Source organism: Polypterus senegalus, chromosome 1 (assembly GCF_016835505.1).
Source record: "Polypterus senegalus isolate Bchr_013 chromosome 1, ASM1683550v1, whole genome shotgun sequence".
NCBI classification, from domain to species: domain Eukaryota; kingdom Metazoa; phylum Chordata; class Cladistia; order Polypteriformes; family Polypteridae; genus Polypterus; species Polypterus senegalus.
Genome location: NC_053154.1, coordinates 236,819,998 through 236,892,086, shown reverse-complemented (window position 1 = coordinate 236,892,086; position 72,089 = coordinate 236,819,998). Strand labels below are relative to the sequence as shown.

General features: G+C 39.1%; 1 pseudogene; it reads left to right on the top strand.

Moving 5' to 3' along the window:
* The first annotated feature begins 26,286 nt into the window (after positions 1-26,286).
* LOC120542508 lies at positions 26,287-68,315 on the top strand (annotated as a pseudogene).
* Positions 68,316-72,089: the final 3,774 nt, after the last annotated feature.

Genomic DNA, 72,089 nt, shown 5'->3' with positions numbered 1-72,089 from the left:
GTTTGCGGATATAATTTCCTGACCCTATATGTATGAGAAAACACGTTAATGAAGATATAATGGTCTTGCTTCTGTTGATCTCCAAAGCAAGATAATGATCCATGGAGGCCATTTTAGTAAGACATCTCAGAAGAATGGTCATAAATTCACAGTATCTGACCAGGGGTAAAGAGACCTATCACTTTACTGTGACTTAGGTACCCTTGCTTTCGCAGAAGACTAATGGCTATGAAATACCCTTCTAAAGTCAGTCGATGACCTATCTAATTCGAAGGAGGCTTCAGCACCCAGGGGAGGATTGTTAGTGTGTTCCTGGATATATGTTGACACAGGCAAATGAAAATACTCCGACATGCATTGATTTTGAGCTCCACTGGTAAATCAGCACACTATGAAGCAGTATTATAAGCTAGCTCCAGATTTTTTTGATGCAGCCCCTGCAGCTAAACACAAGACTCCCAGGAGAGAAATAAATGACCATCCTTAACTCAAAGCCTGAGACCTTATAGTTAGGAGAAGAGTAAAATGTTTGACTGCTGTGTGACACTGTAGCCACTGGATGTAAAAGATATAGAGGTAAAGATGTGAGAGTCAGAAAGACAGCCGACCCTATTGTTTCATGAAATGGTAATGGTTTAGGCCTGGGGTGCAAAATCAGTACATTCTTTACATAGTAAGATGCATAGCTATATCAATTTATAAGCTAAATGCACACTTATAATAAAATGACTGCATTATTTTTTTTTACTGTGTGGAATTCTTTAAACTATACATTAGAATACAAAAGAATAAAAAGGGATAGAAATATTTTATTCCAAAGTTAAATGCTTTGAGCATCTGGTAAAGTCAAACTTTTTACTTAATTGAAGTGAATGAAGTTATTGCTACTTTAATACTGCACAACTGAGACCAAAAAATAAATGAAAGAACACAAGAAGTGCATTCAAATTTAATAGAAGCCATTTTAGAACAGTGGCTGAACAGAACAAGTTATTAATCAGATGAATAGCTTTCACACTGTGAAATTGTATCAGATACAACACTGAGGACTACCAAAGTACTATTAGTAAATTATACATATACAATATAGAAGAAAAAAAAATCCTCTTGGGCCAAATTGAGTTTCCTAACTTCTCTCTCATTCCATTTCAACTGATTATTCATGATTCCCAGTTGGGTTCATCTGTTGACAATAACACATCATCTGCGTGGGATAAAAAACAATTTAATTTTTTGAGATCCTAAAATGATAGGCGGAAACATTATAATACAGGCCAGCTACAATATGTTTTATTTTTCTAAAATGTTAAAAAAGGATAATACAATCTCTAAGTGTATTTTATTTTCTGGGTATACAGTAAATAACCAATAACATTTTCCTCTGCTTCCTTTATCTTAAACTTTCCCTCACTGGTTCAAAATGCTAGGCAGCTTGTTGAAGTTTTAATTCAACAGTAAAGAACTCATTGTTTAAAATAAGCTTTTGAACTCTGCCTGTTTGCACAGCCTTCTGTTGTTTAACCCCCTGAGCTCTTTAAAAGAAGTGACATGTTAGTCAAGACATCTCATTTATTTTCAAAAGAAAAAAAAATCTTAATTCTTAGCTGAAGCAATGTCCATGGTGTCTCTGTGAAGCTCCCTGATTGTTCATTTCAAGAGATGTTTAAATGTAGATTATATAATCACACATATTTTCAGAGGCTGTATTGCAAGGTCATTTCGCTTTTAATATCATGACATTTGTGCAGTGTCTCTTTCTGCTTCAATTGAATGTGTTTTACACATTTTATGAAATTCATTATGGGATAAAGAAAAATAAATTTGACTAGTTGATATGAAGAATCTGATGAAAAAGGGCAGGCAAGTGCTCTAAATGATATACAAGCAGTAATAAACTTTGGATTTGGGTGGTCTCAGAGAATACTACTTTTAAAGATATAACATTATATTTAATTGTTGCAGTGTCAAATATTATATACAGTACGTATGACATTGTGCTTCCCCATAGCTGGTTTTTGTGGATCTGAAAATGGTTGTATGTATGGATGGTTCTGTCACAATGACATTTAATTATTGTTTTCAGACTGTTCTACTTGCTCACTTCTGTGCAGTTTCCAGGTACTGACTTTCCTGTGCTTTTGAGTTTTTGGGTTATTAGGCTGGTAGCATCAGTTCAAGGAAGGCCCACTGAAACAACAAGCTGATTAAGAATACAGGCTCAGTTTTGGAAAAGAGCCTTGACCCACTGAAGACAGTAGTGAAGGAGAGAATAAAACCGATTGCCATTATGAACAAAGCTGCATATCCTCTTTATGACACACTAGTATCGAGGACTTTCTACTAATGAATTATTCAGAAATGTGTCAAGAAATGCTACTTGGCATCTTCAGAGCACCCTCACAGTAACTGCTCTCTTATCGTAGCCAAGTCAGATGTTTTCTTCTTTTTTTGTAACTCTGAATATTTCTATTCTCCTGACTCTCAGTGACCAACAAGTGGATGTGCTGGGTGCGGATTCCTTGTCCAGTTAATAATTTGGTAAAGCTTTACAGTGACTCAGCTCGATACTGAAAAACAAGTACAGTAGTTCCAATTGACAGTGATTCATATAACGGCACAGAACACCAACACAACACTAAAGATAAATCTCACATAAAATGAAATAGCTGGCAAGTGGTGAGAAAAGAAGCTCAAAGAACTTGGAAAACCTCCCAGTTACTGACCAATGGAGCAGCATGATGAGGAACTACAGAAAAGGGGAGAACAGTAGCAACTACAAATTAAGAAGAACATTCATAGACTTTGCACATCAAGAATCTATGGCAGCGTTTCACATTATTGAAGTTATGATAAGCAAAATTTGATGCTAATAGGAATCCAAACTGTGAACTGTACTGGTCGAGAAAAATAGAATGGTATTGTTAATTTTGATTGTGTTCAGTCCTACATTGACTATTAGAAATTGAATGGGTCTATAATGTTTGAAATTATATGTGTACTTACTAGACAAATTGTGTACTGTTAATCATGATTTATTATTAAAATCTCTTTCACATTTTTGGGCTAAACTCCAGGGACATGCACACTTCTGAAGTGCATCAAAAATCTCTCAAATATCTGGCATAAAGAAAAAACAATTCTTTATCCCAAAATTTCTATATAAGTATAAAATGTAACAATTTATAAGTAGCCTTGTTGTATTATAGATGTTAAAAATAATGCTGCTTTTCCGCAGCCTTAAGCCCAGTTTGTATTTGTACTTCCACAACCTTGTACTTTATATCACCCATTACATTTTGTGGCCTACTTGGTCTCTGCTGTGTATGTGAATCCAGCACCACTGGGGACACCTTCAGTCAGGCTTTTGTGCTACCATGTCCTCTGATTAATTTCAGCTCATGTTGTCATGCAGGTAACAAGAATGTAATTGTAGAGGGAATCTTTGAAATTGGTCCTCTAGGAATGCAATATGGAGAGAGGCAATGTAAGCCAAGTGGAAGGATGCCAGTTACATTACCACAAACCACTTGATGCTACCCATGAGTCCCATTAAAGAAGCATTTGGAATATGATAGTTACTGTATGTACAGTGGCAGGCACCTGAAGGACAGTGATATGCACATGGATCTCTTAGTACACTTCTAAGTGTGTACATTGGAGCTGCTAGCTACGAGAAACATTGTACTGTTGTGGCCCAATAATTTTGTAAGAATATTCATGGTAATCAGTTATTATGAGAGAACAAGAAGAAATGTCTCCATGGTTATGTTTAAACGGTCACTCCCTACTACAGCAAAGACACTGTATGCTTAGTGTTATGACTTATATGCTTTAATAATCTGTTACATTGTTTTGACCCAATTTTGATGTTCTTCATATGAAATACAATTTTTACAATATACAAAGGCTTTTTGAGTAACAGAATTAATTTCTGACAGAATTGATTTTCTTTCTTTAATGTTATTTTCCATATAGTTATATTTTTACATCCATTTTCAACACTTGGTGGCAGAATTGGCACTACAGCCACCATAAAAAACCTCAAATTGGTACCACTCCATCTGAACTAGTGTGGTGCTGAGGTGTCACCTGTTGCATGGCTGCACTCAGGTCCTAATCTGGATCCTGAGTTGGTTTGTCATGTGGTGGGTGCGGCAATGCACTGTATCAGTGTGTGCTCCTAACCTCTCCTCTTTCAACACTATTTTGATTCCTATGTGTGCTGCCATTTTGTGAGTCCCATTGATCATCCCTTCTGCTGGGATTTGACCTTGGAGGTGACTTCACTGATGTTGTGAAGATTACTAGTGGCAACCATTCTTTATCTGAGTTTTTGAATAATCAAACAAAACATTCCTGCATGTGTGTGTTGAAGTACTTTAGATTTCTTTGTTCCTGACTGTTTTCCTTAGTATAAATTCTTTGATTAGCAATTTGCTCGATGAACAATAGGGCAGATCTCTGGGTTTTACTTCTTCTAGTTTTCTTCTATGAATCATTTCCTGTTCTCAGACAGACTTTTCATCTATGAGGCCTAACAGTTAGGAGTTAATTGGGGCAATAACTGAACTGGCACAGAAGTTGTATAGACAAAATATTTTCACAGAAAGTGGTAAATGAGAGGCAGTGTGTTAGTGGCATTTAGGAGATATACAAATGCAAGAGTCACCCCACTAAACTCTCTTAATCATCCTTACCTTGGTTATTTTATTAAATAAAATATTTGATATACCTGATAGAGTCATCTATTGCAAATGGAGAAGGAGCAACATAATCCATAATTTCATAAATGTTAAGATTAAATGTAAAAGAACCTCATCTGGAACTGGAATGGTGGGATCCACTCTTAGACCCAGGCCCAGGAGTGGTTTTAATTGCTAATCATTGGGAGGCTGAGAAGTCACTTATCCAAGTAGGGCTTAGTCTGTAAAAGATGAAAGGACCTGCCATGTTTTTCTTATAAGCCAGAAAATGAAAAATGAGCTTAGTTCATTTTTTATACTCTATCCTATAAAGCTTGGATGGCAAGTGTATACTACCGTGGTTTAAAGTGACAACATGAGGATATCATGAGGCCTTATCATGTGATATTACATACTATGTCCATGTGACTAGCAACCGGTATGGCTACCATAAACATTATACACACCACTAAGAAAAAACAAAGAAAATGGCAGTGCTCATTTGGAAAACTGAAAATAAAATGATACTGTAAAAATGTATCTGCAATATTAAAAACTAAATAAAGACAAAAAAGAATGACCAAAATGAGTTCAACAGGCAGCAGACAACGAATGGTCAGCGAGCTTTTAACATTGGAATTAACCAAAAAAATTGATTAAACTAACTAGTGACAGGCAGCTTCTTAGTAAAAAGGATGAGAGCTAGAGTCAGAAAAATGAAACTATTAAAAACCAAAGCACAAAACTGAAAACCATAGTCAAAATAAATGCTGCAAAGAACTAAAAGTAACTTATTCTGAATGGCACCTAACTAACTTTCATAAGACATTTGTTTTAGAGTTGAATCAGAATGTGGGGATGTTAACAATGGAGAACCACCATCTTAAATAGGAGTTGTGTGATAATAACACCAGCAGATTACATGATTATCAATGTGTCATTGTCAACTACAACATGACTCTAGCAATGAATAAAAATGGTTGTGCTCATGTAACCAATAATAATCTTGCATAAAGATTTTAAGTAATTCCTTAGTTCTAGGATGCGTCTTAAAAGACAAAAGATGAACAGTGTTAGAAAAACTATCAATCAGAAAAATGTATGTGTCTACACAAAAACAGAAGCTTAGTTAAAAAATATATGGAACTGGAGGAAAAACTGGATATACCAGAGGCTAAAATATAATTTTTAATATCTGTACATAGGCCACTAAAAGTACCTTCTTATCAGTTTAAGAGTCTTAAGATCACTTGCATGACCTACAGCACAAGAATCCTGCCCCCATTGAAGAACATTAGATTGAGCTATTACAGGGATGAACTCCAGCTGCTCAGGACTATGTTCTGTAGCTTGCTGCCTTAGGTTGATTACTTTATCCAAAAGATTACTACATTCAGTTACTGTGATTATTGCTGCTAATTGTTCTAGGTGAATTATAATTTGTCCCTCCAGATTAACATTATTGTTGTTAAATTTCTGGGATAAAGCAGGTTGGTACAAGATGATGAAGTCACAACTGCTTAACACTAGAATTACCAGAGCCTACTAAAAAAACTAGTAGATCCATCCCACCTTAAATCGCTTTGCACTTCTCCGTCAGCGTTTTTTGCCCTGTAAATGTGCCAACAAGCAGCAAAGAGCAAGCAGCCTGCTATCACATCCCCCCACCCCGCACAGTTTTCTCAGCTCAAGTCTGTTTACCTGCGTGTCAGTTGCTTAGATTTGTATAGAGTGAGAAGTCAAGCAAAATGACACCTTTTATAAATAGTATATCGTTATTTGGAACATTTGCATTTCATGTGTGTTCCTTGTCTACAACAATCTACTGTATGTAAACACATCGTTAAAACAGAAAAGGTTTTCATGTTTTAGTAATAACTAGCAAAATACCCGCGCTTCGCAGCGGAGAAGTAGTGTGTTAAAGAAGCAATGAAAAAGAAAAGGAAACTATTGAAAATAACGTAACATGATTGTCAATGTAATTGTTCTGTCACTGTTGTGAGTGATGAGTGTTGTCATATATATATATATATTTATTTACACACACACACATAAACATATATATATATACATATCTATACATATACACATATATACATACATATATATATCTACATATATACACATACATATACACACACACATAAATACATACACACACATATATACACACAAATACATATATATATATACATACATACACACACACATATATAAACATATATATACATATACATACATATCTACATATATACACACACAGCTATTTCGTATCAGTGCAATACGCTGCTTGTTAAAACGGATAACTCCGCTCTTACGTGCAAGTCTGCGTGGATATTATGAACTATCGATTTGTTCAAGTTCTATTTAAATTTTAAATAGAAGGAATTTTTATTTAGTCGACAGAAATATCTTTGGTAGGAATAGTAAAAACAGACAGGAATATTATTCGTGAATAAATCAACTCAAACCTTAAACAACTTATAATATTTTGCTCTCCATAAAAATATATCCTGTCTAAATTATACAAGTTAGAAATAAAGTAAACGTTAAAAGAACAAACATTCAAATTTCTTTACTCTTATGTAATTTTATATAAAAAATAAACTTAGATTTTAAATATCCCAAAAGATTTTGCTCTCCATAAAAATATATCCTGTCAAAATTATACAAATTCAAATATGAACATGCTGCATAACAAAACCTGGAAATATAAATAAAATGTGTTCCTTTCAGCAATAACAAATCAAATCATTCAGTTGTCTTTGCTCATATGTCATTTTAGAGCTGGACGCCTGGCATCTTTTTGGCCACAGGTTCGTTTCTGTTTGGTGTGAGGTTCTGTGTTGTGGAGATTCTCAGGATGGATTGCAGGTGCTCATCAGTGAGGCGACTCCTGTGTGCTGTTTTGTTAGTCTTTATCACTGAGAAGAGCTTCTCACACAGATATGTGCTACCAAACATGCACAAGGTTCGAGCCGCATGTAGACGGACTTTTTGTTCTTCAAAGTCACCAAAGCGCCGTGCAAACTCAGTGCGCCAGTTTATCAGCAAAGTGCGATTTGGGAACACCGTAGTGACGACTTGGTTTAACATTACTTGGCAACAGGGAAAGTGGGGCAAGTGCACTGGTGCATTTGTGTCTCCCATAAAAGCAGCTTCACTTGAAATCACTTTGTGATTGTGCACGGGTAAAACGTCCGCTGAAGTGTCAGATTCTTATTTAATTATTCTGCTTTCTGTATCTTCTGCATTGCATTCAGGTTACCCTGATGTTTTGTCTCATAGTGCCGTCTTAGATTAAATTCTGTAATTACAGCCACATTAGCTCCACAAATGAGACACACGGGTTCAGTAAACATATACTCAGCCTCCCATCGGTTTTAAAGGCTCTATTTTCAGAATCAACTTTTCTCTTCAGCATCGTGTGAGCTAGCTTCGCAATAACTTGCAGCATCATAAGGTAGACTTGATTAACGCGGTAAGTGTTCGGCAAGGCAGCTGAAGCGCTGCATTATGGGATCTGTAGTTTATTGTGTTACCAGCGCTTCATATACCCGGCTTTAATAACAATAATACAGTATATAAAATGATCTTGCGGGCCGGATATAATTACGCGGGCGGATGTGGCCCGCCCCTTGAGTTTGACACATATGGACTAAATAGAACTTGAAAAGATATATTTTTCAAATGTGATCGCAATTCAGATAGAGTTGACGCGCACTACAGCCTGCATGCCTCAATAAGTCATCCTCCCTCGCTCTTACTTTTTTACCGCTCATCTAATGAATACACTGAGTATGGCTTTACCAAAACAATCATTGATGGCGAATAAAGTATCCATTATTCGAGTATGTAGATCGGGATATATATATACATATATATATACCCGCGTATCGCAGCGAGAAGTAGTGTGTTAAAAAGCTAGAAAAGAAAAGGGAACATTTTAAAAATAACGTAACATGACTGTCAATATACAGTATTTGTTTTGTGAGTGTTACTGAGTGTTGCTGTCATCAAGGATTTGATTATCATTATTTCTTTCAATCAGGTTCGTATTTGTAGGATGTGTTGTGTTCAAGTTACATTCCGTGTTTGTCAATCGTTGTAAAGATGACAGGTTTCATTCATCGATTCGTTTCTTACTGCATCAATAAACAGCTCGTCTTCTTCTTTATCTGAGACCTGACACACTGCATGCACGGGTTTTTTTTACACTGTCTTCCTTTAGCGGGACATTGACTTTTTCCAACGTGTGCTTTGTTTCCGCAGTAGTTGGATTTATGAATATGCTTGTATGTATCAGACGCTTCATATTTTTGCTGCCTTTTCAATTGTGTAATTCGGTTTTGTTCAGCTCTTTGGAACTGTTGCTTTTATCTGTGCACTCGCGCCAGTTCACGTGAGCCGCTCGGTGTACATGCATCGAAGGTTCCCAGCTGTGCTGGTGCCATCTCGTGCTATGTCCATGGCTGTATTTAATGTTACCTTAGTCCTGGCACTTAAAACTTTCTCTCGCAGTTTCGCTGAGTTTGTGTCAAACACCACCCTGACCATCTCATCTTCCTCTCCATAAGCACAGTCCTTCACCCGTGAATATTTAGTGGCAGTTTGCTATTGGATTGCCGCTGACGGACGGCCTTATATGGGCAGGCACTAAATTACAAACGCCAGCGGCAGCCTGTCTATGAACTTAATTTAAAGTGTAGGTTTACATCGTGCTTTGTTTCCGAAGTAGCAGAACTCATGAATATGGTTGTATATGTCACTTTCGCTTCTTATTGTTTCGCTGCCTTCTCAATTATATAATGCATGTTTTCTTCAGCGCTTTTTTGAGGTCTTCCTGGTTTTCTATGTACTGCGTGATTACGTGGGAGGCGTGATGATGTCACACGAAACTCCGCCCCCACGGCGTTGATGCTCATCTCCATTACAGTAAATGGAGAAAAACTGCTTCCAGTTATGACCATTACGCGTAGAATTTCGATATAAAACCTGCCCAACTTTTGTAAGGAAGCTGTAAGGAATGAACCTGCCAAATTTCAGCCTTCCACCCACACGGGAAGTTGGAGAATTAGTGATGAGTCAGTGAGTGAGTGAGTCAGTGAGTGAGTGAGTGAGTGAGTGAGTGAGTGAGTGAGTGAGGGCTTTGCCTTTTATTAGTATAGATTGACAAAATGTAGAGATGAACTGTATAATGTGTGAAGCCTGAAGTCCAAATATCAAAGAAACAGTTTCACAAAAGGTACAAATATAACAGAACAAGTGCGCTTCTATTCAAGAATATAACTGCAGAAAAAGAACCCGCGTTATGGTGCAACATTGACACACAACAGCTATGACCACTTCAGTGCCACAACGGTATCAACTGTTGACTGGTAATCAAAACTTCTCGGGTTCAATCCCATACGAATCCATTTTGAGAAGTGAGCTGCTCTTATCCTTACTATTTTAGAATAAAAACATACATTTGATTCCAGTCTGTAACAGCTGGTGTAATTTATGATACTTGTAAAGGTTAGCTTTGGTTTTTTTTATTCAGTTTTATTCTCTCAGCCACATTCACGATCCCAACTCCCCCCCTCATATTTGACACAGCTGTTTTCACATAAAGACACACTATAACAGAGGTGAACTCAGATCATGATGACAGTTCTACATCGGAGCAAGAATGCACTTTTGCCATCACAGTACTTTGTATATGTACATGGGAAGCTCTGCACTCTACTTGTGACTTTACGCTGCAGGAAGTAAGTAAATAAATAAAGGTAAATAGGTAAATAACATTCAATCTGGCTGTTACATACAAAGTACAGCAATGGCAGCTTCCACCTGCAGCTATAGACACTTCAGTACGCAAGCGACTCTCCAAGCTAGTGTTTAGATCTGGATGGTGTATGTGCCCCAGAAAAAAGTCTGACTGCATTCTCGTACGATTGCTTGCGTACTAAAGTGCATTCTTGCTTCGATGTAGAACCGTTGTCATGATCTGGGCTCACCTCTGTTATAGCGCATCTTTATGTGAAAACAGCAGTGTCAAATGTGGGGGGGTGGGATTGTGAACGCGATTGAGAGAATAAAACTGAATTAAACAAAACAAAGCTAACCTTTACAAGTATCATAAATTACATCAGCTGTTACAGACTGGAATCAAATGAATGTTTTTATTCTAAAATAGTAAGAATACAAGCAGCTCACTTCTCAAAACAGACTCATCCGGGATTAAACCCATGAAGTTTTGATTACCAGTCAACAGTTGATACTGTTGCGCCACCGAAGCGGTCGTAGAAAATGCGTGTCAATGTCGCATCCTAACATGGGTTCTTTTTCTGCAGTTATATTTTTTAATTAAAGCACACTTGTTCTATTTGTACCTTTTGTGAAACTGTTTCTTTGATATTTGGACTTCAGGCTTCACACATTATACACTTCATGTCTACATTTTGTCAATTATTACTAAAACATGCCATTTTCAGTAGTGAGCTGCTCTTATTGTTAAAATTATACAGTAGAAACGTACATTTGGTTTGCTTGTGAATTTTACCTTTTTTTCACTTTTATTCTCTCAGTCACGATCATGATACATACTAAGGGGAGCTGACGCTGTTAGTTTTTATTTGAAATTGGGAGTAACTGGAGATGTGAGTGGTGTTTTGAGGCAATGGAACTGGACATTCTCTGATTTGGAGGGATAAAAGCTGAAACACAAACGCTGGTGAATCTGTCTTCTTCGTATCTCACCGTTAACTGATTTTTTTTTATTCAGTTTTATTGAGTGTGCCCGCTCACGCTGAATTAGTATGCATCTTGTGGTCTATGACAAGGGTTCTCAACGTCGGTCCTGGGGACCCCCTGTGGCTGCGGGTTTTTGTTCCAACCAGCTTCTGGTTTTAATTGGAATCCTGGGCTAATTAAGTGAACTGTGATTTCCCAGATTATGTGTTTTGGGAACACTATAAAAATGAGTTTCGTTAAATATATATATATATATATATATATATTTATATATATATTGTGAACGCTGGCCCCGGCACAGATAGACGGACAACATTTTTTCACCACACACCATTTATTTATCTACACTATTTACAAGTTTGTGCTCGCGTGCACCCCCAGTGCCTTTTCGCACTGATTTCCCCAAAGTCCAGGCCCACAGTCTCTTGTGCCTTCCTGGCCGCCTCCAGTCCTTCCTCAAGCTCTGTCCGCTTCCTCCCGACATCCACCACTGACTGGAGGGAGGCGGCCCCTTATATAATGCCCCCAGATGAGCCTCAGGTGTTTCCGGCATCTGCTCCTTAGCCACGCCCCAGCGTGGCGGAAGTGTCGGCTGTCTTCCTGGCAGCTCTCCGGGCGCCACATAAAGTCTTCCCCCGGCACTTCCTGGTGTGGCGGAAGTGCCGGGCTCCCGGGATAATTAGACACTGGGGCGCCGCCTGGCGGTGGCCACGGGTCCCTACAGGGCTGGGCTTCCATGCCCTGTACCCGAGGCCCCCTGCCTAACCAGGACGGATGCCCCCACTCGGTCTGGAGGAGGCACTCGCCCTCCTCTGGTCCTCCAAGGCGTCCCGGCCGGGCTCCAGCCCTAGCCGGGGACCCCATGGGATAAACCGGCATCGGGGCGCCGCCTGGCGGTGACCACGGGCCCCTACAGGGCTGGGCTTCCATGCCCTCGACCCGTGGCTCCCAACAGAACCAGGACGGACGCCCCCTCGCGGTCTGGAGGAGGCACAAGGGTCCAGCCCCGGCCGGGGACCACAGTGCCCCACCGCTAGCGAGGACACGTGGGTCCGAACGGCACAACCCGAAAGGGCAGCACGTCCCCGGAGAGGGTCCTACTATGTCCCCAGGGTCCATCACGGCACCCTGGGACATCTTTCTTCGGCACCCCCACCGACGCAAACGTGCCCCTCTGGTCCGCGCCGCTCTCGCCCCCGTTGTCCCCCCCAGCTGGGACACTATTGGCCTCCCGGCGTGGAGCTCTCCCGCGGAGCGCCCGTTTCAGGTGGGCAGGTCCCTGACGACGTCGTCCTCAGCGCTCGTCGGGGCTTCGGGCCTGTGGAAAAAAGAAAAAGAGGGCCAGAAGCACTGCCAGGGCACTCACCCCGAGCGCCCTGCCGGTCTCTGTACCCGCAGTGCTCCCGCCCCCTTCCGACAGCCCCTGACTTGTCTGCTGAAGTCCTCCGTCGCAGGTTGCATGCCTGTCCGCTCCTTGTCCGTGGCACCACTCTCGCAGGCAGCTCGCCCAGCCGCCCAGGGGATTTCCTCTGCCCGCACAGAGGACAGCCCTTCTCCAGACGCGCGCACCCAGCGCCGCGTCCTCTTCTATCGGAGGAACCGGCATTCACCCTTTGGTTCCTCCTTCTTCTCTTGGACGCCCCGACGGTCTGGGTCTGAGCACAGCAAAAGCTCAAATCCAGCCCCGTCTGCGTCCAGGCAGAGCGACAGGAGACAGCTGCGGGCTTGAAGCGCAGGGCGCTAGGACCCAGGGCACTCAGCAGCCCTGATCCTACCAGCTCCTGCGTGTTTGATCTCCCAGCCTCGCTAGCTGTCTGCACCGTCGCGTCCGCTGTTGGGAAGTTGCCTACTTGGAGCCGGTCTTCCCGTAAACGGTCACGGCCATGTTCGCGAACCCCCACTTGCTTTACGGGAACGGCAACACTCACCACTCCCGCTGTGTTCTGCCGGCCTCCGGTTCCAGCGCCGCGCCGATCCTCCGTCCCACGTGGCGTCTCTCCCGACGCGACCGCCTTCCCCGTCAGCTGCTCACACTGAGCGGCGAGAACACTCAGCAACTCTCCCAAGGACGGCTTGGCGGGCCGAAGGGATTCCTCCGACACGCGCCGAGCCGCTGGTGGAGAGAGAGAGACAGACGTCAGTGGGCTTACCTGTCCATCAGCTCCACGTGACGCCTGCCTCCTCTGGGCCACTCCCAGTGGCCCAATCGGGTCTCGGTTTGGCACGAGACTGGCGTTCCTAGGTCCCGCCTCCATCCAATCCTCGGCGGGCACACCAGACACACCAACCAATCCCGTGCCTGTCAGCGGGCGGGACCTCCGGCCCGCGGCCATCTTGTCTCCCCCGCTCTGGCTGCGGAGACGTGCCTCTTCGTCGCACTGCTGTTGCGGCGCTCCATTGAGTCGCAGTGGCTTCGATTTCGCAGCCTCCTCAGCGGCTGTCGCCGCGATGCCGACAGCCCGTGGCCCGCCGTGCTCTTGCCACAAACGCGGATCCGGTTCATCCCTCCCTGTGGAGAACAAGGTACGTCCAACCCCGAAGGGCCGATTAACGCAGGGCAGGGTACACACCTCCCGAATCCCGTCGTGCCGAGGCCCCTGCCTCGGTGTGGCCTTCAGTGAAGCAACGCCGGCCTGGCTGTCCGTCTCAACAGCGCGGCTCTCGGAGCCCGCTGTGCTCCAGCGAGGTCCGTTCCTCCTCCGCACCCGGGGATGGACTCTCTGCGGTCCAGCGGCGGTTTCCGGGGTAAACGCTCAGCTGGGTTGTGCACGGCCGCTCCTGCGGCCAGTGTGTGGGGTCCGCTGCTGCGCCGGGCCGTTCACAGACATTTGTTCTGATAACGCAGGTCCCCGCCTTGCACCAGGCAGAGCATCCTGCCGGCTACGCCACTGTGAACGCTGGCCCCGGCACAGACAGACGGACAACATTTTTTCACCACACACCATTTATTTATCTACACTATTTACAAGTTTGTGCTCGCGTGCACCCCCAGTGCCTTCTCGCACCGATTTCCCCAAAGTCCAGGCCCACAGTCTCTTGTGCCTTCCTGGCCGCCTCCAGTCCTTCCTCAAGCTCTGTCCGCTTCCTCCCGACATCCACCACTGACTGGAGGGAGGCGGCCCCTTATATAATGCCCCCGGATGAGCCCCAGGTGTTTCCGGCATCTGCTCCTTAGCCACGCCTCAGCGTGGCGGAAGTGTCGGCTGTCTTCCTGGCAGCTCTCCGGGCGCCACATAAAGTCTTCCCCCCGGCACTTCCTGGTGTGGCGGAAGTGCCGGGCTCCCGGGATAATTAGGCACTGGGGCGGCGCCTGGCGGTGGCCACAGGTCCCTACAGGGCTGGGCTTCCATGCCCTGTACCCGAGGCCCCCTGCCTAACCAGGACGGACGCCCCACTCGGTCTGGAGGAGGCACTCGCCCTCCTCTGGTCCTCCAAGGCGTCCCGGCCGGGCTCCAGCCCCAGCCGAGGACCGTACGGGATAAACCGGTATCGGGGCTCCGCCTGGCGGTGATCACGGGCCCCTACAGGGTAAGGCTTCCATGCCCTCGACCCGTGGCTCCCAACAAAACCAAGACGGACGCCCCCTCGCGGTCTGGAGGAGGCACAAGCCCTCCTCATGTCCTCCAAGGCGTCCCGGCCGGGCTCTATGATGTCAAAAAACCAAAAAGAAAACCCAGAGACATAGGTATATATGATATTTGGAACTATTCATTCAGAGGGGTCAGTTCAGCACTATATGCAGTCATCAGATCCAAATCTTAACTGTTCACACACACGCAAGGACCAAACTTCCTACACTTACAACACGTGTACCTGTTGCAATGCGCACACTTCTCTCTGTGCTGTGGTTTCTGTTACACACCTGAAAGAAAGAGACAATATATGTGACATTTTGAAGAAATCATTTTATGACCTGAATAGTACCAATCAGAAAACATCATTACACTAATGCAATATTATTTGAAAACACACAGCATCAGATTGGGTGTGAATTTATGCTGGCACTGTTACTTAGGGTCTGATCAGGAGGGGCAGGGCAGGGTTGGGTGTGTATGTGTGTGAGAGTACAGCGTGATCGTGATTGTGAGTAAAACTTAAAAAAGCTAAATTTGTCTTTTTCTTTTTTCTCCGTGCTTTGTTGACATTGTGTACCAGAAGGCATGAGCTACACATGTCGTAAATGTAGGAAGTTTGGTCCTTGCGTTTGTGTGAATAGTTATTATTTGGATCTGATGATTGCATATAGTGCTGAACTGACCTCTCTGAATGAATAATTCCAAATATCATATATACCTATGTCTCTGTTTTTTTTTGTTTTTTGGACATCATAGACCATAAGGTGCATACTAATTCAGCGTGAGCAGGAACACTCAATAAAACTGAATTAAAAAAATAAACTGACAATGAGATAAGAAGAAGGCAGATTGACCAGCGTTTGTGTGTCAGCTTTTATCCCTCCAGATCAGAGAATGTCCAGTTCCATTGCCTCAAAACACCACTCACATCTATAGTTACTCCCAGTTTCAAATAAAAACTAACAGCGTCAGTTACAGACGCAAACCAAATGTATGTGTGTACTGAATAATATTAATAACTAGCAAAATACCCGGCAAAGTACTGCCTTAAAATTTTTATCAAGAAGAAAATGAAACCTTTTTAAACTGAGGGAAAATATAACAATAATTATTTATTAAGGATCTCTTTGTATACCACATTGTGAGTTCAGCCCTCCGGTTGTAATATGACCAAGCTGTGCGCTGAGCTTACTCTTGAGCATGCAACGTACAGTTGGCAATGTGAACAGTAATCTTGTTTCAATTCTCACAGCTTGGATTGCTGCTGTCATAATCGGTTTGAGTTTCATGGTTTGTTTCATAAACATCAAAGTGTCCATTACTGAAATCGTCACCTGTCAATCTAAGATGTTTAAGAGGCATTGGCGGTTGTCGAAAGGTGTAAAATATTTGGCCATTTCAGCGCACTTGAAAGCGACAACCGAACAATTCAGTGGCAGCCATCAACCATAGGTGAAGGGCTTAAGCATTTCACTCTTATAGTGCTCCTGTGTAGTATAATCTCCTGTACCGTCATCAGTCCACACCTTGAACCTGTCCCAGTCATTCAATACATAAGACACAATGTTCCTCCGGATATCAAGAGTGAGCCTGATATGGCCGTGCAATATGTAACAAAGAGAATGGAAAAGGTAGGTGCCATCTCCGGGTATGGAAACCACTTGGTAAGTGACAGTTCTTTGATCGATGGTGATCACCTCGATAGACATGTTAATGGTGGTACGGTTGGGACGATAAAGGAAATGGGTACCTGAACAATGTAAAGTAAGTCTAAAATACCTACACAATAACTATAATCGTAATAAATGAACAATAAAACAGCGGAGAAGTTGTGGATTAAATAAAAAGGCTGTAGTTATCAGCAGGGAGACGTGAATCCCGTGGCGAAGCAAGAAAGGGAATGTAGAGACTGGAGCGACGGACGGCCTTATATAGGCAGGCAGCCAACAACGTGGGAGGCGTTGGGATGGGGGACCCAAACGCCGCCTCACACGGTGACTGAGCTACAGGCTATGGACGTATATAAGTATGTAAGTAGGATTCAGTTAGCGTTGGGAACCCACGTACCAAATTTCTTGAAGATGGGCCCATAAGTAACAAAGACCGTTGAAAAGTTCGATATGGTGGCCGACAGTGGCATCATACCACCAGAATAAGTAACAAATTTCAGCCTTCTACCTACACGGGAAGTTGGAGAATTAGTGACGTTGGAAAGTTCAATATGGCGGCTGACAGTGGCGTCATACCACCGAAATAAGTACGTACATTGGTTTCAGTTAGCTCAGGGAAGCCGTCTACCAAATTTCGTGAAGATGGGGCCATGAATAAGAAAGTTCAACATGGCGGACGTTGTTGACCGTTATGACCATTACGCGTAGAATTTCGAAATGAAACCTGCTTAACTTTTGTAAGTAAGCTGTAAGGAATGAGCCTGCCAAATTTCAGCCTTCTACCTACACGGGAAGTTGAAGAATTAGTGACGTTGGAAAGTTCAATATGGCGGCCGACAGTGGCGTCATACCATTGAAATAAGTACGTACATTGGTTTTGGTTAGCGCAGGGAAGCCACCTACCAAATTTCGTGAAGATGGAGTCAGCCTTCTACCTACACGGGAAGTTGGAAAATTAGTGACGTTGGAAAGTTCAATATGGCGGCCGACAGTGGCGTCATACCATTGAAATAAGTACGTACATCGGTTTCGGTTAGCGCAGGGAAACCGCCTACCAAATTTTGTGAAGATGGGGCCATAAATAAGAGAGTTCACCATGGCGGACGTTGTCGACCGTTATGACCGTTACATGTAGAATTTCGAAATGAAACCTGCTTAACTTTTGTAATTAAGGTGTAAGGAATAAGCCTGCCTAATCTCAGCCTTCTACCTACACGGGAAGTTGGAGAATTAGTGATGAGTGAGTGAGTGACTCAGTGAGGGCTTTGCCTTTTATTAGTATAGACTAGCTAAATACCCGCGCTTCGCAGCGGAGAAGTAGTGTGTTAAAGAAGTAATGAAAAAGAAAAGGAAACATTTTAAAAATAACGTAACATGACTGTCAATGTGATTGTTTTGTCACTGTTATGAGTGTTGCTGTCATATATATATATATATATAGCAAAATACCCGCGCTTCGCAGCGGCGAAGTACTGCATTAAAATTTTTATTAAGAAGAAAATTAAACCTTTTTAAACTGAGGGAAAATATGCCAATAATTATTTGTTAAGGATCTCTTTGTATACCATGTTGTCAGTTCGGCCCTCCGGTTGAAACATGACCAAGCTGTGCGCTGAGCTTACTCTTAAGCATGCAACTTACAGTTGGCCATGTGAACAGTAATCTTGTCTCAAATCTGACAGCTTGAATTGCTGCTGTCATAATCGGTTTGAGTTTCATGGTTTGTTTCAATTACAACGGTATTTGTAGGACTTGTGTTGAAGTGACATTCGGCATCTGTCAAGCGTTGTAAGCACACAACCGGTTTCATCGATAAAATCACATCCAGCTTTTGGGAGTTTGAACATTCATAAACATCAAAGTGTCCACTACTGAAATCGTCACCTGTGAATCTAAGATGTTTAAGAGGCATTGGCGGTTGTCGAAAGTGTAAAATATTTGGCTATTTCGGTACACTTGAAAGTGACAACCAAACAATTCAGCGGCAGCCATCAACTCACATGTGCTGCTTGTCTTAATCGGCACATTTACAGGACGCTGACAGAGAGGTGCGAACGGATTTAAGGTGGGCCAGATCTACGAGTTTTTTTGTAGGCTCAGGTGTTAAAGAATCAAGATCAATGAGCCTGACTAGTATTTAATCTCTCACTGGACTTCAGGTATTTTAATGTGCAATGAATTTAACAAATGGTACTTCAGTCCTGTCCAGTCAATGATGCATTTCCTTAGAAAAGAAGGCACACTGGTGGATCTCTGAGATAATATTGCACCTACACTAAGACTGGAAGTATCGGCCTCTGGTTCAAAGGGAAGAAAACTGTCGAGGTGCCATAGAATCAGATCAGTTATAAATAATTTTTTAAATGCTTGGTCAGTTTCAGGGTTCTAAACAAACATTTTCCAGCCTTCACAGTAAGGAAAGTTATTGGGAAAATAGTTTAAAAAATGCAAAATCCTCTGTAATATGTGTAGTTTGAAAATCCAACAAATTGATGCACCTACTTAATTGAGATGAAGGTTTTAATTCTTCATTTGTTTTGAACTTGGCAGTGAAATATGGCAGACTATAAATATAACTAATGGTTTATGAAATTTACATTTTTCTCATTTGCCATATACATTCTGTGAATGAGAGAGAGAAACTTGGCACTGCCAAGTCTGAGTCCAATTTAACCATTAAGTTTGTGAATAATAGAACCATCGTGGGCCTCAACAGCAACGATGATGACACATCCTACATAGAGGAGGTTGAACATCTACTGAGTTGGTGTAGTGCAAATAATCAATAAGACAAAAGAGATGCCTGTTGCTTTCAGGAGAACATTGGCTCACTATTCCCTACTGCTCATCAATGGCTTTTCTGAGCAGAGAGTCAGTAGCAACAAGTTTATTGGCCTGTATATCTCTGGTGACCTTTTCTGGACAATCAACGCCAACCCTGTTGTCAAGAAGGCACAACAATGTCTTTTTTTCTGCAGAGACTCAAGAGAATTAGCTTGTCACAATATATTCTTACCATCTTTTACACAGGGACCTTGGAGAGCGTTCTGACAAACTGTATCTCTGTTTGGTTTGGGGTCAGCAAAGCCCATGACCGTAAGATTCTGCAGTATGTAGTGATGAGAGCTGATAAGATCATAGGGTTTCCCTGTCCTCGATCCCAAACATTTTTTAGACATGTACTCTGCGCAGAGCCTATGCAGTTGTGAAAGATGTCCCTCACACTGATCACACATATTGTTTAACCTCCTGCCCTCAGCTAGGAGATAGCACAGCATAAGGACCAACACAGCAGGTCCTATAATAACTTCTTTCCCCAAGCATTTAGACTTCTGAACTCCTACATGTCACCCAGTATTATATCTCTACAACATTTCCCCCAATTATGTACTGTCACTTAACACTCTACACTTTACTATGGATATTGAGCCTTGTTTGAGCTTTATAGCCCTGCGTCTTTTGTTTTGTTACGTTGCACTGGTTTTGGTAATGTTATGGTGTATGTTAAATGTATGTTGTTTTGCCTATGCACCGGGGACTGTAATGAATGCAATTTTGTTCAACCATATACAGTGCTACCTTGGTATACGTCTGCTTTGGAATAAGTCCAACTTGGTATACGTCCTGTTTGGACACGAAAAATTTTGCTTGGTTTATGACCTTTGTTTGGAATACGACTTGCGTGCTAACCTTGTTTACCTCTCTCGAGACAAAGCCACGACTGCCCATGAGCGTTAGTGCGCCAGTTGCTAGCATTCAGTGAACAACCCACACAATAACTCTCTGTGAACTTTCACATGTGTGATATAGCGGGTCCACAGCTCCTGTCAAAGTCCAGCTTTAAAATAAATCACCGCGCTCGCAGCTTGGTGAGGGGGCGTGGTGGTTATGTGGCTGAAGGTTGTCAGGGCGATTAGCGATGTGGGCGTTTCTCACCAAAGTGCACTTGTGAGGGACCGTCCGCATTTATGATTGTTCCTGGGGCTGCTTATCTTGATAAACAGAAGCACGAGTCGGCTAGAAGGGGAGGAAAAAGAAAGAACGGACTGGAGGTTGAGTGAGTGAGAGAGAGAGAGAGACTGAAGTAGTTGAAGTAGGCAGAGTTAACGTCAGCTGCAAGTAGGGCAACTCCCCTGTTGGGAAGCCGGGGGGCTGCCAGGTAAAAAGGTACTGGGCTTCTTCTTTTTTAAAGAATGCTTCCTGCTCTATTTTAACTTTGTTGTTTTTATTGTTTTTAACCTCCACGTTTCACTTCTGATTTTATGGATTATTTATTGGAACTTTGGAGACTGCACTTTAATTTGAACACCTTGTTTTGTTAATTGTTTTAATAAAAGCACTTTGCACTTTTTCACCATCACCTTGCTTTATTGTTACCGATGAGGTTAGCAGCGAGGCACATTACCGACGGTGTAGGATTTAAGGGCTCCCCGGCAGCAGATGGGAGCATACAGCAAACCTGCATCGTCACAACGTGATTTTGTGTTTTTTTCATGTAAATTTGAATTGATTGTTGAAAAGTATGAAGGTGGCATGCGTATCCGGGACATGGCTGTTGCATACCGTTTGCTGAGAACGACGGTATCTACGATTGTGAAAAACAAAGATGTTATTAAAAAGTAAAGTGAGGTAAAATTTTCATTTATTTCATCTAATTGATTTTGTATTTATGTATTTTAGTATTAAGCAGTGTTTAAATTATTTTATACAACCCCATCAATGTATAATATGCAAGTAGCAATTGGATTTTTTTTTTCATGGGAACGGATTAATCATTTTCCCATTATTTCTTATGTGAAAAATTTGTTTGGTATACGTCCTGTTTGGTATAAGTCAAAAGGTATGGAACGAATTAAGGACATATACCGAGGTTCCACTGTATTATGTATGTGGATGAATGACGATAAAAGTTGAGTGCAGAAAAGATTTCAAAGACATTATAGATACAGCAATGTATGAAAATGTCACAATAAATACACATCTTTGATTGTTTCATAGTAAAGCCAGAAAGACTCACACAACACAGAACCTCACCATATATAATGCACCACTTACAAAGAAAAATATGATTTGAGTATGCTATTTGTGTATGTACAGTATGTGATTCAATATGAGTGATAGTAATGCACAGAGAAAAAAATATTTTAGACTTGCATCTGCCCCAAAAGCAGATGTGTCCTCAAACCAAAAGATTTTTTTAGTAAATATTTGTTCATAGCATACTGACAGCTTTTATCAGACGATATGCACACTTTTGTAAAGAACTGTGCCATTTCTTATAAGCCATGGCAAAACATAACCATTAATGAATAGTTATCACTTAGTGCTATGTTGATGCTCTTTCACTCAGTGTATGTAAAACAGACCATTCAAATCTGGCATCAAAGTTTGTATAAATTAATAAGGATGATAGAAAATAGTGCAAAGTCAAAAATTACCATGACCCAGATTTCAGGATGACAAAACACATTCATTTCACAACTAAAACAAGAATAAAGAAAATAGGAAATATATGAGCACATGAGAACACGGCACAAGGTTTAAAGTTGGTTTCTTCAAGGGATGAGTAATTCTTGCAAGATTAAGAGCAACGGGAACTAAAAAGACACATGGACAGTGTGTGTGTGCGCGTGTGTGTGATAAAAGGAGCATCAGTGCAAAATGACATTCTAAGTGGTAGAGGATTAGGACATCATAAAGAGATACAGGTGAGAAGGTGGTGGTAGGGTACAAGGAGAATGGTCAAGTAAGTAAAACAGGAACAAACAGAGAGGAAGCAAGACGTTAGAAAGAGAGGAGAGATGACTTCTAATACTTTACAGTTATTTGTTTAGGATACATGCATATTAATTATTTACATTTGGTTGATGCCTTTATCCAAGGAGACTTACTGCATTTATGATACAATTGGTTACATCACTTTTGGTTTTCCAAATGTAGCACAGGCAGTTTAAGTGACTTGCTTATAATCATAGAGTGTCTGTAGCAGGGTTTGAACCCACAACCTCAGGGTTTGAAGTCTAAAGTCTTAACCACTACACCATGTTATTTAGCATTCAACTAATACATTTTAAGATAATTCATGCTACATACAATTTAGATATCTACAGAATCAGTAAATATGATACCCTGCTTTTATTGTTTAAATCTTTATAATGCTTACCTTTTAACTGAAGAATTTAAACTATTTTTAGATGCCTTTATAAAATGATCCTTTTGTTGGAAATATATTGAGTCTTATACTCTAGGTTAGCACTTAGCAGGTCACAGTGTTAAACTTTAGATTTCTTAGCTGTATAAATAGGGCTGTCTACTTCATCACATTTTAATGTATTTTATAACAACGGTTGTAATGGTTACAGCTCATGCAACAAATGAATGATTACAGACGTTTACCTCCTTCTGTGGTTAGGGAATGTGCTGTTTGCTTCCTTCATTAGCCCGTGAGTCTGGTTTTCAATAAATCTTATAAAACGCAAAGAGAAATAATAGACACCTATTTACTTTTTTCATTCCCCAATTGATAATGTTACTTGTTTATATACAACATTCATGAATGGGATGTGTGATCAGTTCAGCAGCCCAAAACAGAATATAGATGATATCTTCTACACTTGAAAAAAAATAATACTGTGTGTATGCAGTTTATCATTTATATGAAGATTTACTTGTAATAAGCACATTTACAATAGGAGCACACTCTTACGTGACACTTAACTTTAGTAGCTGTAACACAAATTATTATCTATCATCTTTGCTGTTCTATATTCTTGCAAAATAAGGACCTAAAAGAAAATAGAATGATCAGATAAATCCCACTGAAACAATAAAGTAAGTATTTAATATTATAAGAATTTCAGTTGGTGTGTTGTATGCTGCTTATCATACAGCATATTAATTGTGGAGGGCTGGGTTTTGTCTTGCACATATTGGTGCATAAGTTGCCCTTTTATATTTTATATTTAATTTGTCTTACCTAGTGAAGGACACAGTCACAATTGTGATTTCTCTGTCCACATAACTCAAAACATTTTCATTTCAAAACTAGGTCTAAAACTCCAAGTAGTCCTAATTCAAAATTCTAATAAAAGCATGAGGCTATTAATCTCAAAAGGGAGAGAAATACCATAAAACTCCTGGCCAAAACAGTGTAAACACAATTCATTATAATTACAATACTGTTTATTGATAAAGGATTACAGAAAAAGCAAACAATAGAATTTCCAGGAATAACTAGAAATTTACAAAAACTGAAATCTCAAAGAGGCAGAATCAATAACATAACATAAAATATCACATAAGCTAAAGGAATTCAAAATCAGCACAAGACTAAGGTATCTCAGGCCTCATATAGGCTGCCTGCAGTGTCAGAGGCCTTGCACCTATGACTCAAAATAACAGCAGAAAGGTAAATAATACAACAAATAAACTATGTTGTATTATTTACATATACACAATAATCAAAAACTGGAACAACACAATATAAAAAATGATCAAATAACAGGAAAATAACACAAAACAAAAAAAAAAAAAATAGCAAAGAAAACTAAGGATTGAGATTTCTGCATAATATAGTTAGTATACAACAAAGAATTCCATCAAGATAAGATGAAAATATTTAAGATGTTCTCAAGAATACACTAGCCAGCAACTGACACAACAACATATTGCCAAACTATCAAAAATATAATAGAACAATACTACCAAATTTATTAATGACCATTTTGTATGACCACGTAATCCTGAGCAGGTTTGAGGGAAAGGTGGAGCCTAACCCAGCAAGTACAGTGTGCAAGGCAGGAACAATCCATGAACAGGGTACCAACCCACTGCAAAGTGAATTCATTCATACACATGCACACACCATGGGCAATTGAGTATTGCCAATCCACTTAACCTGTGTGTCTTTGGACTGTGGAAGGAGCCAAGACATAAATCAATGAGGTACAAAATGAAATTTAAGTAAAGAGTAGGTAACACCATTCAGCTCAATCAAACACCTTTTCTTCATCTGAACTTAGCAAGACATTAGGGCAGCTGTTTTCAAACTGTGGTCAGCAGACCGAAGGGGGTCCGCAAAGGACACAGAGGGGGTCCGCGAGGGCGTTGTGAAATATCCATTAATTAACACTGTGTAGTTCCATAATAATGCAGTGTCTTGTTAATTATCTCCTTTAAGTTCGAAACACTTCGGTGCCCTATGAGCCTTTTCGGCCAGAGTAAGACCATTTACTATTTTAGTAGTGTTAGTGATGCTGGTTTAATTATTCTATGCGTTTACTACAGTGACGTCAAATTCAGTAAGATGTATTCTAGTCTATTGTCGAAATTAAAACATATGGTCAGAGCGTTTAATAATATGGTAATACTATAATATACTCCGTCTACTGGTGTAACTCGCCTATTTTGTTCACGTTCGCTGTAGTTCCTAAGTAAATAATTATTTTGTTGTTTGCTGTAGGTAGGGAATGGATACGTTTTTGAAGCGTAAGAAAACAGAGTTGCCGTTACACGAAACAGACGAGAGTTTTGACGATTCACAATCAGAAGCTAATGACTTGTCAAAATGCAAGAGAAAGCCAACACCAATGTTAATAAAATATGATGAGGATTACTTTTAATTTGGTTTTGTTGAATGTGCTTCAAATTCAGATAGACCGCAGTGTCTGATTTGTAACAAAATTTTGTCAAATGAAGCTTTGAAACCAGCCAGATTGAAAAGGCATTTAATGAAGAACCATCCTGATTTAGCTGGCAAACCTAAAATATTTTTCCAAAGAATGAAGGAAGAATATATCAAGGATAGAAGACATGGCAGATGATATAAAGGTGCAACTAATTGAAAGACTGAAAGAAGGTTATTTTGCAATACAACTGGATGAGAGCACCGACGTTGCCAACCAGGCACAACTGCTGGCCTTTGTGTGATACTGTTGGGAAGGGGAAATGATAGAAGATTTGTTTTAATGTCATCCAATGCCTTGCAGAACAACTGGCGAGGAGGTTTTCAAAGTGCTTGACAATTTCCTTTCACAGTCAGCTCTGTCATGGGGTTGGTACATAGGCATTTGGATGGACGGTGCAGCATCCATAACCGGGAAGCATTCTGGAGTTGTGGTGTGTGTGAAGAAAGAAGCACCTAACATCACAGCGACACATTGTATGATTCATCGGCAATCACTGGCAGCGAAGAACATGACGCAATCACTATCTGAAGTCTTATCTGGTTGCATCAAAGTTCTAAATTTGATTAAAACCAGACCAGTATACACTTGCACGTTTGCAATTCTTTGTGAAGAGTTGGGGGCTGAGCATTTGCTCTTTTGCTCCATACAGAAGTACGATGGCTATCACGAGGCAAAATAGTGCAGCATGTATTTGAACTTCGAGAAGAACTACTGGTATTTCTGACGGAATGTAATGCTGACCTATCTTCAGTCATGGCTGATAACATTTGGCTAGGCAAACTTGCCTATCTGGCTGATATATTCAACTTACTAAATAAGCTGAACCTGTCACTTCAGGGAAGAGATAAGAAGTCACAACAAGATTGCAGCATTTAAGAAGAAGCTCAGTATATGGGAAACCAGAATTAACAAGAAGGTTTTAGACATTTTTCCAATCATGGATGATTACATCTGCAACAATTCGTTGATCAACGCAGATCTCATAATTTGTGATGTCGAGCAGCATTTGCAGTTGCTGGCTGACAATTTTGATGAATACTTCTTGAATGATAATATTGCTAATTTTGATTGGGTCCGCAGTCCCTTTGATGTTGAATTGACTGACCTCGCTGGGCACAAGTAGAAAGAGTTAGTTGAATTATCATACGATCACAGCTTACAAAATAAGTTCAAGCAGCAATCACTGTCATCTTTTTGGTTGAGTGTGACTTCTGAGTATACCTTGATATCCGACAAGGCAGTCAAGATTCTGTTACTGTTTGCGATAACATATTTGTGTGAAACAGCATTTTCAGCACCTACGAATATGAAGAGCAAGAACTGGCTGTTGAAAGTGACTTGCGTGTGAGCTTATCAAAAGTAGCACAGAGAATTGACAGTTTGTGTAAATCAAAGCAAGCACATCCTTCCCACTGACATTATCAGTGTTAATCGAAACCAATGGTAGCCTAATAATTTCTTAAAAATTACTTTGTTCCATAATTATTGCATGCACATAGGTGTAACGAAAATTTATTCTGCGTTACTTATTCATTTATGGTTTTCTGTTATAGTAGTCATCGTGACAGTGAAGAAGGTACTGTGGAACTTGTATGTCCATTATTTTGATTGAATTTTACATTATAAAATTTTACTTGTTCAATATAGGGGTCCGCGAGCTAGGCCCAGAATATAATAAGGGTCCCTGGTGCAAAAAGTTTGCAAAAAGGGTGCTCTGTTTCTGTTGATGTACAGTAAATAGCAACCCCATCTATTATAAATAGGTGTAGCAAGAGCACAAAGTTCCCATGCACTACATTTCATTTTGTTGATTTTGATCTCTGTTTCTGCTTGAGTAAAGACTGTCACACACGTGCGAGTTGGAGGCAGTCAAAGAGCCTAAAGGTGAATGAAATATCGTGGTGCTTACCTAAATCTCTTTTCACATACAGAAAACCTGAAGAAAAATAAGAATCTTCAATTCCGGATTCAAAATGGCCACTACAACGTCATTTCCGGTTCGTCACGATGACGTCACTTCCAGTTCCACAATCCATTACTTTCTGTCGACTACTGATGACATTGGTTCCATTTGCCCGTCTCCAAATTATCACTTCCTGCCAACCATTTCCTGTCCCATAATTCACTCTGTTATAAAAACACCATTTTGTTTGCAGTAAAACATTCAATGCACTGAAAAGTCATCTGAATCCGCTTATTTTTTCATTGTCTAAACGACAATATATGGGGATGGTCCCCAAACCTTTTTCTGTCTTTGTGGAAGTATTTTTTGACTCAAAAATCTTATCTCAATTGATGTAGTCTGCAGGATTCGTTTTTCAAGTTGTCAGAAGAACAGGACCTCAACACCATGCTTAATACCATCATGGGCAATCTCCAGACCCTAAAAATCCAGATGGGAGAAACACGGACCCAACTGGCAGAAGCCGAGGCTCGTTCTCTCGCTGGAGTACGGACGGAGGTGGCTCGGTCACAACCGATTCAGTTAACTACACTGACTGAATCGGATGATATTGAGACTTACTTTTTGATTTTTGAGCGTACCGCTAAGCGGAACGCTTGGCCGAGGTCGGAATGGGCATACCAACTGGCTCCCTATCTGAAGGGGACGGCGCAGAGGGCCTATTACGACTTAACTGAGGAGCAGGCTGCCAATTATGACGCTCTAAACCTGGAGGTTTTTAAGCCCTAAGGCATGTCACTGGAACAGCAGGCGAAAGAATAGAGGGAGTGGCAGTTTGATCCAGAAAGGCCATTGAGAACTCAGGGCTTTGGAGCCTGGGGAAAGGTATGTCGCTGGCTACGGCCCGATATTAACACCTCACATAAAATGGCCGAACTCCTAGTGTGCGAAACATTCATACATGCCCTCCCTGACCATATCGCCCAGCAAGTCTGAAAGTATAATTTCGAAGACATGGACTCCCTGATAAAAATAGCAAAGCGTCATTGGACAGCCTGTAAATCTGGGTGGTCGGAACCCAACAGGTACGTGGGGCAGCCCCTGAGCCCACCCGACAACCTCCCAAACCTGCCGTCCGTAGAAGGGACAGACCAGCTGGTCTTCCCCGCTGTTTCAAGTGTGGGGAGATCGGACATCTGTCTCCAAACTGCACTTATGAGCCTATGGATTATACACTAGTAAAGGGAGAAAGGTATTGTGCCACAGTGACTAACCCTTTGTCTCTTCCATATATAGGTGCAGTTATTATAAATGGCAGGAAGGCAAGGGCAATGTTTGATTCCGGGAGTAACATTTCTATTATTGCTGCCCATTTCGTTTTACCGCAACAGTGGACTAGAATAAAAACTAGTCTGAAATGTATTCATGGGGACATCAGGTATCATAAAACAGCCAGATGTGTGCTATCGGTGAACCAGTAATTAACTAGTATGGCCATGGCTGGATTACCAGATCCCCCTTTTCCAGTCATATTAGGAAGAGATTGGAATAAAATTGCCAGCGGTAATAACATTACTGTACCTAACAAGAATTTGGGCTTAGTAATGGAGAATACTGCTCCGACTGCCTCCACGCTGTGTCCCACAGTAGCATGGACCCACATGGGTACCCAGTGCGAAAAAATCGATGTCCCATCATCCTCTGCGGGAGCTAGTACAGTTGACGTAGAGGACATGGAGACAGAAGCTCCTCCCATTGAGCTTGAAAGAGATCCCATCCAAGATTTAACTGCCCAATTCCTATTAACACTGTCATCTTATTAAAGAGAACAATGGAATGATGATTCCTTAAAATTTGCTAGGAATGCAGTAGTATCCACCGAGGGTTATACAACCCTAGATGCCACCAATGCCGTTCTTTGTAATTAAAAACAAATTATTATATAGAGTGGCAGAACACAGGGGTGAAGTGCAAGCTTTGTTGTTAATTCCACGTACATTTTGGTGAAAGGTATGTGAGTTAGCCCATGCTCATCTTCTAGGAGCCCATTTAGGCTCCGATAAGACGTTGGAGAGAATAAAACTCCGATTTTATTGGCCGGGAGTTAATGAGGAGGTCCAGCAATTATGCGCTTCATGTCCCGAGTGTCAACTTCGCCAGATTCCAAGAAGGACTCGAGCTCCTCTCGTTCCCCTTCCCCTTATTGACATCCCTTTTGAACAAGTTGGAATTGATCTCATAGGACCCCTAGAACCCTCGGTAAAGGGCTTTAAATACATTTTAGTCCTAGTAGATTATGCCACTCGTTTCCCTGAAGCTGTTCCTTTACGCTCGGCTAATACTAAAAATATCGCACAGGAGTTAGTAGGGATATTCGCTCATGTTGGGATCCCCAAGGAGTTCTTAACAGGCCAAGGGACTCCCTTCACTTCGGAAACGTTCAGGGAAGTTGCTAAATTACTCAGGATAAAACATCTGAAAACGTCGGTCTACCATCCCCAAACTGATGGGCTGGTGGAACGTTTTAATCAAACATTAAAACAGATGTTATGCAAGGTAGTTAATGAGGATGGAAGAAACTGGGATCAGTTACTTCCTTTCGTTTTGTTTGCCTAACGGGAAGTTCCTCAGACCTCTATGGGGTTTTCTCCATTTGAATTATTGTATGGAAGACAACCCAGAGGACTTTTGGATATGCTAAAAGGAGGATGGGAAGAGGAGGTCCTCTCTACTTCAAATATTCTTGAATATATTGCGCAGTTATGTGATAGATTAGAGAAGATTAGATCTATCCTAAAAGAGAATTTGGAGAAAGCACAAGCAGCACAGTCACGTTACTATAACTAGAACACCACCATTTGGGAATTTGTCCCGGGTGATCGTGTTATGGTATTAGTCCCAACCTCACTTTCAAAATTGTTAGCACATTGGCAAGGCACTTATGAAATTAAAGGAAAGGACTTGTTGATTATTTAGTTAACCTAATCGTCGACCGAGTGAGCGAGTTTATCATATTAACTTGCTGAAACCGTGGAAGGAAAGGGAACATGATCCTTCCTCCGGACAGCCTAGTTCACTTTTTATATCCTGTGCCCATCTTAATTATTGTTTTAACAGTTCTTGTCTTATTGCTTTAACTAGAATGAAATATACAAATATGCATTTTCTCAAGCACTTCTGAGTTCCATTCACACGACAGCAATGCAGCTAAGTACACCAAAAATGAACCAACCCTCTAACCCACCAACTCCCCAACCTAAGCTAATGAAGCCCCACCAGAATAGTAAAATTACTTTTATTTGACATATAAGATACAGACAGAGTGCTAAGATATGCAAGCCACTGAATATATGTGATGCTATAAACAGTCTTAATAGTCCTAGTAGCTCATTTATTGTATATAATCTATATATAAAATTCACTAAAGGCATGCAAGACAGTGAAAGCAAGACAGAGAGCCACACCCACCAACTCACAGAGCCCCGCCCGCCACCTCTAACCCTCCTACCGCGTCATGGGATGTGCACGACAAAGCCACGTACGCCAACTGTAACCGTCCTCCCACGTTCAGCGTCGCTCTCAAGGCATATGCACTGCCTGCTCATGTGCCTGCACGCAACAACTCACCAAACACAGCCTCAGTCGCTTTCGTCTGTGCAAAAGTCCACATGCACCTCTGAGCCACGTTGACTTTTCACCGCACGCAAGACAGACAGCCACGACCGCCAACTCACAGAGCCCCGCCCGCCAACTCTAACTCTCCTCCCCCGTCATGGAGAACACACGACAGAGCCCCGCCCGCCATTCACTAAGGGCACGCAAGGGGAATGCAAGACGCAAGCAAGACAGAGAGCCACACCCGCCAACTGTAAGACCATGGGATACCATGGGATACGCATGACAGGGCCAGGCCCGCCAACTCCTCTGATGGCCAATGAAGAGCATTACAAGAAGTACATACTACGGTAGGTAGGCCAATGTTATGTTCTTGGACGGGAATGGCGGTATCTTCTTGAAAAGCAGCGTAAAACTGAATGCGATGGGGTTTGCGAGTTGACACTGAAAGGAATTGGAATGAGTTTGTAAGTGCTTCTTGAGAGTTGTTTTGAAGCATTGCTGGCAATGTTCACATTGCATAATTCGTTCAGTGTAGTGTGATTTTTAAATGTGCATTGAGATATCTCTGCAGTCGGACCGTTTTCGAACAAATAGTGGATTGAAAGACCTGTGTGGAATGCTTTTGTTCAATGTAGTGTGTGTTTAAATGTGCTTTGAGATATTTCTGGAGCATGAAGGTTTTTGAGCAAATGTTGCATTGAAATTCCGGTGTGAAATGTGTTTGTAAATATTTTTCAGTAAGAGGATAGTGGGAAGGTGACATGACATCAGCGTGGCTGCAGACAAATATTTGTGTTGAATGGATTTGCACATGGTTGAGGAGATCTGTCTCTGTAATGGCACTAGACTTTCTGTTACCAGCCTTCACTGCAATTTACTGGAGTGTAAGACTATCACATCTGCTACCTCACAAACTGTCCTTATTCCCCGGATTTCACTGACCCCATCAGATTGAAATTTGCGTTTTACTTTTACACGCAGACAATTTCCTGTTAGATTGGCGTTTGCAATGACAATTAATAAGGCACAGGGTCAAACTTTCAAAAAGATATGCCTGTATCTGCCAAAACCTGTTTTCAGTCACGGACAATTGTATTTTGCTCTCTCCAGAGTTCCATCTTTTCATTCACTGACAGTTATATCCTCAAACCCTCCCTATTTGGACAACTGTGTCTTTCAGGAAGTGTTCACTCATCAATAAATAATTATATGCAGCATATGCTACGCTGCGGGTTGGCTAGTGATATTTAATTAGTGATACAGAATAGGGCTCATTGATAATATATGAGCCTTATTCTAAAGAAATTTATTGACTAGATTATTAATTTATAACTAAAATCCAACTAGTTTTTAGAAATATTTTTTCTGATTTCCTACATTTACTGTACATTGATAAAGTAATTTAGCTTGCTCATTATTAGTAGTGTTACATAGTATTACATAATATCAACAGAGGCTAGATAATAATAACATTTCTTTATAATATACCAGCAAAGAATATTGCCTTTGTAGTGCTAACTGACATGACAGAGAAAAGCAGTCTCATAGTAAATCATTACTGTAATATCAATAAATAACATCAATTGATTTTATATTTAATATTAATATAGAGGTATGGTGTCAAATGTACCAAAAGTAATAACATTCTCCACAAACAATTCTTTCCTTGCCCTGTATTATCACAAGGATATCCACAGCTCACTTGTAATATAACCATTAATACTTTACCTATTTAGTCTGTGAGATGAATGAATTAAAAGATGCATGTTTGACCCCCAATAAGGTAGATACAAAAGGATACATAATATCAAATCATATTCATGACTTACACAGCCACTAAATAATCTCATTATATTTTGCCTTTTTTTCTTTTCTTTTTTTATGAGATGATTCATCAAGGCCTTCTCAGCTTCCTCAAGTGTATTAATCATCGATCTCCAATTGTCACTTTTAGTCTAGCTAGATACCTAAGGCTATAGTGTATTTCTGCCTTGCAAAGTTGCTGCTTAATACCATTATTGGATTTTGTTTTCTGTAAACTTAAAGCTGAAATTGAGAAAAAATTCTGACATCCTTGTCTTTATATTCAAGGTCTGTGTCCACTTCCTCAGGATCTGCCTCTGGTCATTACTTGCTGGATCAACCCATTACTCCCTAAAGTGAAGGTTGTTCTTTGAGCATTCATTTACATTAATAGTATGCACTCTGTACCCAAAGGAACTTACTAGAAGGATTAAAATATGCAATGTACAAAATAAATTAAGTAACATTTTGTTGGAGTATGATATGGTTCAGCTGAAGCATTACCCAAAAAGGAACTATGTGCCCTTTACTCCATGCCATGCATTAGACACATGTAATCAATATATGAGGACAAAAAAGAATAGTCTTTGAATTAGAAGTTTTTAATGCTAAAAGACATTTAATTTGAAAACATATTTGATAAACAAATATGTTTATGCAATGACCACCTAATCAACGCAATGCTTAGCTTGACTTTCCTTTTTTAAATCATGTTTCCTGTTTGTATGTAGTTATAAGCCTGGATTACATTCAGGAAAACATTACAATCGACAGATTAGCAAGTTTTTGTAAAAAAATCACAAAGCTAACACTGACAAAATGGAAAAAAAATCCTCAGTGTTAGTCACAATTGGGATTTTTTAAACTAGAGAACTGAAGTGCTTATATAACTGAGGAAGATGGTAATGATGACAAACTTCATCATTATCAAGGCTATCAACTTGGTCACTACAGCTGAAACAAATATCAGAAGACATGAGAGATGCAATTGCAGTAAACTATAAAAAAATGAGATATTTTCAAACAAAATATTCAGTAAGTAATAGTACATGTTAAAGGTCTTATATTTTAACATATAATATTAATTGAGAAATATTGTCTATTAAATGTCTACTGATTTCTAGAAAATAATTACCATATTAATTTCTGTATTTAGGTCTGTGATGAAGTCTTCATTAAGGCACAATAACACTGAAAAACAAGCCCTCTGCCACAAATAATATTTCATTAAAAAGGCTCCCTCATTCACACCTGGCATTGTAAACTTGACATTTTAGGGGCTAACCTGCAAGCTTCACTGATCCTTAGATAGGCTAACCCTCAAAGGCAAACAGTCAAACAAAGAACAGACCATTAATCCCCCTCATGATATAAAACCCTTATGAATGCTGGTTGAGTGACAGTAGGGATGAATCCAGGCCTATAAGACCTTGGCAATGTAAATTGGTTTTTGGGATGTGTAGTTTAAGGAGATCTTGTGCAGGCAGATGGAAGTCCTATTTTGGTGGCATTCTCTGCAATTTCCCCACAGTAGAGATACCATGGTGATGATTATAAGATCCCAGCTAGATGTCATACATTTGGAATTTGTTTCTGTGGATGAGAGAGAGTCTCCTTAGTGTGATGGTGATATGGCAGAGAAAAACACCTTGACTGCTGTATGCTTACGTATGGAATGATGGAGATACACACAGATACATGCCAGAGGATGTAGAGCTTTGCCTTTTCAGAAACCAAACAGTCAGTCAGTCAGTCATTATCCAACCCGCTATATCCTAACTACAAGGTCATGGGGGTCTGCTGGAGTCAATCCCAGCCAACACAGGGCACAAGGCAGCACCAAATCCCCAGGCAGGGTGCCAGCCCACTGCAGGGCAAACACACACATACACCCACACACCAACCACACACTAGGGACAATTTAGGATCACCAGTGCATCTAACCTGCATGTGTTTAGACTGTGGGAGGAAACCGGAGCACCCGGAGGAAACCCACGCAGGAAGGACCCGTGAAGCAAACCCAGGTCTCCTTATTGCAAGGCAGCAGCACTACCACTGCGCCACAGTGCTGCCCGAAACCAAACATTTCTATGTTATTAATAAGTTTTTCATAATGAAGACCATGTTGAAACACAAGTATACCCGGGCAATGGTCAATGATCAACTTTATAGTTTTGTCATCCAACCTGAGGCCTTACATTCTGAATACATTGGTAAAGAAAGGTGCTGAGACTTCTAAACAATTATTGGTGAGGCGGCTGTGATGGATGGAACATCTGCTGGTCAGACTCATGAAACTCAACTGCTGGAACTGAATAGTGGATTTTTCTGTTTGGGACATGTTCAACTTGCACCTCTAGAAGGGAATCTCTTGCATCTGGGAGGTCAAGGACACAGATTCTGAGGGGACCAGACTTTCATAGTGGCGGCAGATGCAAAGAGTTATGGCCAGAAGCTTATTGGTGCTTTTGTGCCTGTCATGCTTGCAACTGTTTAATGAACATCACTAATACGAGAAGCTGCCAAGTTGAAGAAAGATATGCAATGATAGCAGAAGGTATTCCAGATTTGACTGATATTTATCAGCAGGCAGCAGCTACAATAATAGCAAATGTGAATGACTGTGTTTGGGCTAACTTTGATGAAAGCACAGAAAATGACTTTTGGCTGGCCTTCAAGAAATTCTGTTAAACCATTATTCAGGAAGAGTAATAATGGCATCTTTCAGGCTGAGATATTGTCAGGAGATGGAGAAGGCACTTTGAGGAAATAGTAAATCTGGTAGATATGCCCAGCTCAGAGGAGGCAGTGCCAAAAGCATTGGTTGGGGTTGGGTACATATCTCTGGCTGGGATTGCTCTACTGATTAACCCACTGAAAGTGAAACTCTGTAAGAACAGGTAAACGCTGTCTTAAATTTCAATTAATAACAGTCATAGAAAAGTGACAATAATACGGATAAGAATCCTGGGAATTATGATTTTCTAGCTTGTGCCTTGTCAAATAACATAGCTTTTAAAATTAGGGAAATTATATCAAAAATGTACTTTCCTACCACTGAGTTTTCTGCTCAATGAGTTTCCCACTCTCAAGCAGCACCATTCAGGTGGGGCAAATCTGTACATGTATAAACTGTTAGGGTATAGTTTATATTTTGCGAGGTGAGACATCCTTCTGTAGTATGGTATGTAAGATAGATGTACAGGAGGTGCTTCATGCTGGAAACCTTCAGCATGTAGTACAGTGATGTTGATGTGAACAACTACTTGGGTCTGGTGTACTATGATACTGACAACATGTTGTTTCATTCTGAACAACAAAGTAATTTACCTGACAATAATATTTCTAATGAGTGTTATTAATATTCATTTTAAGCATAATGGGGGGAATGAATGTTGGGCAATGTTGATTGTGTGTGTGTTTTTTATAAGTCTGCAAATTTTCTATTTGTAAGAGCTATTTGCTAGTTATTTAACATATATTAAATGCGTGCCTAAATATTAGTGTATAGTCTATGGGAGGTTCTTATAACCCCTACAAGTTGAACTGAATTGGTATATTCTAACTGCTTTTTGCCCCTCTGACTATAGAATAGTCTCAGTTAGTGACCTGCCTTGCCGTGTGTAAGACATGGTGGGCACACGGTTTTAAAAAGTGCCTTACATGCTCAATAGTATGAAAGTTAACATGCTGTATTAAACGCTCAGTACCGTACGTTAGAACATACTGAAGACGAAGTAAAGCATCTTTAAGTATAGAAGCAGCTGAGGTTTGACAAGAAAAGATACGTTTATAGAAGAAATGCTTTTTTTTTTGCCTTTTATTCTACATGTGTAACATACTTTTTTCTTTATTATTGTATGGATTATTTGCTTTGAATTTTCACTAAATCTTTTAAAATGAAGTTTTGGACTGAGAGATTTCTTTCGGCACGCTTGATCCTTCCTCACACACCCGCAGCTACACTATTATAAGCGTTCTCTAAAGTGTGTGAAAGCTCTTTCTTGCATATGGGCCCATGAAGAAATGAGTACTGTATCTGGAGTACAGTTTTCTGCTAACGTAAAAGTAAGCTGTCTAATTTGCTAATAATGCCGTATGTGTTGGTGAACAAGGCTGTGTGTGAGTGTGATTAGAGCTGTGTGCTGGGGAGTAGCTCTGTGATTTAAAAACTCCTTATCTGAACAAACTCTTTACTTTACCTTGTTTTGCACTGCATGTACAGCAGAAAATGCATGCGTGGAGTGTACACTTTTACAAATCTGTTAAGGAAAATTATTCATAAAACTTTGACCAGTAGCCGATATTGTCAGCACTCCTGACAGAGGAGTGATAATGACACATTATAGGTAAAGCAGCCAGTGCTTATCTCATTAGTGCCTCTCTTTAAAAGAACCTTCTTGTGCAAGCTGCTCGCGCCGTCTTCTGCTGCATGAATGCATGTGTGGCAAGTATAGTTTTGTGTTGCTCACTGTTCACCATGACATTTCCATTTTGGTAGTTTAAAAAAAAACAACTATTATTATTTTATATTTTTACAAGGTCTGTTCAGATGCTGGCTAGGTAGATTAAATGGAAAAAGAGTTTGCTATCTATGTCTTGTTCCATGGTAATTGATAAGTCTATCTGTAACAATGGTATGGAAAATAAATACATTTCTATTTACGTATATAGAAGTGGCCTGCTTGTGTCTTAGATACATACTTCACTGCTGACCAACTTTGAAATTAAAGTGAGTAAAATATAGGTGGCATATTCAGATAAAGACAGCGGAATTCATATTTTGATAATCGAGCAACATTTAATCTATTTATATTTGCTGTTGTGGTATTTGGCCAGCTTGTCATCCCGGCCAATACCCCCAGGCCGCCAGACGGAGCCCTCCCTGCAGTATGGAGGTGCCCCGTAGACCAGCAGGGAGTCATGGACTTTGTAGTTTTTATCCTCAGCCCTGCTGGATACCACAGGGGACGCAAGAGGGAGCTGCAGGGAGGACCGAAGATTCCTTTGTGCCCTATAACCTGGAAGTGCGTCAGAGGAAGAGCGACGTGCTTCCGGGGTGAAGAAAAGGACTTTTTACCTGACCCGGAAGTAACACAAGATCACATGGACTGGGGATTGGGAACACTTCCGGGTCAGGTAATATAAAATTACTATGGGAGCTCCTAGATGGCGAGCTGAGCTGGGTGGTAGGAGGGGAGTGGAGGATTGGATTATTGTGTATTATTATTGAGTATTGTATTGTTTATGAGTATTGTGGAGGAGAGGGTGCTTTGTGCACTGTGGCGATTTAATAAAGTCAACCATCGGACTTTTACCTGGTGTCTGGAGTCGTGGACAGGGGTCCAAGGGAGCGATAGCGCCTCCTATCTGTCACACTGTGCTAATTTTTGTTCATCGATGTTTTCATTTCTATACTGTGCTGTTATATTTCATGTAACCTATGAAGTGACTACACTGTATTACATTATTTTAATTAAACTTTGAATTTTTGATGGCGTGATTTCCAACCTGCATGCAATTAATTTGCACTACTAATAAATACGCTTTCTGTGATGTGTGCATGCCTGCATTTATAGTAGGAAAAATACTGAGCACATAAGACTAATGCAGACGTGCGATGCCATTAATCTCAACTGCAGTGAAATAAAGTAGAAGGCAAGCCCTGAACCACAAGGTGAAAAAAACATTGGAGCTTCCTATCTGGTATGTACAACATAATAACTTCGATATAAAAAATAGCAGTGTGCAGTTCATGGTTAGTTAATTGTTTTATGTATGACTTTGTTGCCACTTCAGTTCTGATTGACACACTAGGGAAGCATTCAGGTCTGTATCAATGTTCATAGTTGTTACACACCTTGATTGTTAATGCAAACTTCATGTGAGGTCACATTGTCTGTCTTTAGTTCTTTCAGTGAAGCCGTGTGTAGTGTCATTATTCACACATTTATTTCATTAGCCAGCATAACCCTATGCAGTTTAGGGCTCTGCAACATGAGCTTCAAATCACAAACCAACCCTGGATGGGACGCCCGTCCATTACTGGACAAACCCACCCATTCACAAGGAGCCAGTATGAAGTTGCCAGACCAGTTAACCCGGCATATGTTTTAAATGGAAGAAGAAACAAGAAAACCCACAGGAAATAAAAGTGCAAACTCTTCACAAAGAATGCATGTGCAAGCCCCACTCCCTGAGTTTTGTAAAAAAACACTTTTGCCTACTTAACTTGCACTTTAAAAGTCTGTACTTTGTAAGTAGTCAGATAAACAATACTGATCTCTAGTTCACAGAAAAACTGAAACATCTGTGCAACTTAAGTACTCATCCCATTCAGTTCACATTGACTCTATTCCATATTGAGACACTATAGGCAGGAAATAAAAGAGTAGCTTTTGAAGTTTTCCTCAACTTGTATGTATCAGTTGTGGGCTTACTGATGATCGTATTGTTTGTTTAGCAAGTGAATTAACCATTCTAAAACCAATAGTTCCATATAAAGTGCATTAAGCTTACATTATCATTTATAAATGCATTGTCCTGCGGATCCTTGAATCTTTTAAGGTAGTCGTATGTTGCAGAAAATCCAAAATACTACCAAATTACATTTAGTTTGAGCAGAGGTTATTAATAGGATAATGAAAGATGATAAATAAAAATCTGACTGATTTTAGAATATGAAAGGTTAGTAGATAGTAAATGCAACCAAAATATAACTGCTGTTCCTCCCAGACTTGGCTGCAGACAATACACAATGGAAAATGTGTAAAGATTAAGCGTTCTCGTGATCAACTGTGAGATTTTCATTCTGATTTGTTTAATGATATTATTTTGTATTTGAGTCAGTAATATGTACACATTTAAAGGAATAACCTTTCATCTACATGCTAACAATTATATGTCAAGAGAGAAAAATACCAACACATTGCAAACCATCATAATTACCTCCTTAACTGTTTTGAAGTTACCTATCTGATAGTACAGTCATCAAAATAATAGAAAACCTTGTTAAAGAAACATGTATTGTGAGCATTATGCCTCACATTTCAAAATAATCTAAGGTTTCATCTATCTTATAAACATACAGTATGAAAATGGATAATTTTTTCATCTAGTCATTCAAATAATAGGCTTTTGTTCAGTATGCATAAGTTACTTTTTACTTACAGAAAAACTGTGAGACTACATTAATTCTGGTAGCCTGTCATACTGTGCTTTATTAAGTCTTCTTCTTTAATTGCTTTTTCCTGGTATTCACCATTTTGTTCTTCTGTTTTTTTCATTTAGAAAACTGTATGAAGAGTTCTTTAAAAAAGGCCTTTCATCATTCGTTGGCCACACTTTATTTTATGATGTTCAAAGGAATGCTCCTCAGTAAGGTATAGTTTCTATTAAGGCATTCACCCTTCGTTTTTTTGTCTAGTTCAACTTGTTTGGAAGCTTCTGAAAGCTCATGCTGATGGCTGCTTACTTGTGAGCATCAATGTAAACTGGAGTGAAACAATCTTACAAAATGAGAGCATTATTTTCAAAAAGAGAATACATTTGGAGACAAAAATGCCAAAGGTCGTCTTCTTCAGAAAATTTAACATTTTAAAGTACATGTACAAAAAAGTTAGAGATCTTAATTTTGTTCATTTAGAAGGATTTTATTTTATTAGATGAAAATCATGTAATTGATTTTACAGTCTAATAAATAATGATTTGGTAAAGGATAGAAAAAGTATAAGCTGGTTAAAGAAACAGCACACCTCATAACGTTCACTGCCTCATGCAGATGAGTTAAATAACAATTGAATTAGTAAGTAGTTTTAGTAATGTAATTTTGAGTTGTTTCAGGTGCACATGTGTCCTTTCAGAAGTAACGTTGTAAATAATATATTAAATGCTACCAGCTGTTTAATGCATTAAATATGAAAAGCAACACTAAATTGTTATGGTCCTCTCACATGTATAAAATGTTTTAAATATCTGGACGATCTGTTTGAATTCACTCTTTTTCAAAAGTTATTTAGGATTGTCTTATATACACTAAATGTTATAAACTGCCATTTCCTGAAATATAGGGGCACCAAGTGAGGGACAATGTGGTCACATTTCGTTTGCAGGCCCTAAAGCTGTAATAACCTGGGCACATACAAACTGGACAGAAGAAGGTGAAACTTACAAAACATACTAAACTTCTTTCATTTATAAACAAGCATTGGGTGCTATTTATTCTGTTATTACGAGTGTTTTCCACTCTAATTTAATGAGTTACTCTTGGTATTCCAACATAAATTTCTAGTCAACTAAAAACAAAACTAAACTAAAAAACCATGAATTACAATTCAAGAAAATGAGTGGCTTAACAACATCATCTTTTTAAGGTTGTTTTCTGAGCCTATTGGCAAGGTTTACACATTTGTAAAAATGTGTCTGAATCAGGATGAATGATATTCACAATGTGCTTTTCTGAGACTTATTTAATCATCTACTGTAGTTTCCTGCCCTACCTTATTCCTATATATGTTTGTGTTGCCTGAGGTGCACATGTCACTTGCAAGGTATACATTGCTGAGCACACACTACTGAACAATACTTCTGTCATCCCCCACCAGGAATATAAAATTATTTGCATGATACACACCACATTGCTTTATAGCAATGAGTAGTAATAAACTGGTTTTGTTGTTTTGTATTCATCATTTAACTTTAATGATCATCTGTCAGTACAGTTTAGCCCCTCATTTGGAGAATATGAGCTCTGTATATTAAATCATTTACACTGTAAGATTTTTTTTGTATTAAGTCTTACTCAAACTATGCTTTCTGTTTCACTGCCAACTGAAATTAAGCCAAAAAACATTTGGAACGTTGAGCATGTCTTAAACAGTTAGCCACCCACAAACACTGTGTCAACGTTTTTCAGATTTTTTCTTTTGCTGATTACTAATCATTCTTGTTTTCTAGGGAAATGGTTAGTTGTCCACTAAACACAACCTAAGATGGGAAAAAAGTATTAAATCTAAGCAGCCAGGGTTCTGAAATAAAAGAAAGAACCAGGCTCTGTAAAATGCCCAGGTTCAAAGATGCTCAAAAGTATACATATTTTGTTTCTTTGGAATGTTGCTGTCTCCTACTATTTAGACCATAACCTGTATACCAAAAAAAGCTGTAAAAAATCCTATTCATAAATATCAAAAATCCTCTCAGGGAGTCTGCTAATGTACAGAACATGATTAGATGTTTATAGCGACCATTGCACTATACCAAGCACAGTTTCCACTTTATTTTATAAATCAAATTTGGTTTACTGTATCTAGATGATATGACTCATAAATGGTCAGACCCAAGGAGGGTGTATTTATGTATTGATTTATTTAAGGAGGTTCTGTAAGAAACCAAATTTCCATATTTTAAATAAAGTTCTATCTATCTATCTATCTATCTATCTATCTATCTATCTATCTATCTATCTATCTATCTATCTATCTATCTGCTGTTTTGACAGTTATTTTATTCAGTTCAGTGAGTTCAATGATGAATGCGCTTATAAACTATCACTGTCTCCTGTTTGTCATATAAAAATCTCTCTACAGCACATTCCAAGACATCATGGAAATGCAAATAAGGATACAGAAATAAACAAAATAAACATATACATTGCCGCAAACATCAAGAATCCAGACATATAGAAGTGCTCCCAAACCCTGACACAATGATTAGCGACATCCCACACTGCAAACGCTTCAAACATTTCCCTAATGTATTTCTTCAAAATGCCTGGAAATTATTTGCAACAGCTGAAACCAATATATTACTTTTAAAAATACATTTCTTTTAAATTAACATATCATATAGCCTTAATAATATTTCAGAATTACTGATATGTTAAAATCACTTTGTGTACACAAATTATATGAACTGAAGTAACATATGCTCTCTTAAATTCATTTGTTTTTGAAAATCTACTTTTGGCAGTACAATATCTAGTATGGACAATTCTACAGAACAGAAGGTCATAGGACTTCATGAAAGGTCATTGTCTGGCTGGTGGTTTGTGAGGTTGCCAGAAGGTGTGGTGGTGTGACAAATTACAAATGTCACCAAAGCATTGAATATATAGCCTTACTGGTTTGAAAAACTAGATAGTGACAGATGGATGGAGCCTATGTCCCTGTGAAATTTTGCGAAATTAAAAACAAATGGAAAAGAATTACTGACAATACAAATATTATAATGTTATTACTGACTGCTAGCTAGTTGTAGAATATGAAATACAAATTAAATGGAATGGAAGGAATTCCAAAATAAGTTAAAAGATTAGTGATAAAAATAATTTATACTTTTATTTTAGATTTTGTTTGCAGTCTTCATTTACTTGTTATGTCTGTTTATCATACTTTTTTTAATTATAGTGTATTTGTGCCAAGTGGCACCATATTTTATGTTTATCTCAACATCTTCTCACAGTATGTTCTTTTCTTAGAGACAGTTCTTTGATCTCCAAGTGTTATCAGCAGCAGGGTACAATACCAGACTTGGATCTATATATTATGCACTACTTGTTTTCTTGGAGTAAAAAATGCATTTCCTTCAAAATAGACTAACATTTTTAAATCTAAACATTTGAATTGATTGTCGTTTACAATTAAAGAACTCCGGCTTATTTCTGTGTGATTGGACAATACGTGTCAAACTTTTATTTCTGTCTTAAATGATAAATACAAGGTATCATATTTAGCAGTATACCCCTTGAGTACAGATGAATGTATCTTCACTGACATTCTTTCATTGTGGCCAACTATACAGTACTCAATAAATTAAAATAACTAAACTTATTTACACTGCTCTATCTTTGGATATTCCTATTTCTTCAAATTTTAATTAAAAAATTCATTCACTCCTTCATCATCAAACCTGCTTATTCAAGTACAGAGTTATGAGGACTAGCACACATCTTGGCAGCCTCAGGAATAAAACTGGAAATCAGCCCGGCATTGAGCTTTATTTAAGAAATGCTCCTACCAATTCACTCCACAAGACATTAAGAGGCAAACAATTTTCAACAGAATTTGTCAAATCCAAGCTGTGATAATCATAACAGAAGCTAGTGACATGAATTATTAAGTTAGCCCAAGGTAAAGAGTTAATTCTAATTCACTTCCTGATTCCATGAGTTTCAAAGTGATACTTTCAGAAATATTACCAGCTACCTAGTTTCTTAAAATGTATTTTACATGACATATTATGTGAGAAAATTATAAATGTTTCTTACATCTATTTAAAATTTTCTGTTCACTAGCTTTCAATAATTAAGCTATATTCACATGATTAACTTATTTTAAAGTAACACCAAACAATCAGTTTTAAGTTATTTTTTGCTTTTATTATGGCAAATTCAAAGTTGCCAATAGACATCTGTGAAAGTCTGGAAGAGCATGTAGACTCCCCATAATGTGTGTGGCGACTGGCGACAAGGTCTGGAAAAGGACTAACACCCCTGTAAGCAGTGATGCAGCAGTGCTAAACACAGACCTAACACATAAATTGGTCATGTCTTTTTAGGTGTGTGGCACAGGGACAAAGTTATTCGCATGTCTGTAGTCTAAACCACTGCTTTAACTCCTTCTGCAAGTTTGATGGAACATCTTGACACAATTCTAGTTTGGCACAGCCATACCTTGCCCTTTGTACTGGTGGTAGGCCCATCTTATTTCAGCCATGGCCTTGCTGGGGCTTTAGGATGTTTTGTGAAATTTATAATGATTTTGGACTGGTTGCCATGGAGGGATGTTTTACTTTCTGTGGTTACAATTTGTTTTTCTATGATTACAGATTGTTTTTTCTGCTTATTTAACTTAAAATAATAAAAATATTAAACAGAAGACAGTGTATGGTTCCTGTGGTGTGAAAAGAAGATGTACCTTGACAGAAAAGCTCTCTTTCTCAATGCATCCACTGGATTTCCTCATGGTATTGACCATGGTGAATTTGAAGGAATTTTGACAGAGCCTATGTCTGTTTTTGTACATGCCAAAGACATAATTCACACAGGATGATCTAAATCTATCAATACAGAAATTTCCTTTCAACTGAATTGATAAAAGAATTCTTTGTTGACTTATAATTAGAAACCAGTAAGGCAGATGTTAACTAACCTAAAATATATTGTTGACTTTGTTGTCACACCTTTTCATATGTAAGATTCAATTGCCTATCTTGATTTTAAGACTGCAGAACACACAGTGAGATTCTAAAAGTGTTTCTGTTTTCAACATTTCTGCTCAAACACCACTAATATAAGCATTATCCCCAGTTAATTCTCTGGTGGCTGTGTTGGCAATGTGCTTTGAATCAAAGCAATTGCTTCTGTGCCATGAACTGAATATGGAAATTGTGAAAGCACAGACACAGAACTGTCCACATATTGAGAATGGTTACTTGTTGGAAAATTTTCCTTACAATGGTCTCAGCTGCAGGTTAGCATGATTCATGGCACATGGTTCACTAGGTGAACTACCTGAATTTTGCAAAAAAGATGGTTTTACTAGATAATACTGGGAAAACGTTATTGTCCTAAAATAGTCGCACACTGTTGAAGAGTTGCTTGTAGAGCCTCCCATTGCAGATGTGGCTAACAAAGGTTAAAAGATGCATACATATTTAGGTGATTAAATGTTATGATTCTATCATTTGACATAGATTGCTACTATATGAAAGAACAGATTGGAATTAATCTCATGATTTCTTTCTTTGTTTTTTTTTTATTGTACTGTTATAGCTCAGACCCACAGAATACAACTTGGAATTACTTTTTGGCGAAAACGTTGTAAGTTTAATGATACTGGATGACCTAGTCAAGGAAGTAAACAGACCTCCCTGTTGAATCAATATATAAGGATTCAATATTTGGTCTGAAGAAGATGCATTCTGTAAATGTGACTAACTGCTACCTCTATATTCAATGACCCAGGGCCAGCACCATTACCTGGCAGTGATGCCTCCTTAATGGAAGGACAGGGGGAGATGGCTTATGAAGGGCTGCTACTTGGCAGAACCCCTGGGTTGCAACAACACCTCAGATTCCCACAGGACTTTATGGGACTTGCTATTTGTCGCCACAGCCCTGCTGGTTTCCATGGCTGCCACCAGGGGGAGCTGCAGACCCCTACTTTGGGCTTCCACCACACAAGGGAATAATTCCAGATCTCCCTAATAAGCCACCTGGAATACTCCCAGCTGTGGCTTAAATAGGAGGCAGCTGCCTGACAGAGACGTGCCAGAGCTGGGAGTAGGAGGACAAAGCTTGCCAGATGAGGAATGGAGGAAAAGAAAGAGGAATAAGAAGACAGAAGGCAAAGACAGTGTGCTGTATTTATTGTACTGTACTGCTGTGGGGAGTGATGGGGAAGCGCTTCCCCACTTCATAAACGTGTGTTGTGTGCTAAACTTGTGCCTGATGTCTGACTGTGTTGAGTTTGGGTAGCTAGTGCGCCTCCTGCAGGCTACACACCATAAGGTGCATTTAGCTGTAAATTAAAGACTCTCAAATGATCAAAGGCTCTGCAATTAACTCAAAAACCACCCTGGAGGCACTCCGCTCCTTATTTTAAATATCGTGTGACAGATATGACACAGCTATCATTTTCTCTCATTAGTCCATTTTACCCAGAACCAAAAAATGGCAGAAAGTTTTTATTATCCCTAGCTTCTCAAATGAGATTAAGTTACAGTTACAAAATGGAAACAAACAATACACAGACAAAAAAGCACTGCTGGCTCAAAGATGAAAATTGACATCCTACGAAAAATAGCTGCACTTTTTCTTGTTTAAAGTGCATCCTTCAGAGCCTGATTTCTGTGAGGTTACAGAAGCCCTAGCTGAAAAACATCCATCCAAGTAAAGAAACATCCTTGTCTGAAGGAGCCAGTTCATTCAATGGATTCTACAGAGGGGGAAAAAGGATAAAAGATAAAATGGGCAGCTAGAGAAACTAAACTAAACTGTGCTTAGTACACGCAGAGTCAAAGCTGAAGAAGATGCTTTGTTGATGCATGCAAATAAATCATTGTACAATGCTTTACATTAGCTTCTAAATAAATGTTGTTAATGTCCTTATTATTCACTTGCCTTGCTGCCTGTCTAAGGTGGGTTGAACTCTAAGTAATCAACGTAGAACGCAGCATTAATGTTCGCAGTGCTCCATCTATTGGAATGTATTTTGTAATGCATAACGTACTAAAATGCATTCCATTTATCATTCCAACTGATGACGCATCACACACATTTGTTATAATAATTTCAGCAGGATTCACTCACTCTGCCCAAAGAAATCTCACTACAGCATGTTGTTCAATAGTGGTTTAATTCCGCAGCGGAGTGTCCACGTTAATTTGACCTTGGATTCAACTAGACTAACAGAACAGCACTGCGCTGTGTGTGTTTAAACTGCCTGTAGCCATTGCACACATGCCATATTGCATTTGCTTCAATCAATTGCAGTAACTGCATAATTTTCAAATTGCCTTCACTTTTTCATTTACCCTCGTAACAATACTGGTCAACAGTATTGGTCAACAAAAGATATTTTTTCAAAATTATAAAGCTTATTGAGATGAATGGCCTCTTGATGTCAAATTATTTTGTTATTCTAAAAATATATTTGCCATATATCTTCTATAGATTAGTGGGGCCATCAGGAGTAGGGTAACAAGGTTATTGAACAGGCAAACCCTACTAAATTCATGTTGGAAATCATGATCAGAATTCTTGGAAATGTCATTATGGAAGACATAGAAGCTGAAAGAGCACAGCATTTCCCATTTCATTCAGTCTGTTACATTTCTGGATAAAGTCCTCAAGAATGCCTCAGGAAAATGAGATACTGTATCTAGTATGATGGCAAATGTACTAGCACTCATACTGAATTCAGTGAGCAAATTTGTGGCTAAAGTGTATCAAAAATACATATTTAACTTATTCAAGGATTCTGGGCAAATAAAGTATAAACAGATATACAGAATGACCCACATATATTCCTTCATATCTGAATAGACTAAGAAACATTAAAGTGTGACCATTGTTTATTAATAGAATAAATAAATGTTGCTATTGCTATTACATATCTTGTTCTCTTTTCTTATCTTGTTATTGTATTTACTTGCCAACATAAACAATAGTGATAGATTCAGAAGATACTGTAAAGCTCTATTCTCTGTTAAGAATAGCTGAATAAACTCCTCTGCTGTCACATTTTTAAAATAATAGTGGTTATGCATTTCTGCTAGAACTAATTATTTTATTCTAACATTACAATATCCTTCATAATGTTTACCTACATGATTTGTTAAATGTAATCACAGTTTATTTTTTATTTTTACTTTTTTGATGTAGGAAACTACACAATGTCAATGTAACGTTTTGCATATTTATATGCTTTAAGTTATAATTTTCTTTTCATCTAGAACTAATTTTTCTAGTGTTTTTCTTTTGTTTTCTTCTTTCTAGTTTTAATATTCTATAATATCCTATGTATTCTCCAAATATAAGTAACTGTATTTTAGCATTTTTGTTAAACCAGGTTGCCTTAACTAATAAAGAAAAATGAAACATTACTATTGCTAATTTTAAAATGATGGGGGAGGAAGACTGCTTGCTTGTGGTGTCACCTGTTGAGTGGCCTGAGAGTGGACTGGAGCTTCAAGGTACTGGATCTTTGCCTTGTTTAGAGTAGCAACACTATATTTTTAGTAACTTTCTTTTGTAATTGCATAGCTTCTTTATGGTAATTGACCCTTATAGGCATTCTAAAATGTGTTTATTATTTTTGGTGAAAATAGTAATTGATGACTGTCGTAGAGTTTTAGGTAAAGCATTATCTTCTGTAGCTTCTGTGGACAAAGAAGGCATTTAATGGGTGTAATTTGGCAAAGAGTTTCTTATGAAATTCTGCTAGATAGCTGTCCTTCTGCTTTGTAGGTACTTAACTACATCCTGAATCACAGAGAGCTTTAAATGTCTGTACAGTCTATGCATGATTCATGAAATTGTATTATTTTTATTTTATCAAAAACGCTGAACTTAACTATAGTTGCGACTTAGTTACATTCAGAAATATAATGTTAAATTTATCCTTAAATAAAGTATGTATTTATTTTTTCTATTTTTAGCTTATTTGTTTGAATTTGAATTAATGTTTCAAACTCCAGGCTTCATAATTTCAGCTGTTACAGAGCTGAACCCTGCAACCAATAGTACCTTAAAAAAGCAAAATCTGACAAACTGTTTACTGAGAGAAAAGTAATTTGTCAGCATTTGGATAAATTGCACACATGGAGAGGAGAGAATGGAATAGGAAGTCAATAGTGACCTTGCCATCTGAAAACGAATGGCAACCAGTCTAGCTATCATTTGATTGCAGTCTTTAGAATAAATTCTTAGATTTTAGTCTATTCTTTTTCTATGTTGCAAATGAATATCTTGAACTTGCTGGCCATGCTGTTTAAGTGCTTCTAACCTTTAGTACCACTTATCTGTGGATGACTTGATTTTCTGCTCTGAGACAACTTAGGAAGAAAAGCAGAAACAGACTGGAAGCTGGGCCGGACCTTGGGATTGCCCATTATTTAGTTCCACCCTGATTTCAACAAGCTTGTGAAAGCAACACCAACTGATGTTTCTGATTAAGACAATATCAAATATGAAGACAATGGGTGCATTTCATTATATTTAACCGTACACTACTATGTCAGGTTATTTCTAGGAGGAGTAGTGTTCACATTTCATCAATTATTTGCATTCAAATTTAAATGCTGAAAATGTATTCACTGTTACATGTTACTGTGTGGCATTCAGAAGAGAATTCGGGGTAGTTTGCATTAAAATTACTGCTAATAAAGGGTTGTAACTACTAAAAATGGGCCCAGATATGTTGAGTACCACCAGACTGGAAATAAAATATCTAAGAATATGGTATTATAACATGTTTTACAATCCTTTGCATAACTTTGGGGTAATATCATAATGAATGTCATATGTACTTTCTGCAAGGTAAAAGGTAGAAAACGTAGAAGTATCTTTAGATCCTCTGATGATGATGTAGCACTGTATATATAAAATCACCAGATAGCAAAGTTTAAAGGAATACTTTGCTTTAATAAACCCTGGCTTAAGGCAGAACTCTTTAAAAATAAACAGCAAGTAATTCTGGCAAGTTGTTATTGTTCTTCAAAAGGGATACTGGTTTTCTAGATTTGCGGTTTAAAGTACATTTTTAAAAAAAAAAGATGTACATGCTTCTACAATGGGAAAAGGCACATTCCATGGAGCATCCAAAAAAGAAATGGTAGAAAAACAACAATTTATCTCTTGTATAGCCTAAAATCACATAAGGATTGCATCAATGGTTTTAACAGGCCCTGTTTTTTGACAGCCCCCCAGCTTTGACTCATTAAGAAGACTTGAAAAGAAAACTCCCCCCCAAACCCCCTCCCCGCAAAAAAACCTTGGAAAGGCAATTCAGAGAACCAGCCGCTTCCAGGTAGGTTGAGCGCTCAATGAGTGTTAAAAAATGGGGTAAATACAACAAACAAAATACAACACAATTGATCCTCTTCACAGAGCTAGATGGTCAATGTTTCATTGCCACCTCAGAGATACAATGCAATGGTATAAACTACTTTGCTCTAGCACAGCACATCTCACCAAGTGTAGGCGCAGAGTGCAACGACAAAATGCAAAAATAGATTACACCACTCACTAAATAGAGAATTATCACACATGAGGAAACATGTTATCAAAAACAAAGTAGAAACTAATTAACATAAATGAAAAACAATATCTGTCCATTAGCTAATTGTAGAACCACTACCAGATTGTAGAAGAGGAGTCAGACAAGCCAGACACAGTCTGAGACCTGGAGACCTCAGCCAGCAATCTGCCTTCTTTCCTACTGGCCGTTCTACAGCTCAGTCAGTGCTGGGCCAGCCAATCAGATAAAGGACCCTTCTACTGGATGGTTCCAGTGCTCCTTTATCTGAGATGACTTTTCCTTGTCAAATGGTAGTATTCTTGATGCTAGTTTTGCTGTCAGATTTTTTTTTATACTGCAAACAGTTAATGGGTAACTACAGAGCTCCTGAGGGGACATTATGACTTGATATTGTCACGTATGTCTATGCAGTGTTTGTCGCATATAAATTTCATCTGGGTATCACATATGGACTCTGTATAAGGAAAATGTGACATTAAAAAATAACAGGAAAAAAAACATTCTGTCACTGCACACTTTCACTTGTCTGGAGCCCCTGATGCCTTTCAGTAATAATGTATCCATGACGAACTGCAAGAACAAACGTTATATCTTTGTGCTTAAGAACAAGCTGAAAATATACTTCTATAAAGTGTCCAATTTCCATTTTGCCCAAGTACAACTATGAAAAAGAACTATAATGCATCAGAAATTATGTATAGTTATGGAGCCCCTTTTCAATTACTGTGCGGTTGAAAGTATCTGGTGCGCACTTGAAATTATGTGGCGGTGCACTTTATAGTATCTGGTGCGCACCAGGAAAACACCCAGAAAGAAAATTACACAATGTCCTCTCAGGGGGGTTACCAACTTGGCTAGAAGATGATTAATTTGAGGGCAACTTCATTTTCTGAAAGACTGTTACATCTAGAAAATTATTAATTTGACTCATACATTGAAATCACTTTGTGTATTATCTCACATTGTTTTCTTTTCAATTGTTATATATTTGTTAAGTCAAAGTTATCATTTCTACAATAATATTGGAGGATTCACAATTTTTTGTCAGTTCTTTACTACTAATATTTGTGTGTTTTTTTTCATGTTCTCATTGTTCTATTGCAAATAAGATGAATGAAACAGTAAGTATTCAATATTATTTATGGTTAAAATATTAAAACCAGTGTGTACTTTGTTTCTTGTAAAGAGTGCAGATGGGTAATTGATTATGCTCCCCATCTAGCTATTATAATAAATTGTTTGCCAGTTCAGATACCCTCTTTTGATTTACTGACTCATATGTTACTTGGCCTATTAAGTATATCTGGATTAATTCCAACAGAGTTGCACTCACTATCTCCAGGGTGGTTTAGGACTCAATACATACTTTGAGGCAGCCTGTGAACATAAATATTTAACAAATTTGCCATCTGCAAGTAAATAGATAAATGGTAAGAATATTTTAACAAGTTGCTGTATGTCTGCTATTTCTAGTTCCATAACAAAAAGAGGATGGTCATGAAATAATTGTAATATATATAAAAGAGGTATAGCCAATGTCCTGCCATCCACTTACTCCAGAATACTAGTTAGAAAAAAGCTTCAAACAGCCCCATATTCTGTAATGTTACACATCTGCAGGTTTATAAAGAAAGAAGTCGTGAGAACAGCTCTAAGTTAGAAGTATTACTGCTAATTCACAATGTACAATATGCAGGTTACAGGCTGAGCAAAACTGTTGTTGTTATTCAGTGTTTTTAACAACTTTAATGTTCAATATTCAGAACCTTTTCCTTTAAAAAATGTCTTTAATAAAATAAAGTCAAGCCCGCCATAAATAACTGATATGTGTGAATATGTATTCACAAACAGCACTGTAATTTGTTACACTAAAGTAAAATGGATCATTTTACAAGGTCAGATAAATCTTTAAAACCAACTTTTTCTGCATTAATGTCAGTGTCAATTTTATACTGAGACTACTGTTACTTACCTTGAAGTAAGGACTTGATGGTTCTAAGTAATTTATCTATCTTTTTTAATATTAGATACATTATAATTTTTTGAATGTTTTAGTCATCTTTCAATATCTGACGTAAAGTTTATATATAATTTATACTTTCTCATATAATATGTATTTCATGAAGGTCAACTTAGCTGGGGCAAAATCACCATAAGGATAAAGCAAAAAAAAAAAATCTTTGTCCCAAGGAGAACCAACAGATAGTTACACTTGCAGCAGGGCAAGCAGTCCAGTGTAGTGGCTTTGCCATTAGAACACAAGGTTGCCAGTTCATTTGCTGCCTCTGACTCACTGCATGATGCTGAGAACTTCACAATCTACTTCTGTTCCAATTATTAAAAACTCTACTGTATGTTGTGGAACTGGCCCGGACACCACCAGTCGGAAACCACATCTTTATAAAAATTCACACTTTTATTAATCGCCAATAAACAGTCCCAAACACAAACACAATGCACTCAGCACTAATCACCACTCTTTAGCCTTCTCTCTCTCCGTCCTTGGCTGCCTTTCTTCTCCTCCCGGGAGCCATGTCCTGCTCCCACTCCCGACTCAAACTCCCAGACTGTAGGAAGGCAGCCCCTTTTATTCCCACCCAGATGTGCTCCAAGTGTCTGATGACTTCCTTCCGGCAGCACTTCCTGGTGTGGCGGAAGTGCTGCCCTTTGCACTGAAAGTCTCATCCGCCATCTTGACGGGTGTGGTGGAAAGAACTGTTTCCCAGGTCCCACGAGGCTTGAGGCGCCCCCTGGCAGTCGCCATGGGTCCCAACAGGTTAGAACCTCTTTGCTCCTTTCCCATGATCCTCTCCTAGTCCAGGGCGGTTGCCCCCTCGTGGCCCAGAAGCTATCAATGCCAGGCGTCCCGGCTGGGTAAGGGCTCCAGCAATCTGTGACAGTGTAAACAATTGAACTATATCTTGAGAATTTAAGTCACCCTGGATAAAGACATCATGCAAGTAACACACTAACATAACAATCTTAAACTGGCATAATTCGATTAAGTTTTGTGTGGCTAAAGCCCATCTTGGCAGCACTGGACACAAGGCAGAAGTTACACCTGGACAATCTATTACTAAGTCTACTGTGATGTAAAACATTATGGGGTCTATGACACTGTATGGTTTTTATTAAAAGCAGTTTGACTTGGCTCGGGTTTGTGGATGCATAGTATTTGACTGCAAAGCTGCATGGTCAGACAATGTTGTGTGTGGGAAACGAGCTGATTACTTGCTTCAATGCAAGTGCAATTGGCTCAGCTGTTCCCCATTAACATTCTGTGGGTTGTTAGGTGCGCGAACAAAATAGGAAAGGAACCTGGTAAAGAAGCAAGTGGAATATAAAAAGATCTGGAGGAATATCCAGATGACAAGGCTTGAAAGGAACTCAAGATCGTTACAGAGTCGGTGCAGTGGGGAGAAGCCATGGTGATCCTGAAGAGGCTCCGTGTGGAACAGTGACATGCCAGGGGTAGGGTCGCTTCCTGCTGAATATCCACTCCAAAAGGTCCTTTGGATGCTGAGGGATGGTGGTGGAAGGAGGGAGCATTGCCCGTGGTGCTGGCTCATGAGCAATTCCGTGGTGCTGGGACATTAGCAATTCACGAGGTTGACTGCACATGCCAGAGGAAATTCTCTGCAGCTGAAGAGGCATCTTAAGGTAAGCTGCAAAGGGTAAAATTAGAAGGACACACAGGGGTGCAAGTTTTAAAGAAGTCTGTGTTTTGGATTTATCTGTTCTTTGGGATTTAAATCTCCTCATGCACCCTATTTTTATGATTTAATTATTTATGAACTGGACTGCGCACTCTTCTGGATTGTATTAATAAAAGCACTTCACACTTTCACACCATCCTTTGCTCTGCGTCCTCATTGCACTGGCTTATCCACGGGACATGACTATAGATGCCCCAGGTTCAAGGGAATAGGTCAGCTGTGTCCACTCACGCACATACCCAGAGTCGCATTCATACAGGGCATTGTTAAAATGACTAATTAACCTACCCCAAAATTAGAGAACCTGAAGGAAAACACATACAAACATTGGAAGAATTTGCTTACTCCACGCAGATAACAAAAAGGCATGGGATTTAAATTCAGGAAGTCAAATCGACATGATAGCGACACCATAGTGGGTAAACAGAGTAAGAATAATAAAAGGTTACAAACACTTCTGGTATACTTGCTACATGCCCTGAAATAATATTTAATGTTCCCCCAGCATGCCTGAGGACAGGTGACCTGGATGTAAGCAGAGATGCCACAATTATCATCTAAACCTAAATGTAGGGACTTGGAAGGCATACTATTTTCAGAATCCAAACATACTTGCTTTAAAAACAAAATAATACAAAAAGTTGTACAATTTATTGATAACATCAGGATTATACAGCATAAATATATTGGGAGTGTGGAGACTGGCCCGGACACAGACAGGCAGACACGTTCATTTCACCCACAACACATTTATTTACACTATTTACAAAGTTACCAAGTGCCACACAAACCCCACAAGTCCCCAAAGTCCTGGCCACAACTCAGATGTCTTTCTCTTCAGGCCACCTCCTTGCCTCTTCTCCTGAGCTCTGTCTTACTCCACTCCCGACTCTTGCCTTGAATGAAGGGAGGCTGCACCCTTTTATAATCACCCAGATTTGCTCCAGGTGTTTCCCAGCAATCTTCCACCAACACGCCCCAGTGTGGCGAAAGTGGCGGTTGCATCCCCGGAAGCACTCCGGGTGTCCCTGCTCTTCTTCCCCCCAGCACTTCCGGGTGTGGCGAAAGTGCTGAGGTCCAGGGCTCCAAAGGCACAGGGGCGCCCCCTGGTAGTGACCACGGGCCCCTATAGGGTGCAGCTTTAAAGCTCTGTACCCGTGGCCCCCAAAGGTACCAGGGTGGTCGCCCCCACATGGTCTGGGGAAGGCGCAAGCCCTCCTCCGGTCTTCCTGGGTCGTCCCGGCTGGGTCACCACCCCAGCCATCTCTGACAGGGGATATAAAAATCCAAAAGACAAAAACTAAAATAAATCATTCTCTCGTTTTACTATAAAGATGGTACATTCTTATAAATGATATTTATCCTTTCCAATTGTTGTTAAAAATTAAGGCACTTTAGGAATTACTGTTTGTCACCTAACATTGAAATACTTTGCATAATATGTGGTCTGCTAGCCACCAACTTGAATAAACGTTCAGCTTTTCTCTATGCAGAGCCTGCACTCTTTTACATCAGTGGCCAGCACTCTTTTCCAAGGAGCTGGTGTCTGTGAACTTGTATATGAAATGTCACCGTCAGCTTGAAGCAGCTACATGCCTTGAAGCGCATATTATAAAGGAAGGAGCTTTTTGATCTTAAAAGCTTGTTACAGCTGTAGAAAGAACTATAAAAGCTGAAGAATGTTTGTTGGCACGTGGGTTACTATTTTTACCTTTGGTAACACCAAGAAACAAAACTACATACCCTAATACATTTGGCTTTTACTTAGGCTACTAGCAGTATTAACCATAAGTAAAAATAAGTAATGATTAATTTTTGTGTTTGTTTCATGATGTTTAAAGGGCTGAAGACAATATTTTTTCCTGGAGTTTCAAGTCTCACAGAGGAAGTTCAATAGCTTATGTGTATGGAGGGCATGCTTTTTATTCCGTTGTAAAAGTAAAAGTCTCTTTATGTTGTTTCAGTTTATTTTTGTATAGGACTCTTCAACTGAGTGCAGGCTCAGAGTGCACAGGTGAAATGCACTTATAACTTTACAGATCACTAACTACACAATGCATATACTAAATTATACCTCCACATAACACCTGTGGTCCCCGGCCGGGGACCAGAGGAGGGCTTGTGCCTCCTCCAGACCGCGAGGGGGCGTCCGTCCTGGTTATGTTGGGGGACTCGGGTACAGGGCTTGGAAGCCCAGCCCTGTAGGGACCCGTGGCCACCGCCAGGCGGCGCCCCAATGCCTGCATATCTCTGGAGCCCAGCACTTCCGCCACACCAGGAAGTGCTGGGGGGGAGACAACAGGGGACACCCGCACGGCTTCCGGGAGCGCAGCCGGCACTTCCGCCACACTGGGGTGTGGCTATGACTGATTGCCGGGAAGCAGCTGGAGCCCATCCGGGTTCCAATATAAGGGGCCGTCTCCCTCCAGTCAGCAGTGGATGTCGGGTGGAAGAGGACAGAGCTGGAGAGAGGACGAGAGGCGGCCAGGAAAAAGGCATTGGACTTGTGTGGCCTGGACAGTTGGGGGAACGGTGCAAGAGGCACTGGGGGTGCACGTGAGCACAACTTGTAAATAAGTGTTGTAAATAAACGGTGTGTGGTGGAATTATGTTGTCCGTCTGCCTGTGTCCGGGTCCCAGTTCACACACCCTATTTTTAAGATGTATTTATTTATGAACTGGACAGCGCATAGTGCTTCACACCATCCTTTGCTCAGTGCCCTCATTGCACTGGATCATTCTCGGGGCATGACTATAGATGTCCCGGGTTCAAAGGAGTAGACCATGCTTTTTGTTCCACTGTAAAAGTCTCTTTATGTTGTTTAAGTTTATTTTTGTATAGGACTCTTCGAAGTGCGCAGATGAAATACACATAACTTTACAGATCACTAATTCACACACACACTCAAACAAACTGTTCCAAACTGATTAACATAAACGATACCTACTTAACAATATCTGTCCATTAATGTTATTTTTGAACTGCAGCCAGTTGACAACAGAGTACAGAAAACCAAACACTCAAGACACCAGCGTCCCAGCAGAAAAATAAACGTTTTGCGGCTCCATGGTCAGTTATAGAAGAAAATTAAAAGACACAGTCGGACACAATCATAGTCCTGGTGACTTCATCCTTCATGCTGACCACCCCTTCTTGAGCATTCTACAGTAAAGTCAGTGTTGATCCATCAGATATGACAAAAGTACCTTACATTGCCTGTTTGTAGTTACATCTTTTGTTGTCTCCCATGATGATTTTATCTTGAGTGTACAAAACTACATCTGCTGTATGTTAGTTATCACTTAACCCTTTGCTTCAGTACAATAAATACGTTTATTTAACATATACTTTCCTACCCCTTGCTTGTGCGCTCCGCTTTTTCAACAAGACTAGACTATATATTCCAAATGCTTTTAAAGGCTGTTTTCTGCATCTGACATTCCAGCACTAGAATTGCCCTTGTAGACAGACTTATGCGAAGGCTGTTTCTTGATGGTTATGCTTTGGGTAATATGAAGTGAGTCTGCTACACAGCAGAAGCTTGGCCAAGGCCAAGCAGATGCAGAAAGTGAGATAAATAGTGCTTTTGTTCCATTATAACTGAAGAGGATGACATTTCCTATTTGGATGTTGGGAACACATAGGGTTACCATTTTTGGGTGATAATTAATAGGTTTGTCCATCAGGGAGAGCTTAAAGTCAACCTCCCTGATGAGCAGGTCAAGAATAATCAATGAAGAGTCTGTGGGATACTAGTAAGTATTCTACTGTGATTAATACTCATCAAATTGACAGAACAGTTTAAGCAATTCTCCACAAATTGTTCTTTTTAGTATCTTGAGTTGTTTCACTTTGGCTGAGGTTTGAGTTAGTGTCAGCTTTGCAGTCACAGATTTTAGCAACGCAAAATACACAAATACATATTAAAAATACATTATAACTTTATATCATCAACTAAAGAAGTTACATTTTTCAGTTCTACTCAGTGAGCAAGAGCAATGAAAAGGGGCAATTTAGAAGAAAATCCATTTTCTATGTAGCTTCTTTTTCGACAAGTCTGCAGATCCTTTTCTATATTCATATTACTGGAATCTGTTTGCTGCATTAAGAATCTGGACTATCATACGAGGAATCAATTTGTTCTTGATGGCTAACATAGGAGATGCCTTCCTAGTAAGCACAAAATGATAGAGAACTCACATTGCAATGTGACGTATGAATTTGTGCACAGAGGACTTACACACTTAAATATCCTGGAAATAGTTTACTCAATTACTACAGAGCACTCTTCTGATTAATTATCACTCATTATAAATGTATTACACATATGCATATCTGGACTTGCATCTTATGAGCCTGATGGGAAATACGGTTTCTTAAATTGTTTCATCTATAGGCCATCTTCGATTTCATTTAAACTTACCTCTTTACAGTAAATAAATTGAAGTAATTTTCTGTAATTGTGTAATTATTTCAACAATAAAAGCTTAAGCTGTTACAAGGAGCCAGAAATAAACACAGCACAGTTCACTGTTTTGTTAATAGGGCAAAAAAAGCATTTACCACCATTTAACTTTACATTTCTTATCCCTTATGTGTAATCCATTACAGGTGACACTTACATCTCATTGTACCGCTGACATATTATAACCTGGTGTTCACTCCTTCCTTAGATCTATTCTAACCTCATCAGAGTAAGATAAATAGGAATCCAGTTTTAATAGTTTGCTCAGTGTTGTCTTCTGTAAAATTCCACAGAATTTCCACTGTTTTGTTCCTTTAAATGGTTAAGAGCTTAAATCTTTCCTTCATAAGATGCAATGAAAGCAAAATTCAGACAAATAGTGCATTTTAAAACTTAACAGTATGATGGGCCTAATGGAGCCTTTTGGAGTGGAGCAGCAGCAATGGGTATAATTTATGTGAATAACTGAAAAACCCTGTAGGTTCTTGATTACATTTATATGAAGGCTGTGTGAAACGTGAGTTTTTTATACTTAAATCTTACATTGTGCAGTAAGTATACCCACATACTATAAGATGCAGGAAATGTATTTTAATAACATGAACACTAACAAAGTTGCAATACTGTGAAAATACTTTTTTCCAGGTGTGAAAATTGGTCCCCCATTACATTTTTGCAGGTGCTTTTATAATACACAAATACATTTTAAAACATAAAAATCACTAACTGCAATATACAGTTATATATATAGTTTTTGGTGCTGAGCTTGAGCCATTTCATTAGGGATCAGTTCAAGGTGAGAACTAACACTGAATGGGGCCATTACAAGGTACAATGAGTCACAGACTAAAGCAGGATTACTTAAGTACAGTAATCCCTCCTTGATCGCGGAGGTTGCGTTCCAGAACCCCCCTCGATAGATGAAAATCCGCGAAGTAGAAACCATATATGTTTGTATGGTTATTTTTATATATTTTAAGTCCTTATAAACTCTCCCACAATGTTAACATTATTAGAGTCCTCTAGACATGAAATAACACCCTTTAGTCAAAAGTTTAAACTGTGCTCCATGACAAGACAGAGATGACAGTTCTTTCTCACAATTAAAAGAATGCAAACATATCTTCCTCTTTAAAGAATGCGTGTCAGGAGCAGAGAATGTCAGAGAGAGAGCGCGTGACAGAAAAGCAATCAATACGTGCTTTTGGGCTTTTAAGTATGCCGAAGCACCGCGATAAAGCGGCATTTTTTAGAGGAGCGTCCGTATCTTCTAAGCAAACAGCCTCTGTGCAAACAGCCTCTCTGCTCACACCCCCTCCGTCAGGCAGAGAGAGTGAGAGAGACAGAGAAAAGCAAACAATCAAGCATCGTGCGGGAAGCATATCTTATATCATTGAGGAGTTTTAGTTAATATGTAATACATGCTCTGATTGGGTAGCTTCTAAGCCATCCGCCAGTAGCGTCCCTTGTCAATCAACTGGGCAAACAAACTGAGGAAGCATGTACCATAAATTAAAAGACCTATTGTCCGCAGAAATCCGCGAACCAGCGAAAAATCCGTGATATATATTTAGATATGCTTACATTTAAAATCTGCGATGGAGTGAAGCCGTGAAAGTCGAAGGGCAATATAGCGAGGGATTACTTTATTACAATTCAACCTAACCTGCACATGTTTGGGATGTAAGAGAGAACAGAATTATTGGTAACACTTTAGTTTAGGTTCTTCAAAAATGCATCTGTTACTCATTTACTCTTATGTAACAAGATCTTAACTCAGGCTTCTTTGGGTCTTCATAAGACTTATAAGACATCAGTAAATAGGTTATTCATCTCTGTGCAGTGTGGTGTATTGACATGATGGTAAAATGACTTGTTAATATGAAGGATTCACAGGTCTTATACTAAATACATAATATCAGGAGAAACGTGTCTCAGTTAAGCAGCCTCAGACCACTCCAAAGTGAAGTTTTGTTAGTACGAAACATTGCAGTGATAAATAAACACTTTACTGATGCCTTGAGTTATGATGACCCAAAGAAGTCTTTGTTAAGGTCATGTTTCACAGTAGTAAATGAGCAATAGATGCAGTTTGCAGTACCTAAACTAGAGTGTTACCATGTTATTCAAAATTAACACTCAGTGACATGGAGAAAATCGACAAACTCTATACAGACATATAGCAGAATAGGACTTGTATCATTCACCTGTGCAGCCAAAAAAGGCAGTAAAAACTACTATCACATCATTCTAGTCAAGTCTATAATAGAAATAACAATAATAATAATAATAATAATAAACTTTATCTGATACTAAACCCAGCTTAGCTGACATAGCAAAACTTTCAGGTCTCAATAGCAAAGCTCAAATGGTCTACAATATACTGTATGAAAGTTTGCTTTGCTTTAAATTTCTTTATAGAGATGTTAGGTAACAATACATTACAATATAACATTAGACCATTAATACGAGGTATAATATTTTATTAATATTCAACCACAATTGCCCCTCTTAATGATATAAGGGTTTACACATTCAATAAAGCCTTGCATATTCTATAAAATAACTGGACTGCCCTTTGCTAAGTATTTTTTCCTCCAGTTCAAGTAGTACAACTTGTCTGTTTCAGCAGGATTAGACAGGAAAACAGCAATGGGATAAGAGCATAAAAATTAGTCTTTGTCAGTCTATCCAAAATAATTTCAAAAAGGGTAGTTAGTGGATAAATTTCCAAAGGTTTTCAAACACATAGTAAATGCAGATGTCCAATCGGAGTTGTGAGTAAATTCTAAAACATGGGTTCAAGGGAAAGCTAATATTTATGCACCACGCGCACGAGCAGTCAAGTTCTGGGTCAGTTTTAAGGAGCTGAATACAATGCGTGATTTCAAAGTGTATTCATTTTTTTTATCTAACACACAAAAGCATTCTTTAAAGCTTGGTGTTCCATTCATCATACATATGTGATTGCTAGATAAAGTTGAACTGTTTATTGTATTTTTTTTTTTTCATTATGATTTTAAGATAACTCCTTTGTCTGTGGATATGTTTAGTAAGAATAACTCTACAGTACTTACAGTGTACAATACATTGGGAAACTGAGTGTGAAGATTACTCTTAATTTACTTAGAGGTGCTCCTGGGCCAAACTGCATTTGAATGATGCAAAGTGTTTTACTAGATTAGTCTGTAAGAATTTTAATGTCTTGTTCATACCAGAAAGTAAATGACTAATTTTTCAAAAAAAGGGCCAGCATAATTTGCTTTTAAGAGTGCAATAGACTGTTCGGATGCAACTACAAAATGCTACCTATTAGTGGGAAAAGGAATTTTCAACAGCATGGTTTTCATTGTAACAATGATCATTTTTATGTAGCACTGTGGACAACACTGCCCACAAAAATGAAAATGTAGTAAAGTCCCTTTCCTTTAGTAATTTATTCTGAAATATGGAGAGAGCTGCCTACATTTTGCACATCCCATTGATTATACCTTCATTACCCAGTAAGACAGCTAAACATCTGAAATGGTCAAACATCTGTATATTTTCTCTGACAGTTGAATACTGTATTATATTCCATATAAACAAAAAAATGAAAATTTTAAAGAAATACTTATTCTGTATATAATGAGATATATTGGTGAAGTATTGAATTTAACTTTGCTGAACTTCTCACTGTTAAGTGGAATCAATGAGATAAACTGGAAATATTATGCATGAAGTTCAACTGCAAGTGAATTACATTTTTCTTTAGCTTATTTTCAAGTTTTGTGTAATAAGACATGGATTAGTGATACACATTGGAAATGTCTGGTCAAATCATTGCATATTTTATTAGTGGTCTACTTATGATGAACACAATCTAAATGGAAGAATGATCAATAAAACTGATAAAATTATATATGTGTGGAGAATCAGCCCCGGCACAGACAGGCACACACCAATGGTTCAAACACACACACGTTTATTTATGCTATTTACAATGCACAACTAATAAAGTAACACACACCCAGTGCCTCAAACACCAAGCACCCTCAATCCGGACCTCTTTACTGTCCAGCCTTCCTTCACTGCCTCCACTCCTCTCCTCCAAACTTTGTCCGCTTCCACCTGACTCCAACTTCTGACTGGACGGATGTGGCCCCTTTTATTCCCACCCAGACGTGCTCCAGGTGCCCCCTGATGAGCTTCCTGCGGCACTTCCTGGTGTGGCGGAAGTGCTGCATGAGCACCTGGAAGCACTCTGGGTATCCCTGATATCCTTTCCTCCAAGTGTGGCAGAAGTGCTGACGTCCAGGGCTCCACAGTCAACCAGGCATCCCCTGGTGTTGGCCACGGGCCCCTATAGGGTTGAGCTTCCATGCTCAGTACCTGTGGCCCCCATACAAACCAGGGTGGCTGCCCTCTCGTGGTCTAGTGGAAGCGTAGTCCCTCTCCCACTCCTTCTTGGTGTCCCGGTTGGGCACAGCTCCCCAGCCACCCGCCACAATATGGTTTGTTCAAAACATGGAAATTCAGCCAAAATAAGAGTTAAAATATATACTATTTAATTACAACCACAAAGTAACTCAGTTAAGAGATTAATCAGTTTACTTATCATGCATTGACATCAACATTTGTGAGATAAGCCGTCTTTGAATTTTCACTTTCTTTTACATGTTATTTGTTTTTGTCTGTCTTCCTTATATATTCACGCTATGTTATGTTTTATTTATTTATTTGATTTTTATTATGGAAGGATACATCCAGTGATGTTTATCATCAGGAACACACATATAGTGATTCAAATCAAATAAGTATTCAGCTAATAAAACTAAATTAGGCTCCTGCTTCTCTAGATCAATGTGTCAATGTGTTTATTTCTAATTTAGTTAGCAATATTGCCTTCAGTAAGAAGTTAATTTTTTCCCCTGAAAAATGTCAGAATTCTTCTGTGAAAATATATTATTTAATGTCTGAAGACATTCATATTCATACCAGGCCTCCACATGGATCCACTTCATGGATAATTCCAAAATACACCCTTTCTTGATACCTATGATTCTCCCATTTCCTTCTTTGCAGATTGATTGTTTGATCTCATTTATACTATTCATTAAGTTCATTGTTATACAATTTTTATGTTTTAGCTAGTTTTCTATATTTATGTCTTTCCTTATTAAAAGAATGTTTTGGTCATTAAATCATGATCAGTGCTTGAAGTGGAAAAAACATGATACAATACTCAAGTCGTTTCAGCTTTGTAAGCCAAATTGAGAGGAATGGATACATATTTAGACAGACAGACAGACAGTCTGATAGATAGAACTTTATCTGTCCCCAGGGGGAAATTTGGCTTTTTACAGATTTTCATTAAATAAACAAATACATACAAGGATAGATAAATAAATACTGTATACAAACACACACAAACTATACTCTAAATGCACACCAGAATGACAACAAAGGAAGAAAATTTAAAAAGAAAGAAAATATCTGACTTGGATGTTACAGTCCCAAGTGAAACATTATGCAGGTGTATTGCTATTGGTATAATAGACCCCAGTGGTGTTTCTTGACACACTTCTGCTGAATGATTCGTTGGCTGAAAGTCCTCAGTGTTTGTGTGTCAATGAGAGGATGTGTAGAATTGTTCATAATGACACTCAGTTTTATTTTCATTCTCTCTCTCTCTCCTACCTCTAGGGGTCCAGGGTGTGCTGTATAACTGAGCCTGCCCTTTAAATTAGTTTGTTGATCTGACAGGTATCTCTTGAAGTGATGCTACCAGCCTAGCGTTTAGCTTGCAGACCTGGTACTTACATTAATTCCATGATTCATAGATTGTATGATGGGAGAGGGCACGCACAATGTTACCAGCCAATTAAGAATTTTTACAGTTGTGTGAGGTTGTGAGATGTGCCAGTACAGTAAATAGTGAGTAACGGCTGACTACAAAAAATGCTGGAATGAATGAAAAACTCCTAGAACTCCACACAATAAAACTTCATACTGCCTATAATCTGCAAAAGTGTGCAATGGTCCACATCAAGCATTGATCATGGATCAATTTTAAATGAATTCATCTGATATACAGTAGTTTGTTAGCTTATATTAGTCCAGTAAATACTGAATATACTGTATGTTCCACCTTATAGCTATGTTATTCTCTTCTTGTTCAACTGTTCTCTATATACACAGTGCACTCCATAATCTTTGGAACAAAGACACATTTTTCCTCGATATTTTTCCCTGTGAATCACAATTTAAAATTACAAATCAACAATTCAGATGTGATTAAAGTGTATATTGCAGACGTTAATTTAAGGGTATTTGCATACATTTCAAAATTACAACACTTTTTATACATGGTCCACATGGTATACACTTCAGAGCCCCATAATGTTTGGGACATAGCAATGGTAGGTATATCAAAGCAGTCATATTTGGTACTTTGTTGCTTAATCCTTGCATGCAATGACTGGTTGAAGTTTGCATTTCATAGACATAGCAGGTGCTAAGGATGCACTCTGGTGATGCTCTGCCAAGCCTCTAATGCAGTCATCTTCAGCTCATGCTTGCTTCAGGGGCTTGTCCCCTTATGTTTTCTCTTCAGCAGATGAAAGACATGCTCAATTGGATTTAAATCTGGGGACTGACTTGGCCATTTAAGAATTTTCAATATTGTTGATTTGAAAAACCCCTACGTTGCCCTACTTATGTTTGAGATCATTATCTTGTAATAGGATTAAGTGCTACCCAATACGTTTGTAGGCATTTACTGAAACTAGAGCAAATAAAATGTTTTTATACACCTCAGAATTAATTGCGCAACTGCCATCAGCAGTTTCATCGTCAATGAAGATAGGTGTGCCAGTACCTGTGTCAACCATACATGCCCAAGCCATAACACCCTATTTAACAGAAGGGGTGGTATGCTTTGAATCTTGGGTAGTTCCTTTATGTCAGCGGTTCTCAACCTGTGGGTCGTGACCCCTTCGGGGGTTGAACGACCCTTTCACAGGGGTCGCCTAAGACCATCGGAAAACACATATCTCCGATGGTCTTAGGAACCGAGACACCGCTCCTTTATCCATCTCCAGGTGGGTCCACCCACATGAAGATACGCCCACATACGAGTACCCGGCGTGATGACATTATCGCGCCAACCCCATCACATACACCCCGTACAAATACAGGTGTATGTGACAGGGTTGGCGCCATAATGTACTTATGCGGACTAGTCACACATGTGTAGAGAGCAGCTACTGTGCAGAAAGCAGCTACTCTGTTAAAAGCAGCTACTGTGTTGAAAGCAGCAGTATTGGAGGTAAAACGACACTTCATGAACTATAATTACAGTGGAACTTCGGTTAACGACCATAATTCGTTCCAAAACTCTGGTCCTAAACTGATTTGGTCGTGAACGGAAGCAATTTCCACCATAGGATTGTATGTAAATACAATTAATCCGTTCCAGACCGTACGAACTGTATGTAAATATATATTTTTTTAGTTTTTAAGCACAAATATAGTTAATTATACCATAGAATGCACAGCGTAATAGTAAACTAAATGTAAAAACATTGAATAACACTGAGAAAACCTTGAACAACAGAGAAAACTAACACTACAATAGTTTGCGCTATAGTGCTAGGAACCGCTCTCTAAAAACACTTTTTTTTAATGAGTTTTAAGCACAGGAAAAAAAATGAACACTTGATAAATCCATAATTTAATAAACCACCAAGAAAAGTAACATTGCCAAAATGCATGCGATCGCTGTAAACAGAACTGAAAACAAAAACAAGCCTTTTCTGCCTTATGCGTCCAGCCCTCCCTCTCTCTTTCGTGTGTGCGTTTATCTCTCTTTCGTGTGCCTGGAGCGCCTGTGTGTTTCTCTCTCTAGCGCGTGCCTGTGTGTGTTTGCCTCTCTCTAGCGTGCGCCTACGTGTGTGTGTGTGCCTGTCTCTCGCGCACCTGTGTGTGTGTGCCCCTCTCTCGTGTGTGTGTGTGTGTGTGCTTCTCTCTCACGCGCCTGTGTGTGTGTCTCTCTCTCTCGCGCACCTGTGTGTGTGTGTGTCGCTCTCGCTCTCTTGCTCGCTGCACAGGAAATGCACAGGTAGAGACTGAACATGTACAAACCGAAAGGGAGACAGGCTTTTTTGTATACCAAGTGTATGGTCGTGAACCGAGGCAACAGTTTGGCGAACTTTTTGGTTGTAAACCGATTTGTATGTGTACTGAGACGTTCGTGAACCGAGGTTACACTGTACTGGGTAAATGTAAAATCATGTACTGTAAAAAAAAAAAATATCTGTACCATGGGAACTTAATATGGATGGTGATCAGTCTTTTTATATTCAGCTGTGGTTGATGTGAATACTGCCCCCTTGTGATAGTAACAGGTAGGTATAAAAAGCAACACAGAGAATGGTAAATCATAGGAAACTTTAATGAACTGTATTGACTGAACTATGCCATGTATCATCTTTTGTATTATTAAAGCTGTTGTTATATATTATTTTCATTAGCAAACCATCCCATGACAATGGACCGTGTAGAAAAGAAAATATAGTGAGGATTTTTTGCAGTATGGTTTTACCTCAATAATTACAGCAGGAATTGAGAAACCACAATGTGTTATTTGTTGTGAGGTTCTATCAGCCGAATCTATGAAGCCAAACAAACTAAAATGCCATTTTGATAGCAAGCATCTGAAGTTTGCCGGCAAGGATACCAACTATTTTAGAAGCAAAGCTGATGGACTCAAGAAAGCCAGACTTGACACTGGTGGCAAGTACCACAAACAAAATATAGCAGCCGTTGAAGCTTCATATTTGGTGGCACTCAGAATTGCCAGAGCTATGAAACCTCACACCATTGCTGAGGATTTACTGTTGCCAGCGGCCAAAGACATTGTTTGAGTTATGATCGGAGACGAATTTGTTACGAAATTGAGTGCAATTTCCTTATCTAACAACACTGTCCACAGAAGAATATATGGCATGCCTGCTGATATTCTTGATCAGGTAATCCAGGAAATTAAATCTGCTCCACTTCCAATATTTAGCATCCAGCTTGATGAATCTACAGACGTTGCAAACTGTTCACAGTTACTGGTTTACGTGAGGTATATTAATGATGGTGACTTTAAAGATGAGTTTCGTTTTTGCAAACGTCTTGAAACGACAACTAATGCACGTGATGTATTTGACACAGTTGGTTCATTTGTGAAACAGCATAAGATCTCTTGGGAAAAGGTCGGTAGTGTTTGCACAGATGGTGCTCCAGCTATGCTAGGATGTCGATCTGGATTTCAACATTTGGTACTGAATGAGTCACCAAAAATCATTGGAACTCACTGTATGATTCATCGGCAAATATTAGCAACGAAGATGCTGCAACAAGAGTTACAAGAAGTAATTAAAAGCGTCATAAGTTCTGTCAATTTTGTAAAGGCGAGCACTTTAAACAGTTGACTGTTTTCACAACTGTGCAACGAGTTGGAATGCACATAACAATGCACTGCTATTTCACACTGAAGTGCGATGGCTTCGAGAGAAAATGTTTTAAAACGTGTTTTTGAGCTTCGTAATGAACTCAAAACGTTTAATCAGAAAGCAAGACCGCAGTTCGAAGCACTTTTCAGCGATAAAGGTGAACTGCAGAAAATAGTTTACTTGGTTGACATCTTTGCCATCTTGAATGAGTTAAATTAGATCCAAATCTACCTGACACCCCATTTGCACTTGCCAGAAGCCGATTCACAGTCAAAGTTGAAGATGTTCCTGAGACAGCACAAGAGGAGTTCCTTGAACTTATTAACAGCGATGCAGCGAGAACTGATTTCTCTACAATGCCAGTTACAACATTCTGGATCAAGTGTTTGCAGTCATATCCTGTTCTGTCTGAGACTGTGTTGCGCCTTCTTCTTCCATTTCCAACAACATATCTTTGTGAAACAGGGTTTTCCAGCTTGTTGGTTATCAAGTCTAAATACAGAAGTAGACTTGTTGTGGAAGATGATCTTCGTTATGCTCTTGCAAAGACTGCCCCAAGAATTTCTGATCTGATGAGAAAGAAGCAATCTCAACCTTCGCACTGACGTTGGCTTTTTATGCATACTGTTGCAAAATGTAGCAATGTAGTTTACTGTTGTTATATTAAGACTGTTACCCATGCTACACCATGCTTCAAGACAAAATTTCATTTATTTGTAATTAGAATTAAATATTTCAGAATATATAAGTACATATTGTTTATGTGATTAATCACTATGCTTTAATTATGTTCAATTTGTAACAATGAAAAGAAATCCTGCATATCAGATACTTACATTACGATTCATAACAGTAGCAAAATTACAGTTATGAAATAGCAACGAAAATAATTTTATGGTTGGGGGTCACCACAACATGAGGAAATGTATTAAAGGGTTGCGGCATTAGGAAGGTTGAGAACCACTGCTTTACGTCTCCACACTTTGCTGTTGCTGTCACTGTAATATAGGTTAATCTTTGTCTCATCTGTCCTCAAGACATTTTTCCAGAATTTTACATTGTTTTTCACAAACTGTAATCTGGACTTCCTGTTTTAGTGGCTAACTAGTGGTGTGCATATTGCAGTGTGGCCTCTTTATTTCTTTAAATTAAGCCCTCTGCGGATAGTAATTTCCAATACATTCACAACTGCCTCCTGAAGACTGCATCAACAGTTGTTTGGGGCTTTTTCTTTGCCACAGTGAAGATTCTTCTGTCCTCAGCAGTGGAAGTCTTCCTTGGTATACCAGTCCTTTGCGATTACTGAGCTCAACAGTGCATTCTTTCTTCTGAATAATATTCTTCACATTTGATTTAGGTGACGTTAAGGTTTTACTAAAAAAATGTGTCTTTGTCCCAAACTTTATGGAGGACACTGTTTGCGTATTTTTAAACGCATATTTATTTCCTACATGGTATGTTCAACTTACTTCATATATTCATGTATTTTTACACATCTAATCCAAATTCAAAGCAAAAAAAAGAGTTTTATTTAAACAGAATATTAAGCCGAAGAATTTTACATTCTAGCACAATTGACTTGTGAAACGGTATATCTCTTGGAGACCAGTTTTGGATAATTGCAAAATATAATTTAAGGTCCTGAGCTGCAAGGAACATATAACACACAATGCAACAATAAAGTAATGCAATAAATTTTGTAGGCGGACAAGACTTAGGTTGAGGCAGAACTGAAATCCAAACGTAACTTACATTATAAGGTTACAGCCAGAGACTTTCATAATGCCACATTAGTAACTGGTAATCACAACTAATTAGGCACAGATAGTGGGCATGCATATGTTTATGTATCACAAGAAAAACTCAGAAACATTCTTACGAGAGGCAGTACCTCCAACACTTTTATCATAATATTGTCTTGAATATAATGACTTGTGAATGTCTTTCAATGCTTTAGGATTAAGTATACAGTAATCCCTCCTCGATCGTGGGGGTTGCGTTCCAGAACCCCCCGCAATAGATGAAAATCCGCGAAGTAGAAACCATATGTTTGTATGGTTATTTATATTAATTTTATACCCCTATTAAACTCTCCCACACTGTTAACATTATTAGAGCCCTCTAGACATGAAATAACACCCTTTAGTCAAAAGTTTAAACTGTGCTCCATGACAAGACAGAGATGACAGTTCTTTCTCACAATTACAAGAATGCAAACATATCTTCTCTTCAAACGAGCACCGTCGGGAGCAGAGAATGTCAGAGAGATAGAGAGAGCGTGACAGAAAAACAAACAATCAAAAAATCAATACGTGCTGTTGGGCTTTCAAGTATGAGCACCGCGATAAAGCAGCCGCAAAGAAGGGAGCAATGTGAAGGTAGTCTTTCAGCATTTTTTAGAGTAGCCTCCGTATCTTCTAAACAAACAGCCTCTGTGCAAACAGCCCCTCTGCTCACACCCCCTCCGTCAGGAGCAGAGAACGTCAGAGAGAGCGAGCGAGATTAAAGCAAACAATCAAAAAATCAATACGTGCTTTTGGGCCACCGCGATAAAAGCGGCATTTCTTAGAGTAGCGTCCATATCTTCTAGGCAAACAGCCCCTCTGCCCACACCCCCTCCGACAGGCGCAGAGAATGTCAGAGAAAGACCGAGAAAAGCAAACAATCTGCTCGGGGAAGCACATCGTATATCACTGAGGAGTTTTAGTTAATATGTAATACATGCTCTGATTGGGTAGCTTCTAAGCCATCCGCCAATAGCGTCCCTTGGATGAAATCAACTGGGCAAACAAACTGAGGAAGCATGTACTTTAAATTAAAAGACCCATTGTCCACAGAAATCTGTGAACCAGCGAAAAATCCGTGATATATATTTAGATATGCTTACATTTAAAATCCGCGATGGAGTGAAGCCGCGAAAGTCGAAGCGCAATATAGCGAGGGATTACTGTATACCTTCTCAATAAATGTCCTAGTAATCTTAACAGAAGACTTTAAGAGCTTACTTGAATTACTTGAAATCCCCCCACCCCAGCCAAAATCACTGTACCACTATTCACACACAATATATACTTATTATCAGATCAATATGAAAAACTTTACAATAGCTATGAATATTAATAAGAAAACATTCTTAAGCATATAATTAAACGAAAACATTATGCACAAAATAAAAATATAAACAAAACATCTCCAGAGGTAACACCTCATGCTGTTTAAGAAGCATTGTTATATGAAAAATACTATTATTTTTAATAATTTAGTTTCATATGCTGCTTATGTGAACCTAATCAAACCTGTAAAATGTTATTAACCACATTGAGTAAGTAATGCAGTTCTAGTGGGGAAAGTCTTAAAGTCCTAAAGGCAAAATATGGAAAAATGTTTAGGACTAAACAAAATTTATTTTGCATAAATCTATAGTGTTAAGATGAAGATGCCAAATGACCTAGCAAAGCAATAAGCCTAAAGCAATCTGAAAAGATTAGACTCAATCAATAGGACTCAGGATTTAGTGATTAAACTGGAAACATAAACTGAGAAAACTGATAATGTTTAAAAATATTTTAACAACTTTATTGCTCTGAATCTTCTACTGAACCAAACTCTGTCTGAGAAGCAACACCTTTTGGACAGAGATATTCTTACTTTCTTTTAAGCCTTAATATTAGATGCATTCATTAAATTTACAAGAAGTGTGTAAAGCTATTATTAGAAAAGTTGAGTTTGACTAAAAAATCTACCACCAGGATACTAATAGTGTCAGAAAAGGAGTCTGTTTTAAAATGTAATATACTATACGGTAGAAACTCTAAATTAATTCTTTTAGTACTACCTTGGTCTATATGAAAATAAGAAAAGTAAAAATTATGAAATAAAACAAAAAAAATGCCTGGCCTATTTAGAATTTAAAGCTACCTACAGCTACTCACCTATTTTTACATATGACACCTTTCTACATTTTACCCATATTTTTAATAAGTGATCTGACCC